The following is a 72,089-nucleotide window of genomic DNA, read 5'->3' as shown; positions in this document are numbered from 1 at the left end:
CTCGGTAAATTACTCAGTAAATTATCATTAAATTACTCAGAAAATTCCCAGAAAATTCTCAGTAAATTATAAAGTAAATTACTTAGAAAATTCTCAATAAATTCTCAATAAATTACTTAGTAAATTCTCAGTAAATTACTAATTAAATTCCCAATAAATTCTCAATGAATTATGCTGGAAATTCTCAATTAATTACTCAGTAAATTCCTTGTAAATCCTCTGTAATTATTTAGAAAATTCGAAGTAAACTTTTCATAATTTCATGTGAAATTACTCAACAAAATCTCAGTAAATTACTCATTGAATTCTTTGTAAATTACTCAGAACATTACCCAGTAAATTGGTAAGTAAATTACTCAATCAATTCCGAGTAAATCACTCAGTAAATTCTCAGTAAATTACTCAATAAATTCTCGTTAAATTAGTCAGTAAATTCTCAGTAAATTATGAAGTAAATTACTTAGAAAATTCTCAATAAATTCCCAGTAAATTACTTTGTAAATTCTCCGTAAATTACTAATTAAATTCCCAAGAAATTTTCAATAAATTATTAAGTAAATTCTCAATTAATTACTTAGTAAATTCCTAGTAAATCCTCAGTAAATTATTTACAAAATTCGAGGTAAATTGTTCATAATTTCATGGTAAATTACTCAATAAAATCTCAATAAATTACTCATTGAATTCTCAGTAGATTACTCAGAACAATACCCAGTAAATTACTTAGTAAATTCCGAGTAAATCACTCAGTAAATTCCTAGTAAATTACTAGGTAAATTACTCAGTAAATTCTCATTAAATTACTCAGTAAATTCCTAGAAAATACACAGTAAATTATAAATTAAATTACTTTGAAAATTCTCAATAAATTCCGCATAAATTACTTAGTAAATTCTCAGTAAATTACTAATTAAATTCCAAAGAAATTCTCAATAAATTATTCAGTAAATTCACAATTAATTGCTTAGTAAATTCCTCGTAAATCCTCAGTAAATTTTTTAGAAAATTTGAAGTAAATTTTTCATAATTTCACAGCAAATTACTCAATAAAATCTCAGTAAATTACTCATTGAATTCTCAGTAAATTACTCAGAACATTACCCAGTAAATTGCTAAGTAAATTACCCAGTAAATTCCCAGTAAATCACTCAGTAAATTCCCAGTAAATTACTCGGTAAATTACTCAGTAAATTTTTAGAAAATTCTCTGTAAATTATGAAGTAAATTACTTAGAAAATTCTCACTAAATTACTTAGTAAATTCTCAGTAAATTACTAATTAAATTCCCAAGAAATTCTCAATAAATTATTCAGTAAATTCGCAATTAATTACTTAGTAAAATCCTAGTAAATCCTCAGTAAATTATTTAGAAAATTCAATGTAAATTTTTCATAATTTCATGTGAAATTACTCAATAAAATCTCAGTAAATTACTCATTGAATTCTCAGTAAATAACTCAGAACATTACCCATTAAATTGCTAAGTAAATTACTCAGTAAATTCTGAGTAAATCACTCAGTAAATTCCGAGTAAATTACTCGGTAAATTACTCAGTAAATCCTAATTAAATTACTCAGTAAATTCCCAGATAATTCTCAGTAAATTACTAATTAAATTCCCAAGAAATTTCCAGTAAATTATTCAGTAAATTCTCAATTAATTACTCAGTAAATTCCTATTAAATCCTCAGTAAATTATTTAGAAAATTTGAAGTAAATTTTCATAATTTCACGGTAAATTAGTCAATAAAATCTCAGTAAATTACTCATTGATTTCTTAGTAAATTACTCAGAGCATTAGCCAGTAAATTGCTAAGAAAAGTACTCAGTAAATTCGGAGTAAATCACTCAGTAAATTCCCAATAAATTACTCGGTAAATTACTCAGTAAATTCTCGTTAAATTACTCAGCAAATTCCCAGAAAATTCTCAGTAAATTATAAACTAAATTACTTAGAAAATTCTCAATAAATTTCCCGTAAATTCTCAGTAAATTACTTAGTAAATTCTCAATAAATTACTAATTAAATTCCCTAAAAATTCTCAATTAATTACTCAGTAAATTCCTAGTAAATCCTCAGTAAATGATTTAGAAAATTCGAAGTAAATTTTTCATAATTTCATGACAAATTACTCAATAAAATCTCAGTAAATTACTCATTGAATTCTCAGTAAATTACTCAGAACATTACCCAGTAAATTGCTAAGTAAAGTACTCAGTAAATTCGGAGTAAAGCACTCAGTAAATTACTCGGTAAATTACTCAGTAAATTCTCATTAAATTACTCGGTAAATTCCCATAAAATTCTCAGTAAATTATAAACTAAATTACTTAGAAAATTCTCAATAAATTCCTAGTAGATTCTCAGTAAATTCTCAATAAATTACTAATTAAATTCCCAAGAAATTCTCAACAAATTATTTAGTAAATTCTCAATTAATTACTCAGTAAATTCCTAGTAAATCCTCTGTAATTATTTAGAAAATTTGAAGTAAATTTTTCATAATTTCACGGTAAATTACTCAATAAAATCTCAATAAATTACTCATTGAATTCTTATTAAATTACTCAGAACATTACCCAGTAAATTACTTAGTAAATTATGAGTAAATCACCCCGTAAATTCCCAGTAAATTACTTAGTAAATTACTCAGTAAATTCCCAGAAAATTCTCTGTAAATTATGAAGTAAATTACTTAGAAAATTCTCAATAAATTCCCAGTAAATTACTTAGTAAATTCTCCGTAAATTACTAAATAAATTCCCAAAAAAGTCTCAATAATTATTCAGTAAATTCTTAATTAATTACTCAGTAAATTCCTAGTAAATCCGTAGTAAATTATTTAGAAAATTCGAAGTAAATTTATCATAATTTCATAGTAAATTACTCAGTAAAATCTCAGTAAATTATTCATTGAATTCTTAGTAAATTACTCAGAACATTACCCAGTAAATTACTCAGTAAATTTCGAGTAAATCACTCAGTAAATTCCTAATAAATTACTCGGTAAATTACTCAGTAAATTCTCATTAAATTACTCAGTAAATTATAAAGTAAATTACATAGAAAATTCTTAATAAACTCCAAGTAAATTCTCAGTAAATTACTTATTAAATTCTCAGTAAATTACTAATTAAATTCCCAAGAAATTCTCAATAAATTATTCAGTAAATTCTCAATTAATTACTCAGTAAATTCCTAGTAAATCCTTAGTAAAATATTTATAAAATTCGAAGTAAAATTTTAATAATTTCATGGTGAATTACTCAATAAAATCGCGGTAAATTACTCATTGAATTCTCAGTAAATTACTCAAAACATTACCCAGTAAATTACTTAGTAAATTCCGAGCAAATCACTCAGTAAATTCCGAGTAAATTACTCGGTAAATTACTCAGTAAATTATCATTAAATTACTCAGAAAATTCCCAGAAAATTCTCAGTAAATTATAAAGTAAATTACTTAGAAAATTCTCAATAAATTCTCAATAAATTACTTAGTAAATTCTCAGTAAATTACTAATTAAATTCCCAATAAATTCTCAATGAATTATGCTGGAAATTCTCAATTAATTACTCAGTAAATTCCTTGTAAATCCTCTGTAATTATTTAGAAAATTCGAAGTAAACTTTTCATAATTTCATGTGAAATTACTCAACAAAATCTCAGTAAATTACTCATTGAATTCTTTGTAAATTACTCAGAACATTACCCAGTAAATTGGTAAGTAAATTACTCAATCAATTCCGAGTAAATCACTCAGTAAATTCTCAGTAAATTACTCAATAAATTCTCGTTAAATTAGTCAGTAAATTCTCAGTAAATTATGAAGTAAATTACTTAGAAAATTCTCAATAAATTCCCAGTAAATTACTTTGTAAATTCTCCGTAAATTACTAATTAAATTCCCAAGAAATTTTCAATAAATTATTAAGTAAATTCTCAATTAATTACTTAGTAAATTCCTAGTAAATCCTCAGTAAATTATTTACAAACTTCGAGGTAAATTGTTCATAATTTCATGGTAAATTACTCAATAAAATCTCAATAAATTACTCATTGAATTCTCAGTAGATTACTCAGAACAATACCCAGTAAATTACTTAGTAAATTCCGAGTAAATCACTCAGTAAATTCCTAGTAAATTACTAGGTAAATTACTCAGTAAATTCTCATTAAATTACTCAGTAAATTCCTAGAAAATACACAGTAAATTATAAATTAAATTACTTTGAAAATTCTCAATAAATTCCGCATAAATTACTTAGTAAATTCTCAGTAAATTACTAATTAAATTCCAAAGAAATTCTCAATAAATTATTCAGTAAATTCACAATTAATTGCTTAGTAAATTCCTCGTAAATCCTCAGTAAATTTTTTAGAAAATTTGAAGTAAATTTTTCATAATTTCACAGCAAATTACTCAATAAAATCTCAGTAAATTACTCATTGAATTCTCAGTAAATTACTCAGAACATTACCCAGTAAATTGCTAAGTAAATTACCCAGTAAATTCCCAGTAAATCACTCAGTAAATTCCCAGTAAATTACTCGGTAAATTACTCAGTAAATTTTTAGAAAATTCTCTGTAAATTATGAAGTAAATTACTTAGAAAATTCTCACTAAATTACTTAGTAAATTCTCAGTAAATTACTAATTAAATTCCCAAGAAATTCTCAATAAATTATTCAGTAAATTCGCAATTAATTACTTAGTAAAATCCTAGTAAATCCTCAGTAAATTATTTAGAAAATTCAATGTAAATTTTTCATAATTTCATGTGAAATTACTCAATAAAATCTCAGTAAATTACTCATTGAATTCTCAGTAAATAACTCAGAACATTACCCATTAAATTGCTAAGTAAATTACTCAGTAAATTCTGAGTAAATCACTCAGTAAATTCCGAGTAAATTACTCGGTAAATTACTCAGTAAATCCTAATTAAATTACTCAGTAAATTCCCAGATAATTCTCAGTAAATTACTAATTAAATTCCCAAGAAATTTCCAGTAAATTATTCAGTAAATTCTCAATTAATTACTCAGTAAATTCCTATTAAATCCTCAGTAAATTATTTAGAAAATTTGAAGTAAATTTTCATAATTTCACGGTAAATTAGTCAATAAAATCTCAGTAAATTACTCATTGATTTCTTAGTAAATTACTCAGAGCATTAGCCAGTAAATTGCTAAGAAAAGTACTCAGTAAATTCGGAGTAAATCACTCAGTAAATTCCCAATAAATTACTCGGTAAATTACTCAGTAAATTCTCGTTAAATTACTCAGCAAATTCCCAGAAAATTCTCAGTAAATTATAAACTAAATTACTTAGAAAATTCTCAATAAATTTCCCGTAAATTCTCAGTAAATTACTTAGTAAATTCTCAATAAATTACTAATTAAATTCCCTAAAAATTCTCAATTAATTACTCAGTAAATTCCTAGTAAATCCTCAGTAAATGATTTAGAAAATTCGAAGTAAATTTTTCATAATTTCATGACAAATTACTCAATAAAATCTCAGTAAATTACTCATTGAATTCTCAGTAAATTACTCAGAACATTACCCAGTAAATTGCTAAGTAAAGTACTCAGTAAATTCGGAGTAAAGCACTCAGTAAATTACTCGGTAAATTACTCAGTAAATTCTCATTAAATTACTCGGTAAATTCCCATAAAATTCTCAGTAAATTATAAACTAAATTACTTAGAAAATTCTCAATAAATTCCTAGTAGATTCTCAGTAAATTCTCAATAAATTACTAATTAAATTCCCAAGAAATTCTCAACAAATTATTTAGTAAATTCTCAATTAATTACTCAGTAAATTCCTAGTAAATCCTCTGTAATTATTTAGAAAATTTGAAGTAAATTTTTCATAATTTCACGGTAAATTACTCAATAAAATCTCAATAAATTACTCATTGAATTCTTATTAAATTACTCAGAACATTACCCAGTAAATTACTTAGTAAATTATGAGTAAATCACCCCGTAAATTCCCAGTAAATTACTTAGTAAATTACTCAGTAAATTCCCAGAAAATTCTCTGTAAATTATGAAGTAAATTACTTAGAAAATTCTCAATAAATTCCCAGTAAATTACTTAGTAAATTCTCCGTAAATTACTAAATAAATTCCCAAAAAAGTCTCAATAATTATTCAGTAAATTCTTAATTAATTACTCAGTAAATTCCTAGTAAATCCGTAGTAAATTATTTAGAAAATTCGAAGTAAATTTATCATAATTTCATAGTAAATTACTCAGTAAAATCTCAGTAAATTATTCATTGAATTCTTAGTAAATTACTCAGAACATTACCCAGTAAATTACTCAGTAAATTTCGAGTAAATCACTCAGTAAATTCCTAATAAATTACTCGGTAAATTACTCAGTAAATTCTCATTAAATTACTCAGTAAATTATAAAGTAAATTACATAGAAAATTCTTAATAAATTCCAAGTAAATTCTCAGTAAATTACTTATTAAATTCTCAGTAAATTACTAATTAAATTCCCAAGAAATTCTCAATAAATTATTCAGTAAATTCTCAATTAATTACTCAGTAAATTCCTAGTAAATCCTTAGTAAAATATTTATAAAATTCGAAGTAAAATTTTAATAATTTCATGGTGAATTACTCAATAAAATCGCGGTAAATTACTCATTGAATTCTCAGTAAATTACTCAAAACATTACCCAGTAAATTACTTAGTAAATTCCGAGCAAATCACTCAGTAAATTCCGAGTAAATTACTCGGTAAATTACTCAGTAAATTATCATTAAATTACTCAGAAAATTCCCAGAAAATTCTCAGTAAATTATAAAGTAAATTACTTAGAAAATTCTCAATAAATTCTCAATAAATTACTTAGTAAATTCTCAGTAAATTACTAATTAAATTCCCAATAAATTCTCAATGAATTATGCTGGAAATTCTCAATTAATTACTCAGTAAATTCCTTGTAAATCCTCTGTAATTATTTAGAAAATTCGAAGTAAACTTTTCATAATTTCATGTGAAATTACTCAACAAAATCTCAGTAAATTACTCATTGAATTCTTTGTAAATTACTCAGAACATTACCCAGTAAATTGGTAAGTAAATTACTCAATCAATTCCGAGTAAATCACTCAGTAAATTCTCAGTAAATTACTCAATAAATTCTCGTTAAATTAGTCAGTAAATTCTCAGTAAATTATGAAGTAAATTACTTAGAAAATTCTCAATAAATTCCCAGTAAATTACTTTGTAAATTCTCCGTAAATTACTAATTAAATTCCCAAGAAATTTTCAATAAATTATTAAGTAAATTCTCAATTAATTACTTAGTAAATTCCTAGTAAATCCTCAGTAAATTATTTACAAACTTCGAGGTAAATTGTTCATAATTTCATGGTAAATTACTCAATAAAATCTCAATAAATTACTCATTGAATTCTCAGTAGATTACTCAGAACAATACCCAGTAAATTACTTAGTAAATTCCGAGTAAATCACTCAGTAAATTCCTAGTAAATTACTAGGTAAATTACTCAGTAAATTCTCATTAAATTACTCAGTAAATTCCTAGAAAATACACAGTAAATTATAAATTAAATTACTTTGAAAATTCTCAATAAATTCCGCATAAATTACTTAGTAAATTCTCAGTAAATTACTAATTAAATTCCAAAGAAATTCTCAATAAATTATTCAGTAAATTCACAATTAATTGCTTAGTAAATTCCTCGTAAATCCTCAGTAAATTTTTTAGAAAATTTGAAGTAAATTTTTCATAATTTCACAGCAAATTACTCAATAAAATCTCAGTAAATTACTCATTGAATTCTCAGTAAATTACTCAGAACATTACCCAGTAAATTGCTAAGTAAATTACCCAGTAAATTCCCAGTAAATCACTCAGTAAATTCCCAGTAAATTACTCGGTAAATTACTCAGTAAATTTTTAGAAAATTCTCTGTAAATTATGAAGTAAATTACTTAGAAAATTCTCACTAAATTACTTAGTAAATTCTCAGTAAATTACTAATTAAATTCCCAAGAAATTCTCAATAAATTATTCAGTAAATTCGCAATTAATTACTTAGTAAAATCCTAGTAAATCCTCAGTAAATTATTTAGAAAATTCAATGTAAATTTTTCATAATTTCATGTGAAATTACTCAATAAAATCTCAGTAAATTACTCATTGAATTCTCAGTAAATAACTCAGAACATTACCCATTAAATTGCTAAGTAAATTACTCAGTAAATTCTGAGTAAATCACTCAGTAAATTCCGAGTAAATTACTCGGTAAATTACTCAGTAAATCCTAATTAAATTACTCAGTAAATTCCCAGATAATTCTCAGTAAATTACTAATTAAATTCCCAAGAAATTTCCAGTAAATTATTCAGTAAATTCTCAATTAATTACTCAGTAAATTCCTATTAAATCCTCAGTAAATTATTTAGAAAATTTGAAGTAAATTTTCATAATTTCACGGTAAATTAGTCAATAAAATCTCAGTAAATTACTCATTGATTTCTTAGTAAATTACTCAGAGCATTAGCCAGTAAATTGCTAAGAAAAGTACTCAGTAAATTCGGAGTAAATCACTCAGTAAATTCCCAATAAATTACTCGGTAAATTACTCAGTAAATTCTCGTTAAATTACTCAGCAAATTCCCAGAAAATTCTCAGTAAATTATAAACTAAATTACTTAGAAAATTCTCAATAAATTTCCCGTAAATTCTCAGTAAATTACTTAGTAAATTCTCAATAAATTACTAATTAAATTCCCTAAAAATTCTCAATTAATTACTCAGTAAATTCCTAGTAAATCCTCAGTAAATGATTTAGAAAATTCGAAGTAAATTTTTCATAATTTCATGACAAATTACTCAATAAAATCTCAGTAAATTACTCATTGAATTCTCAGTAAATTACTCAGAACATTACCCAGTAAATTGCTAAGTAAAGTACTCAGTAAATTCGGAGTAAAGCACTCAGTAAATTACTCGGTAAATTACTCAGTAAATTCTCATTAAATTACTCGGTAAATTCCCATAAAATTCTCAGTAAATTATAAACTAAATTACTTAGAAAATTCTCAATAAATTCCTAGTAGATTCTCAGTAAATTCTCAATAAATTACTAATTAAATTCCCAAGAAATTCTCAACAAATTATTTAGTAAATTCTCAATTAATTACTCAGTAAATTCCTAGTAAATCCTCTGTAATTATTTAGAAAATTTGAAGTAAATTTTTCATAATTTCACGGTAAATTACTCAATAAAATCTCAATAAATTACTCATTGAATTCTTATTAAATTACTCAGAACATTACCCAGTAAATTACTTAGTAAATTATGAGTAAATCACCCCGTAAATTCCCAGTAAATTACTTAGTAAATTACTCAGTAAATTCCCAGAAAATTCTCTGTAAATTATGAAGTAAATTACTTAGAAAATTCTCAATAAATTCCCAGTAAATTACTTAGTAAATTCTCCGTAAATTACTAAATAAATTCCCAAAAAAGTCTCAATAATTATTCAGTAAATTCTTAATTAATTACTCAGTAAATTCCTAGTAAATCCGTAGTAAATTATTTAGAAAATTCGAAGTAAATTTATCATAATTTCATAGTAAATTACTCAGTAAAATCTCAGTAAATTATTCATTGAATTCTTAGTAAATTACTCAGAACATTACCCAGTAAATTACTCAGTAAATTTCGAGTAAATCACTCAGTAAATTCCTAATAAATTACTCGGTAAATTACTCAGTAAATTCTCATTAAATTACTCAGTAAATTATAAAGTAAATTACATAGAAAATTCTTAATAAACTCCAAGTAAATTCTCAGTAAATTACTTATTAAATTCTCAGTAAATTACTAATTAAATTCCCAAGAAATTCTCAATAAATTATTCAGTAAATTCTCAATTAATTACTCAGTAAATTCCTAGTAAATCCTTAGTAAAATATTTATAAAATTCGAAGTAAAATTTTAATAATTTCATGGTGAATTACTCAATAAAATCGCGGTAAATTACTCATTGAATTCTCAGTAAATTACTCAAAACATTACCCAGTAAATTACTTAGTAAATTCCGAGCAAATCACTCAGTAAATTCCGAGTAAATTACTCGGTAAATTACTCAGTAAATTATCATTAAATTACTCAGAAAATTCCCAGAAAATTCTCAGTAAATTATAAAGTAAATTACTTAGAAAATTCTCAATAAATTCTCAATAAATTACTTAGTAAATTCTCAGTAAATTACTAATTAAATTCCCAATAAATTCTCAATGAATTATGCTGGAAATTCTCAATTAATTACTCAGTAAATTCCTTGTAAATCCTCTGTAATTATTTAGAAAATTCGAAGTAAACTTTTCATAATTTCATGTGAAATTACTCAACAAAATCTCAGTAAATTACTCATTGAATTCTTTGTAAATTACTCAGAACATTACCCAGTAAATTGGTAAGTAAATTACTCAATCAATTCCGAGTAAATCACTCAGTAAATTCTCAGTAAATTACTCAATAAATTCTCGTTAAATTAGTCAGTAAATTCTCAGTAAATTATGAAGTAAATTACTTAGAAAATTCTCAATAAATTCCCAGTAAATTACTTTGTAAATTCTCCGTAAATTACTAATTAAATTCCCAAGAAATTTTCAATAAATTATTAAGTAAATTCTCAATTAATTACTTAGTAAATTCCTAGTAAATCCTCAGTAAATTATTTACAAAATTCGAGGTAAATTGTTCATAATTTCATGGTAAATTACTCAATAAAATCTCAATAAATTACTCATTGAATTCTCAGTAGATTACTCAGAACAATACCCAGTAAATTACTTAGTAAATTCCGAGTAAATCACTCAGTAAATTCCTAGTAAATTACTAGGTAAATTACTCAGTAAATTCTCATTAAATTACTCAGTAAATTCCTAGAAAATACACAGTAAATTATAAATTAAATTACTTTGAAAATTCTCAATAAATTCCGCATAAATTACTTAGTAAATTCTCAGTAAATTACTAATTAAATTCCAAAGAAATTCTCAATAAATTATTCAGTAAATTCACAATTAATTGCTTAGTAAATTCCTCGTAAATCCTCAGTAAATTTTTTAGAAAATTTGAAGTAAATTTTTCATAATTTCACAGCAAATTACTCAATAAAATCTCAGTAAATTACTCATTGAATTCTCAGTAAATTACTCAGAACATTACCCAGTAAATTGCTAAGTAAATTACCCAGTAAATTCCCAGTAAATCACTCAGTAAATTCCCAGTAAATTACTCGGTAAATTACTCAGTAAATTTTTAGAAAATTCTCTGTAAATTATGAAGTAAATTACTTAGAAAATTCTCACTAAATTACTTAGTAAATTCTCAGTAAATTACTAATTAAATTCCCAAGAAATTCTCAATAAATTATTCAGTAAATTCGCAATTAATTACTTAGTAAAATCCTAGTAAATCCTCAGTAAATTATTTAGAAAATTCAATGTAAATTTTTCATAATTTCATGTGAAATTACTCAATAAAATCTCAGTAAATTACTCATTGAATTCTCAGTAAATAACTCAGAACATTACCCATTAAATTGCTAAGTAAATTACTCAGTAAATTCTGAGTAAATCACTCAGTAAATTCCGAGTAAATTACTCGGTAAATTACTCAGTAAATCCTAATTAAATTACTCAGTAAATTCCCAGATAATTCTCAGTAAATTACTAATTAAATTCCCAAGAAATTTCCAGTAAATTATTCAGTAAATTCTCAATTAATTACTCAGTAAATTCCTATTAAATCCTCAGTAAATTATTTAGAAAATTTGAAGTAAATTTTCATAATTTCACGGTAAATTAGTCAATAAAATCTCAGTAAATTACTCATTGATTTCTTAGTAAATTACTCAGAGCATTAGCCAGTAAATTGCTAAGAAAAGTACTCAGTAAATTCGGAGTAAATCACTCAGTAAATTCCCAATAAATTACTCGGTAAATTACTCAGTAAATTCTCGTTAAATTACTCAGCAAATTCCCAGAAAATTCTCAGTAAATTATAAACTAAATTACTTAGAAAATTCTCAATAAATTTTCCGTAAATTCTCAGTAAATTACTTAGTAAATTCTCAATAAATTACTAATTAAATTCCCTAAAAATTCTCAATTAATTACTCAGTAAATTCCTAGTAAATCCTCAGTAAATGATTTAGAAAATTCGAAGTAAATTTTTCATAATTTCATGACAAATTACTCAATAAAATCTCAGTAAATTACTCATTGAATTCTCAGTAAATTACTCAGAACATTACCCAGTAAATTGCTAAGTAAAGTACTCAGTAAATTCGGAGTAAAGCACTCAGTAAATTTCCAGTAAATTACTCGGTAAATTACTCAGTAAATTCTCATTAAATTACTCGGTAAATTCCCATAAAATTCTCAGTAAATTATAAACTAAATTACTTAGAAAATTCTCAATAAATTCCTAGTAGATTCTCAGTAAATTCTCAATAAATTACTAATTAAATTCCCAAGAAATTCTCAACAAATTATTTAGTAAATTCTCAATTAATTACTCAGTAAATTCCTAGTAAATCCTCTGTAATTATTTAGAAAATTTGAAGTAAATTTTTCATAATTTCACGGTAAATTACTCAATAAAATCTCAATAAATTACTCATTGAATTCTTATTAAATTACTCAGAACATTACCCAGTAAATTACTTAGTAAATTATGAGTAAATCACCCCGTAAATTCCCAGTAAATTACTTAGTAAATTACTCAGTAAATTCCCAGAAAATTCTCTGTAAATTATGAAGTAAATTACTTAGAAAATTCTCAATAAATTCCCAGTAAATTACTTAGTAAATTCTCCGTAAATTACTAAATAAATTCCCAAAAAAGTCTCAATAATTATTCAGTAAATTCTTAATTAATTACTCAGTAAATTCCTAGTAAATCCGTAGTAAATTATTTAGAAAATTCGAAGTAAATTTATCATAATTTCATAGTAAATTACTCAGTAAAATCTCAGTAAATTATTCATTGAATTCTTAGTAAATTACTCAGAACATTACCCAGTAAATTACTCAGTAAATTTCGAGTAAATCACTCAGTAAATTCCTAATAAATTACTCGGTAAATTACTCAGTAAATTCTCATTAAATTACTCAGTAAATTATAAAGTAAATTACATAGAAAATTCTTAATAAACTCCAAGTAAATTCTCAGTAAATTACTTATTAAATTCTCAGTAAATTACTAATTAAATTCCCAAGAAATTCTCAATAAATTATTCAGTAAATTCTCAATTAATTACTCAGTAAATTCCTAGTAAATCCTTAGTAAAATATTTATAAAATTCGAAGTAAAATTTTAATAATTTCATGGTGAATTACTCAATAAAATCGCGGTAAATTACTCATTGAATTCTCAGTAAATTACTCAAAACATTACCCAGTAAATTACTTAGTAAATTCCGAGCAAATCACTCAGTAAATTCCGAGTAAATTACTCGGTAAATTACTCAGTAAATTATCATTAAATTACTCAGAAAATTCCCAGAAAATTCTCAGTAAATTATAAAGTAAATTACTTAGAAAATTCTCAATAAATTCTCAATAAATTACTTAGTAAATTCTCAGTAAATTACTAATTAAATTCCCAATAAATTCTCAATGAATTATGCTGGAAATTCTCAATTAATTACTCAGTAAATTCCTTGTAAATCCTCTGTAATTATTTAGAAAATTCGAAGTAAACTTTTCATAATTTCATGTGAAATTACTCAACAAAATCTCAGTAAATTACTCATTGAATTCTTTGTAAATTACTCAGAACATTACCCAGTAAATTGGTAAGTAAATTACTCAATCAATTCCGAGTAAATCACTCAGTAAATTCTCAGTAAATTACTCAATAAATTCTCGTTAAATTAGTCAGTAAATTCTCAGTAAATTATGAAGTAAATTACTTAGAAAATTCTCAATAAATTCCCAGTAAATTACTTTGTAAATTCTCCGTAAATTACTAATTAAATTCCCAAGAAATTTTCAATAAATTATTAAGTAAATTCTCAATTAATTACTTAGTAAATTCCTAGTAAATCCTCAGTAAATTATTTACAAACTTCGAGGTAAATTGTTCATAATTTCATGGTAAATTACTCAATAAAATCTCAATAAATTACTCATTGAATTCTCAGTAGATTACTCAGAACAATACCCAGTAAATTACTTAGTAAATTCCGAGTAAATCACTCAGTAAATTCCTAGTAAATTACTAGGTAAATTACTCAGTAAATTCTCATTAAATTACTCAGTAAATTCCTAGAAAATACACAGTAAATTATAAATTAAATTACTTTGAAAATTCTCAATAAATTCCGCATAAATTACTTAGTAAATTCTCAGTAAATTACTAATTAAATTCCAAAGAAATTCTCAATAAATTATTCAGTAAATTCACAATTAATTGCTTAGTAAATTCCTCGTAAATCCTCAGTAAATTTTTTAGAAAATTTGAAGTAAATTTTTCATAATTTCACAGCAAATTACTCAATAAAATCTCAGTAAATTACTCATTGAATTCTCAGTAAATTACTCAGAACATTACCCAGTAAATTGCTAAGTAAATTACCCAGTAAATTCCCAGTAAATCACTCAGTAAATTCCCAGTAAATTACTCGGTAAATTACTCAGTAAATTTTTAGAAAATTCTCTGTAAATTATGAAGTAAATTACTTAGAAAATTCTCACTAAATTACTTAGTAAATTCTCAGTAAATTACTAATTAAATTCCCAAGAAATTCTCAATAAATTATTCAGTAAATTCGCAATTAATTACTTAGTAAAATCCTAGTAAATCCTCAGTAAATTATTTAGAAAATTCAATGTAAATTTTTCATAATTTCATGTGAAATTACTCAATAAAATCTCAGTAAATTACTCATTGAATTCTCAGTAAATAACTCAGAACATTACCCATTAAATTGCTAAGTAAATTACTCAGTAAATTCTGAGTAAATCACTCAGTAAATTCCGAGTAAATTACTCGGTAAATTACTCAGTAAATCCTAATTAAATTACTCAGTAAATTCCCAGATAATTCTCAGTAAATTACTAATTAAATTCCCATGAAATTTCCAGTAAATTATTCAGTAAATTCTCAATTAATTACTCAGTAAATTCCTATTAAATCCTCAGTAAATTATTTAGAAAATTTGAAGTAAATTTTCATAATTTCACGGTAAATTAGTCAATAAAATCTCAGTAAATTACTCATTGATTTCTTAGTAAATTACTCAGAGCATTAGCCAGTAAATTGCTAAGAAAAGTACTCAGTAAATTCGGAGTAAATCACTCAGTAAATTCCCAATAAATTACTCGGTAAATTACTCAGTAAATTCTCGTTAAATTACTCAGCAAATTCCCAGAAAATTCTCAGTAAATTATAAACTAAATTACTTAGAAAATTCTCAATAAATTTCCCGTAAATTCTCAGTAAATTACTTAGTAAATTCTCAATAAATTACTAATTAAATTCCCTAAAAATTCTCAATTAATTACTCAGTAAATTCCTAGTAAATCCTCAGTAAATGATTTAGAAAATTCGAAGTAAATTTTTCATAATTTCATGACAAATTACTCAATAAAATCTCAGTAAATTACTCATTGAATTCTCAGTAAATTACTCAGAACATTACCCAGTAAATTGCTAAGTAAAGTACTCAGTAAATTCGGAGTAAAGCACTCAGTAAATTTCCAGTAAATTACTCGGTAAATTACTCAGTAAATTCTCATTAAATTACTCGGTAAATTCCCATAAAATTCTCAGTAAATTATAAACTAAATTACTTAGAAAATTCTCAATAAATTCCTAGTAGATTCTCAGTAAATTCTCAATAAATTACTAATTAAATTCCCAAGAAATTCTCAACAAATTATTTAGTAAATTCTCAATTAATTACTCAGTAAATTCCTAGTAAATCCTCTGTAATTATTTAGAAAATTTGAAGTAAATTTTTCATAATTTCACGGTAAATTACTCAATAAAATCTCAATAAATTACTCATTGAATTCTTATTAAATTACTCAGAACATTACCCAGTAAATTACTTAGTAAATTATGAGTAAATCACCCCGTAAATTCCCAGTAAATTACTTAGTAAATTACTCAGTAAATTCCCAGAAAATTCTCTGTAAATTATGAAGTAAATTACTTAGAAAATTCTCAATAAATTCCCAGTAAATTACTTAGTAAATTCTCCGTAAATTACTAAATAAATTCCCAAAAAAGTCTCAATAATTATTCAGTAAATTCTTAATTAATTACTCAGTAAATTCCTAGTAAATCCGTAGTAAATTATTTAGAAAATTCGAAGTAAATTTATCATAATTTCATAGTAAATTACTCAGTAAAATCTCAGTAAATTATTCATTGAATTCTTAGTAAATTACTCAGAACATTACCCAGTAAATTACTCAGTAAATTTCGAGTAAATCACTCAGTAAATTCCTAATAAATTACTCGGTAAATTACTCAGTAAATTCTCATTAAATTACTCAGTAAATTATAAAGTAAATTACATAGAAAATTCTTAATAAATTCCAAGTAAATTCTCAGTAAATTACTTATTAAATTCTCAGTAAATTACTAATTAAATTCCCAAGAAATTCTCAATAAATTATTCAGTAAATTCTCAATTAATTACTCAGTAAATTCCTAGTAAATCCTTAGTAAAATATTTATAAAATTCGAAGTAAAATTTTAATAATTTCATGGTGAATTACTCAATAAAATCGCGGTAAATTACTCATTGAATTCTCAGTAAATTACTCAAAACATTACCCAGTAAATTACTTAGTAAATTCCGAGCAAATCACTCAGTAAATTCCGAGTAAATTACTCGGTAAATTACTCAGTAAATTATCATTAAATTACTCAGAAAATTCCCAGAAAATTCTCAGTAAATTATAAAGTAAATTACTTAGAAAATTCTCAATAAATTCTCAATAAATTACTTAGTAAATTCTCAGTAAATTACTAATTAAATTCCCAATAAATTCTCAATGAATTATGCTGGAAATTCTCAATTAATTACTCAGTAAATTCCTTGTAAATCCTCTGTAATTATTTAGAAAATTCGAAGTAAACTTTTCATAATTTCATGTGAAATTACTCAACAAAATCTCAGTAAATTACTCATTGAATTCTTTGTAAATTACTCAGAACATTACCCAGTAAATTGGTAAGTAAATTACTCAATCAATTCCGAGTAAATCACTCAGTAAATTCTCAGTAAATTACTCAATAAATTCTCGTTAAATTAGTCAGTAAATTCTCAGTAAATTATGAAGTAAATTACTTAGAAAATTCTCAATAAATTCCCAGTAAATTACTTTGTAAATTCTCCGTAAATTACTAATTAAATTCCCAAGAAATTTTCAATAAATTATTAAGTAAATTCTCAATTAATTACTTAGTAAATTCCTAGTAAATCCTCAGTAAATTATTTACAAAATTCGAGGTAAATTGTTCATAATTTCATGGTAAATTACTCAATAAAATCTCAATAAATTACTCATTGAATTCTCAGTAGATTACTCAGAACAATACCCAGTAAATTACTTAGTAAATTCCGAGTAAATCACTCAGTAAATTCCTAGTAAATTACTAGGTAAATTACTCAGTAAATTCTCATTAAATTACTCAGTAAATTCCTAGAAAATACACAGTAAATTATAAATTAAATTACTTTGAAAATTCTCAATAAATTCCGCATAAATTACTTAGTAAATTCTCAGTAAATTACTAATTAAATTCCAAAGAAATTCTCAATAAATTATTCAGTAAATTCACAATTAATTGCTTAGTAAATTCCTCGTAAATCCTCAGTAAATTTTTTAGAAAATTTGAAGTAAATTTTTCATAATTTCACAGCAAATTACTCAATAAAATCTCAGTAAATTACTCATTGAATTCTCAGTAAATTACTCAGAACATTACCCAGTAAATTGCTAAGTAAATTACCCAGTAAATTCCCAGTAAATCACTCAGTAAATTCCCAGTAAATTACTCGGTAAATTACTCAGTAAATTTTTAGAAAATTCTCTGTAAATTATGAAGTAAATTACTTAGAAAATTCTCACTAAATTACTTAGTAAATTCTCAGTAAATTACTAATTAAATTCCCAAGAAATTCTCAATAAATTATTCAGTAAATTCGCAATTAATTACTTAGTAAAATCCTAGTAAATCCTCAGTAAATTATTTAGAAAATTCAATGTAAATTTTTCATAATTTCATGTGAAATTACTCAATAAAATCTCAGTAAATTACTCATTGAATTCTCAGTAAATAACTCAGAACATTACCCATTAAATTGCTAAGTAAATTACTCAGTAAATTCTGAGTAAATCACTCAGTAAATTCCGAGTAAATTACTCGGTAAATTACTCAGTAAATCCTAATTAAATTACTCAGTAAATTCCCAGATAATTCTCAGTAAATTACTAATTAAATTCCCAAGAAATTTCCAGTAAATTATTCAGTAAATTCTCAATTAATTACTCAGTAAATTCCTATTAAATCCTCAGTAAATTATTTAGAAAATTTGAAGTAAATTTTCATAATTTCACGGTAAATTAGTCAATAAAATCTCAGTAAATTACTCATTGATTTCTTAGTAAATTACTCAGAGCATTAGCCAGTAAATTGCTAAGAAAAGTACTCAGTAAATTCGGAGTAAATCACTCAGTAAATTCCCAATAAATTACTCGGTAAATTACTCAGTAAATTCTCGTTAAATTACTCAGCAAATTCCCAGAAAATTCTCAGTAAATTATAAACTAAATTACTTAGAAAATTCTCAATAAATTTCCCGTAAATTCTCAGTAAATTACTTAGTAAATTCTCAATAAATTACTAATTAAATTCCCTAAAAATTCTCAATTAATTACTCAGTAAATTCCTAGTAAATCCTCAGTAAATGATTTAGAAAATTCGAAGTAAATTTTTCATAATTTCATGACAAATTACTCAATAAAATCTCAGTAAATTACTCATTGAATTCTCAGTAAATTACTCAGAACATTACCCAGTAAATTGCTAAGTAAAGTACTCAGTAAATTCGGAGTAAAGCACTCAGTAAATTACTCGGTAAATTACTCAGTAAATTCTCATTAAATTACTCGGTAAATTCCCATAAAATTCTCAGTAAATTATAAACTAAATTACTTAGAAAATTCTCAATAAATTCCTAGTAGATTCTCAGTAAATTCTCAATAAATTACTAATTAAATTCCCAAGAAATTCTCAACAAATTATTTAGTAAATTCTCAATTAATTACTCAGTAAATTCCTAGTAAATCCTCTGTAATTATTTAGAAAATTTGAAGTAAATTTTTCATAATTTCACGGTAAATTACTCAATAAAATCTCAATAAATTACTCATTGAATTCTTATTAAATTACTCAGAACATTACCCAGTAAATTACTTAGTAAATTATGAGTAAATCACCCCGTAAATTCCCAGTAAATTACTTAGTAAATTACTCAGTAAATTCCCAGAAAATTCTCTGTAAATTATGAAGTAAATTACTTAGAAAATTCTCAATAAATTCCCAGTAAATTACTTAGTAAATTCTCCGTAAATTACTAAATAAATTCCCAAAAAAGTCTCAATAATTATTCAGTAAATTCTTAATTAATTACTCAGTAAATTCCTAGTAAATCCGTAGTAAATTATTTAGAAAATTCGAAGTAAATTTATCATAATTTCATAGTAAATTACTCAGTAAAATCTCAGTAAATTATTCATTGAATTCTTAGTAAATTACTCAGAACATTACCCAGTAAATTACTCAGTAAATTTCGAGTAAATCACTCAGTAAATTCCTAATAAATTACTCGGTAAATTACTCAGTAAATTCTCATTAAATTACTCAGTAAATTATAAAGTAAATTACATAGAAAATTCTTAATAAATTCCAAGTAAATTCTCAGTAAATTACTTATTAAATTCTCAGTAAATTACTAATTAAATTCCCAAGAAATTCTCAATAAATTATTCAGTAAATTCTCAATTAATTACTCAGTAAATTCCTAGTAAATCCTTAGTAAAATATTTATAAAATTCGAAGTAAAATTTTAATAATTTCATGGTGAATTACTCAATAAAATCGCGGTAAATTACTCATTGAATTCTCAGTAAATTACTCAAAACATTACCCAGTAAATTACTTAGTAAATTCCGAGCAAATCACTCAGTAAATTCCGAGTAAATTACTCGGTAAATTACTCAGTAAATTATCATTAAATTACTCAGAAAATTCCCAGAAAATTCTCAGTAAATTATAAAGTAAATTACTTAGAAAATTCTCAATAAATTCTCAATAAATTACTTAGTAAATTCTCAGTAAATTACTAATTAAATTCCCAATAAATTCTCAATGAATTATGCTGGAAATTCTCAATTAATTACTCAGTAAATTCCTTGTAAATCCTCTGTAATTATTTAGAAAATTCGAAGTAAACTTTTCATAATTTCATGTGAAATTACTCAACAAAATCTCAGTAAATTACTCATTGAATTCTTTGTAAATTACTCAGAACATTACCCAGTAAATTGGTAAGTAAATTACTCAATCAATTCCGAGTAAATCACTCAGTAAATTCTCAGTAAATTACTCAATAAATTCTCGTTAAATTAGTCAGTAAATTCTCAGTAAATTATGAAGTAAATTACTTAGAAAATTCTCAATAAATTCCCAGTAAATTACTTTGTAAATTCTCCGTAAATTACTAATTAAATTCCCAAGAAATTTTCAATAAATTATTAAGTAAATTCTCAATTAATTACTTAGTAAATTCCTAGTAAATCCTCAGTAAATTATTTACAAACTTCGAGGTAAATTGTTCATAATTTCATGGTAAATTACTCAATAAAATCTCAATAAATTACTCATTGAATTCTCAGTAGATTACTCAGAACAATACCCAGTAAATTACTTAGTAAATTCCGAGTAAATCACTCAGTAAATTCCTAGTAAATTACTAGGTAAATTACTCAGTAAATTCTCATTAAATTACTCAGTAAATTCCTAGAAAATACACAGTAAATTATAAATTAAATTACTTTGAAAATTCTCAATAAATTCCGCATAAATTACTTAGTAAATTCTCAGTAAATTACTAATTAAATTCCAAAGAAATTCTCAATAAATTATTCAGTAAATTCACAATTAATTGCTTAGTAAATTCCTCGTAAATCCTCAGTAAATTTTTTAGAAAATTTGAAGTAAATTTTTCATAATTTCACAGCAAATTACTCAATAAAATCTCAGTAAATTACTCATTGAATTCTCAGTAAATTACTCAGAACATTACCCAGTAAATTGCTAAGTAAATTACCCAGTAAATTCCCAGTAAATCACTCAGTAAATTCCCAGTAAATTACTCGGTAAATTACTCAGTAAATTTTTAGAAAATTCTCTGTAAATTATGAAGTAAATTACTTAGAAAATTCTCACTAAATTACTTAGTAAATTCTCAGTAAATTACTAATTAAATTCCCAAGAAATTCTCAATAAATTATTCAGTAAATTCGCAATTAATTACTTAGTAAAATCCTAGTAAATCCTCAGTAAATTATTTAGAAAATTCAATGTAAATTTTTCATAATTTCATGTGAAATTACTCAATAAAATCTCAGTAAATTACTCATTGAATTCTCAGTAAATAACTCAGAACATTACCCATTAAATTGCTAAGTAAATTACTCAGTAAATTCTGAGTAAATCACTCAGTAAATTCCGAGTAAATTACTCGGTAAATTACTCAGTAAATCCTAATTAAATTACTCAGTAAATTCCCAGATAATTCTCAGTAAATTACTAATTAAATTCCCAAGAAATTTCCAGTAAATTATTCAGTAAATTCTCAATTAATTACTCAGTAAATTCCTATTAAATCCTCAGTAAATTATTTAGAAAATTTGAAGTAAATTTTCATAATTTCACGGTAAATTAGTCAATAAAATCTCAGTAAATTACTCATTGATTTCTTAGTAAATTACTCAGAGCATTAGCCAGTAAATTGCTAAGAAAAGTACTCAGTAAATTCGGAGTAAATCACTCAGTAAATTCCCAATAAATTACTCGGTAAATTACTCAGTAAATTCTCGTTAAATTACTCAGCAAATTCCCAGAAAATTCTCAGTAAATTATAAACTAAATTACTTAGAAAATTCTCAATAAATTTCCCGTAAATTCTCAGTAAATTACTTAGTAAATTCTCAATAAATTACTAATTAAATTCCCTAAAAATTCTCAATTAATTACTCAGTAAATTCCTAGTAAATCCTCAGTAAATGATTTAGAAAATTCGAAGTAAATTTTTCATAATTTCATGACAAATTACTCAATAAAATCTCAGTAAATTACTCATTGAATTCTCAGTAAATTACTCAGAACATTACCCAGTAAATTGCTAAGTAAAGTACTCAGTAAATTCGGAGTAAAGCACTCAGTAAATTACTCGGTAAATTACTCAGTAAATTCTCATTAAATTACTCGGTAAATTCCCATAAAATTCTCAGTAAATTATAAACTAAATTACTTAGAAAATTCTCAATAAATTCCTAGTAGATTCTCAGTAAATTCTCAATAAATTACTAATTAAATTCCCAAGAAATTCTCAACAAATTATTTAGTAAATTCTCAATTAATTACTCAGTAAATTCCTAGTAAATCCTCTGTAATTATTTAGAAAATTTGAAGTAAATTTTTCATAATTTCACGGTAAATTACTCAATAAAATCTCAATAAATTACTCATTGAATTCTTATTAAATTACTCAGAACATTACCCAGTAAATTACTTAGTAAATTATGAGTAAATCACCCCGTAAATTCCCAGTAAATTACTTAGTAAATTACTCAGTAAATTCCCAGAAAATTCTCTGTAAATTATGAAGTAAATTACTTAGAAAATTCTCAATAAATTCCCAGTAAATTACTTAGTAAATTCTCCGTAAATTACTAAATAAATTCCCAAAAAAGTCTCAATAATTATTCAGTAAATTCTTAATTAATTACTCAGTAAATTCCTAGTAAATCCGTAGTAAATTATTTAGAAAATTCGAAGTAAATTTATCATAATTTCATAGTAAATTACTCAGTAAAATCTCAGTAAATTATTCATTGAATTCTTAGTAAATTACTCAGAACATTACCCAGTAAATTACTCAGTAAATTTCGAGTAAATCACTCAGTAAATTCCTAATAAATTACTCGGTAAATTACTCAGTAAATTCTCATTAAATTACTCAGTAAATTATAAAGTAAATTACATAGAAAATTCTTAATAAATTCCAAGTAAATTCTCAGTAAATTACTTATTAAATTCTCAGTAAATTACTAATTAAATTCCCAAGAAATTCTCAATAAATTATTCAGTAAATTCTCAATTAATTACTCAGTAAATTCCTAGTAAATCCTTAGTAAAATATTTATAAAATTCGAAGTAAAATTTTAATAATTTCATGGTGAATTACTCAATAAAATCGCGGTAAATTACTCATTGAATTCTCAGTAAATTACTCAAAACATTACCCAGTAAATTACTTAGTAAATTCTGAGCAAATCACTCAGTAAATTCCGAGTAAATTACTCGGTAAATTACTCAGTAAATTCTCATTAAATTACTCAGTAAATTCCCCGAAAATTCTCAATAAATTATAAAGTAAATTACTTAGAAAATTCTCAATAAATTTCCAGTAAATTCCCAGTAAATTACTTAGTAAATTCTTCATAAATTACTAATTTAATTCCCAAGAAATTCTCACTAAATTATTCAGTAAATTCTCAATTAATTACTCAGTAAATTCCTTGTATATCCTCAGTAAATTATTTAGAAAATTCAAAGTAAATTTTTCTTAATTTCACGGTAAATTACTCAATAAAATCTCAGTAAATTACTCATTGAATTCTCAGTAAATTACTCAGAACATTACCCAGTAAATTACTTATTAAATTCCGAGTAAATCACTCAGTAAATTCCCAGTAAATTACTTGGTAAATTACTTAGTAAATTCTCATTAAATTACTCAGTAAATTCCCTGAAAATTCACAGTAAATGGGGTTCCCAATTCTGATAATTTTCTTCTATTTCCTGGAAATAATTTCTGGATAACATATTAACTTGAGAGGATTCTCCTAAATGAAGATCTTTAATCTTATTCAAAAGAGTATCTATGAATTCTGTATTATCTTTTTTTTTTGGTTTTAAATTAAAATTTGTTACTGTAGGAGTAGGCTTAAATGCTACAGGTTGAATATCTGTAGTTTTAGGTTGAAGATGACAGGTGTCTTTAATATGAACAACTATTTCTTCAATCCTGGTTAATTGTTTGCCCATAGTTTGACAGAAAAGATTAGTATAATTATTCTGTTTTAAAATAGAAATAATTTCCTTGACTGTCACAGCATTATTGCTTTTTGCAGGAGGTTCGACAAAAGTAGTAATAACTAAGGGTTGACTGGTAGTAGAATCGTTAGGAAGTAATTCTAAAGATTTGGCAGGAGGGTGTACTGACGTAATAATATTACCATCAGTAGTGACCCAATTTTTCTGGATATTTTCCAAGACATTTAGTTGGGAATTCTGGATATTACCATTTTTCCATATACCATAATGGAAAAGGTTGGAGTTTTTGGTGTCCTTTTAAAAACTTATAATACTGGGTTTTAAATTCCTGTAATTTTTCTGGAGTGTGATTTGCAAAATACCATTCTCTGAATTTTGCATATTTGTCCTGGTAGAAATCCTGGTTTAGGATTTTCCTATTTTCACTTCCTGGACTAAAATCCATTAAACTTCAAAATTCATATCACTGGCAGTAGGACTATAAGGTCCTTTGCTACTGGATTCCCTAGGTTCATAAACACCATGTGGGATTTTATTTGCTGAAAATTGTAGTCCTTGGACTACTGGATCCATAGGATCTATTTGATCAGGATTACTTGGTGGTCTAGAAGGCATACCTTGGATAACTGATTCTATGGGCTCAGCACTAGAGTGTCTGGATGACTCAGGAAAGTCTACCCTATAAGCTTCTCGAAAAGAAGGGGTAGATCTGATACTAGCAGTTGACATACTTCTGGATAGTTGCCTTTGAGGTCTTTGGAAATGAAGGTAAACATTACCTCCTTCTGTCTGTATAACATCATCCAAATTGTGGCGAACAATAGGTCTAGGGGGAACAACATTAGTTATTTGCCATTTTTCTGAAAAAGTAATATAACATCATCCAAATTGTGGCGAACAATAGGTCTGGGGGGAACAACATTAGTTATTTGCCATTTTTCTGGAAAAGTAATTTTTTCCCATTCAATCATTTTAGGAACAGCAACTTGACTACTGTAAAGATTGGTGTCAATAAGCACCGTGTGACCTTGATCACTCTACTTTCTAATATAAGGATTTAAAGTTGATAAAACCTTTAAGTAAATTCTGGATATTACTGTAAAAGGTGGTAATCCTGGAAGATACTCATAACCATGAGATAAGATTCTCAGTTCTAAAACCTTAGATAGGTTTTGGTCTGACAGGGCTACACTCAGGTTGGGATATATGTCAAAATAAACTGGACCATGAGCTAGACTGGTTTCTATTGCTCCCATGAGCAAAGCTCTCCAATTGGTACATCTACCATCTCATATAGTAATCATGAATATAATTCAAACTTCCTAAAAATCTCTGTAATTGAGTTTTATCTTTAATTTCATCCGGAAATTTTGATGCAAATTCCATACTCCTATTTAATGGAATGATAGCCTAAAAATCTTGTTGTTGTCTGAAAAAGTTGCATTTTTTATGCAGATACAACTAACCCATTTCGGATGATAACATGCTTAAAAATATTAAGATGCTTCATATGCTGGTCAATTGATGAGGAAAAAATTAAAACATCATCAATATAGCAAATGGAAAATTCTGTATAAGGATTGAAAATATCATTCATAATATGCTGGAATTCAGATGGTGCAAAAGTTGGGTAAAACACTAATAAATCTTAAAATGTGATATTATAAACTGTTTAGTCTTTTATTTTTTTTTATGAACCCAAAGGTCTTATTAAAGTAGAAATTACATAAAAGGGTAATAAAAATATATTTCTCAAAATGTAAAATTACACATTTAGATAATTTGCACTATAAAAGTTTTGGATTCTCTTTCATGCTAGAACAAATCCCACATAACAAATAAAAACTTAACACTCTAATGTAACACTTCAATAATATAACACTTCAATGTAACACAGTAAAAAACTCCTTGATGTAATTTTTTCTAAACGCAGCAACGTAACACTTTAAAAAAAAAAAAAAAACTTTTTGGTGTACTTTTTCCAAACGTAACGCTCCAATGTAATAAAAAAAAATCCTTAGCGTATTTTTCTCAAACGTAACACTTCAATCAATAAAATCTCAAATGTAACATTCCAATGTAACATATGTACTTTTTTCAAACACAACACTCACAGTTTGAAATTATATATTTGCCCAAAACTTCCTAAGGAATATTTGTATTCATTTTAGAATGATTTAAATAATCTCACATTCTTTTTTTTTTTTTAGTGTTACATTGGAGTGTTACGTTTAGAAAAAATACATTAAGATTTTTTTTTTTTTTTTTTTTTTTTTTTTTTTTTTTTTGTGTGTTACATTGGATGTTTGGAAAAAAAAATACACCAAATAGCTTTATTTTTTTTTGTGTTACATTAAAGTGCTACACTAAAAAAGAAAAAGTACATTAAGAAATTTTTGTACGATAAATTTTTGTGTGTGTTACATTAGAGTGTTACATTAAGGAGTTTTTTTTTTGGAATATTATATTAAAGTGTTACGTTTGAAAAAAAATATACTATGGAGTTTTTTTTTGTGTTACATTAGAGAGTTATAATAAGGATTTTTTTTTTTTTTTGTGTGTGTGTGTTACATTAGAGTGTCACGTTAAAAAGTTTTTTGGAGTGTTATATTAAAGTGTTACGTTTGGGAAAAAAACAGTAAGAAATTTTTTTGTATTACATAAGGGTATTACACTAAGATTTTTTTTTTGTAAGTATTACATTGGAGTTACATTGGAGTGTTACAGTTTAAAATTATAAGTTTGTAAAAAGATGACTTTTTGGCTTTTTGACTTTCTTGGCCAAAAAACTAGCTTTTTTGATGACTTTTCTGTGGTTTTTTTGGGAGAACTTGATAAAAAGCCAAAAAACTAGCTTTTTACCAAGTTTCCAAATTACTCCATTTGGCCAAAACTTACCAAGCAGTTTTTGTACTCCACATATTTTTAAAATGTTTGAAGAATATCATATTTGAAGTTATTTTTGTATTCCTTTTGAAATGTTTTCCAAATAAAAAAGATTTTTACATAAAAATTCATCACAAATTTGATCCTCATATATTGTATACCTTACATTTCTAGCACAAAAGAAAAAAAAAGAAATTTAATAGAAATAAGAGTATAATTATAAATCTAATTTTTAAATAATATATTAAATCTACCTTCCAAAATCAATGTGACTAATTGGTTTATTAAAAAAAAAAAAAAAATAGAACTAGATGGATCACCATTCCTCAAAATGGAATTTATAAGGAAATTTTCCATAATTTTATAATACATATATTTTTAAATAATTATTAATTAAAAATATTTAATTAATTTTTTATATTAAAAAAGTTGAGTGTGACCGTTGTTTCATTTCTTTTTGATAGTTAGTCATTGCCAAATGAACTTTTTTTTCTTTTTTTTTTTTTGACTGAATAATTAAAAAAATCCACTATTGAAGCAGATGTCCTTCTTGCTCCTCCAGTGCCTTATGTCCAGAATTTCATTACTGAGGAAACAGTCCTCTATATTGAAAATACAGATATGCAATGGATGAAAGATCCATGGGAAATTAAAAGGAGGCATTTGACTACTCAACATTCATTACCTCACTTTGATCAGTACAGATATATTTATGAGCAGATCCTTGTTGATACTGCCTCTGTTGATTTCAAGCATACTCTGGTTGAGCCAAATCGCACAGCTAGTCCAATTAATTACAGCAAAGCTACTATCCAGCAAATCTTGCCCATGCCGGCTTGGGGCATGCATCCTCATGTTACTCGTACCCTTGAGATCCGAAATAAGGAATCTCGCTACAGCTATTGGGATTATATTAATGCTTTTTCTCGAGCCTTTTATTATATGACTGGTTTCTATTGCTCCCATGAGCGAAGCTCTCCAATTGGTACATCTACCATCTCGTAGTGTAATAACCCACATTTATGTCGTAGTCATGTTCATGAACATTGGTATGATTATGACCCGTTAAGCTTGCATTTGCATAATTATGACTTGTTTTGCCTAAGTAAGATCCATGCCTTGTTTTGATGTCTATGTGATTTGTCTAAGTGTTGTGTGCTTGCTTTGTTCCTTCCTTGGTACCCCGAGCCTAAGTTATGTTTAGCCGAAGTCGTGCCAAGCCTAGGTTATGTTAAGCCTAGATCATTCCAAGCCGAGGTCATCTTCAGTCTAGAAGTATCTTGGAACCCCTTTGTTTGACCTCCACCTTCGCCCTGGCATATTGGCCGAGATGTCATTGTCTAGGCTGAGGTGTGAATCACCAAGGCCGAGATGTGTATCATCTAGACTGAGAGGTTACCTTTGCACCTGTGTGATCTTGTCCTGGAGTGGTATGACCTAGACCGAGGTGTGGTACATCTAGGCCAAGGTGTGGCACAGCTTAGTCAAGTGTTGTCCTTCCTAGCCGAGGTCATTGTCACCACTTGCCGGAGTGCCATACTGAGTAGCTTGTTGGATACACTTTGTCATAGTCTTGTCTTGTCAATCTATCACCTTTTTGAGGAGAACCAACCAGCCGTTGCCACGTGTCCGAGCTGAGAGTTAAGTCAGCCGATAGAGAGAGAGAACCCATCATTTTGTTGTATACTTGTTTTGAAGAGGAGAGAGAAGCTCTAGGAGAGGAAGAAGAGTTCTTGAGAGAGAGTGGATTTCTAAGCTTGATTTCTAGAGATCGAACCGTTAGATCCGTGTTCTAAGGTTAGATTCCTGATCCGCTCTTATTGTTCTTTATGTTCATGTTATTGCATTGCATGATTGAATATGATTTGTAAGCCATGCATTGCTTTGAAGTTCAGTTTTAGAAAGAGAAAATAGCATTCATGTGTTCTTCAAGAAAAGTCATGTTTTGATCCGAAGGCTCATGCCTAGATCCATGTTTTTGTGTTTGTTTTCGCATGATTTTCAAGTATGGGTACCCAGGTCCATGTTTTCGAACTCATAGCATGAAATCCCAGATTTTTGTTATAAAGAAGTTATGATTTTAGTATCCATGTTCTTCATGATCTTCATGTTCATGTTCTTCCTGTTCTTCACGGGTGGAAACCCAGATCTCCAGACTTCACTTCCCGAGGTGTAGTCGCCGAGATCACTCCCACCTAGACCTCACACTTAGGCTAAGCATCGTATCTCACCTTGGCCTACCTTGCATGATCACTTACACCTTAGTTGTCTTGTGTGCACCTCGGCATGCAGCCGCATGCCGAAGCCTAGGTAGCCACACCTCGGCCAGGAGGTGTGGGACCTCGGCAAAGACCTGGTTGGTACCCAGCATGCCTTCCTGACATGTAAAACAATGTTTTGACTTCCAGCATATTTTCCCGAGATTATTTGCATGCATGTAAGACTTGTTTTGAGAAGTATGTTCAGTATGCTTTGCCATGTGTTGTAGGACTTGGACCTTTGCCTTGATCCCGACGTCCCAAGAACTAATGTGAGTGGTATTTTTAATAAAGTTACGTTCTTAAGGTTTTGATAAAGCTTTGCCTTGTTTTGATAAAAGTATTTGTTAAGCATGAATGATATCCCTATTTTATGTATCAAGTATAAGCTTTGTTTTGGATGACATTCTTGGAACCGTCCTTTCGTGTTAGGGGACGTTAAGCTTAAGTAACACCGTCCTTTCGTGTTAGGGGACGTTAAGCCTATGTAACATAGTCCTTCCGTGCTAGGGGACTTTAAGCCTAGGTAGCACCGTCCTTTTGTGCTAGGGGACGTTAAGCCTAAGTAGCACCCTTGTTAAGATATCAGCCGCCGACGGACTATGAACGGGTGTGCTCGATGCCGAGGTTATGCTTTTGTTTTGCCCGGAATGTCATTACCCCATGTTTTAAGATTTGACGTATGTTAAGTATGTAAGTAAGTTTTGAAAGACCAAGTTTCGGATGATTTCTTGTTTTAAGCCAAGTAAAGCTTTGTTATGTATGGTTTTGACACAGATATAATATGTATCGTTTTGAAAGGATCTCGGGTATCATTCATTTAACCCCTTTATTACTTGTACCATTCACTGAGTATCCAAGCTCACCCTCCCTATGTATATATGTAGGTAACAAGCAAGAAGTCGGCTTCGCCGAGATGTGTGTTTTGTATGCATGCTATGTCGGCTGTAAGGATGTCGGCAATCCCGAAGATTATGTTCCATAATTTGTAACTCAAGTGTTTTGTTTATGTCGGCAATTTTGATGCTTATGTATTTCGAACATGTCGGCTTGTAAAGCCTTTTGTTAAGTTGTAATACGTATTTTGTAGTTTATTTTATTTGTATTCAAGTTGTAAGGCTATGTAAAGATGTATGCCATTCCATTTGACTTATGCACTGCTCTTATGGACCACTTGTATTTTAGATTATTGCTTCCGCACTTGTGAGCCCCCTATATCTATACTCTGATTGTGTGTGAATTTTGAAAGTTGGCCTTCGGTAATCTCAGATTACTGGACATCACGGCACCAAACTTCTAGGGGCGGTTTGGGGTCGTGACACGTAGTGTACACTGGATACTGGTATTCTGACCAAAAAGAGTCAAAGGCTTAAAAGCAACCTGGACAAGTCCTATGTGGACATATTTGTATTTTTCAAAAAAAGGATAAAGATCCTGAAGTTGTATTAAATGCATGAGTTCATCATTATTCTGTATGGAAGCTGCATGTTCAAAAGTTTTAATAATTCTTTTACTGGACAAATCAAGCTTACTGATCTTATAGATTCTTAGTAAATTATTTAGAAAATTCGAAGTAATTTTTTCATAATTTCAAGGTAAATTACTCAATAAAATCTCAGTAAATTACTCATTGAATTCTCAGTAAATTACTCAAAACATTACCCAGTAAATTACTCAGTAAATTCTGAGTAAATCACTCAGCAAATTCCCAGTAAATTACTCGGTAAATTACTCAGTAAATTCTCATTCAATTACTCAGTAAATTACATAGAAAATTCTCAATAAATTCCCAGTAAATTACTTATTAAATTCTCAGTAAATTACTAATTAAATTCCCAAGAAATTCTCAATAAATTATTCAGTAAATTCTCAATTAATTACTCAGTAAATTCCTAGTAAATCCTCAGTAAATTATTTAGAAAATTCGAAGTAAATTTTTCATAATTTCAAGGTAAATTACTCAATAAAATCACAGTAAATTACTCATTGAATTCTCAGTAAATTACTCAGAACATTATCCAGTAAATTCCGAGTAAATCACTCAGTAAATTTCGAGTAAATTACTCGGTAAATTACTCAGTAAATTACTCAGTAAATTCTCAGAAAATTCCCAGTAAATTATAAAGTAAATTACTTAGAAAATTCTCAATAAATTCCCAGTAAATTACTTAGTAAATTCTCCGTAAATTACTAATTTAATTCCCAAGAAATTCTAACTAAATTATTCAGTAAATTCTCAATTAATTACTCAGTAAATTCCTAGTATATCCTCAATAAATTATTTAGAAAATTCGAAGTAAATTTTTCTTAATTTCACGGTAAATTACTCAATAAAATCTCAATAAATTACTCATTGAATTCTCAGTAAATTACTCAGAACATTACCCAGTAAATTACTCATTAAATTCTGAGTAAATCACTCAGTAAATTCCTAATAAATTACTCGGTAAATTACTCAGTAAATTCTCATTAAATTACTCAGTAAATTCCTAGAAAATTCACAATAAATTATAAAGTAAATTACTTAGAAAATTCTCAATAAATTCAAAATAAATTCCCAGTAAATTACATAGAAAATTACTCAATAAATTCTCATTAAATTACTCAGTAAATTCCCAGAAAATTCTCAGTAAATTACTTAGAAAATTCTCAATAAATTCCTAGTAAATTTCCAGTAAATTACTTAATAAATTCTCCGTAAATTACTAATTAAATTCCCAAGAAATTCTCAATATATTATTCAGTAAATTCTCAATTAATTACTCAGTAAATTCCTAGTAAATCCTCAGTAAATTATTTAGAAAATTCGAGGTAAATTTTTCATAAGTTCATGGTAAATTACTTAATAAAATCTCAGTAAATTCCCAGTAAATTGCTAAGTAAATTGCTCAGTAAATTTCGAGTAAATCACACAGTAAATTCCTAGTAAATTACTCAGTAAATTACTCAATAAATTTCCAGAAAATTCTCAGTAAATTATAAAGTAAATTACTTAAAAAATTCTCAATAAATTCCCAATAAATTACTTAGTAAATTCTGAGTAAATTACTAATTAAATTCCAAAGAAATTCTCTATAAATTATTCAGTAAATTCTCAATTAATTACTCAGTAAATTTCTCGGAAATCCTCAGTAAATTATTTGAAAAATTCGAAGTAAATTTTTCATAATTTCACGGTAAATTACTCAATAAAATCTCAGTAAATTACTAAGAACATTACCCAATAAATTGCTAAGTAAATTCCTCAGTAAATTCTGAGCAAATCACTCAGTAAATTCCCAATAAATTACTCGGTAAATTACACAGTAAATTCTCATTAAATTACTCAGTAAATTTCAAGAAAATTCTCAATAAATTCCAATTAAATTCTCAGTAAATTACTTAGTAAATTCTCAATAAATTACTAATTAAATTCCCAAGAAATTCTCAATAAATTATTCAGTAAATTATCAATTAATTACTTACTAAATTCCTAGTAAATCCTCAGTAAATTATTTAGAAAATTTGAAGTAAATTTTTCATAATTTCACGGTAAATTACTCAATAAAATCTCAGTAAATTACTCATTGAATTCTCAGTAAATTACTCAGAACGTTACCCAGTAAATTGCTAAGTAAATTGCTCAGTAAATTCCGAGTAAATCACTCAGTAAATTACTCGGTAAATTCTCATTAAATTACTCAGTAAATTCCCAGAAAATTGTCAGTAAATTCTCAGTAAATTACTAAGTAAATTCTCAGTAAATTACTAATTAAAATCCCAAGAAATTCTCAGTAAATTATTCAGTAAATTCTCAACTAATTACTTAGTAAATTCCTAGTAAATCCTTAGTAAATTATTTAGAAAATTCGAAGTAAATTTTTCATAATTTCACGGTAAATTACTCAATAAAATCTCAGTAAATTACTCATTGAATTTCCAGTAAATTACTTAGAACATTACCCAGTAAATTGCTAAGTAAAGTACACAGTAAATTCGGAGTAAATCACTCAGTAAATTCCTAGTAAATTACTCTGTAAATTACTCAGTAAATTCCCATCAAATTCTCAGTAAATGATGAAGTAAATTACTTAGAAAATTCTTAATAAATTCCTATTAAATTCTAAGTAAATTACTTATTAAATTCTCCGTAAATTACTGATTAAATTCCCAAGAAATTCACTGTAAATGATTAAGTAAATTACTTAGAAAATTCACAATAAATTCCCAGTAAATTCTCAGTAAATTACTAATTAAATTGCCAAGAAATTCTCGATAAATTATTCAATAAATTCTCAATTAATTACTCAGCAAATTCCTAGTAAATCCTTAGTAAATTATTTAGAAAATTAGAAGCAATTTTTTCATAATTTCACGGTAAATTACTCAATAAAATCTCAGTAAATTACTCATTGAATTCTCAGTAAATTACTCAGAACATTACACAGTAAATTGCTAAGTAAATTACTCAGTAAATTCGGAGTAAATCACTCAGTAAATTCCCAGTAAATTACTCGGTAAATTATTCAGTAAATTTCCAGAAAATTCTCTATAAATTATGAAGTAAATTACTTAGAAAATTCTCAACAAATTCCAAGTAAATTCTCACTAAATTACTTAGTAAATTCTCAGTAAATTACTAATTAAATTCCCAAGAAATTCTCAATAAATTATTCAGTAAGTTCTCAATTAATTACTCAGTAAATTCCTAGTAAATCCTCAGTAAATTATTTAGAAAATTCGAACTAAATTTTTTATAATTTCATCTGAAATTACTCAATAAAATCTCAGTAAATTACTCATTGAATTCTCAGAAAATTACTTAGAACATTACCCAGTAAATTGCTAGGTAAATTACTCAGTAATTTCTGAGTAAATCACTCTGTAAATTCCGAGTAAATTATTCAGTAAATTCTCATTAAATTACTCAGTAAATTCCCAGTAAATTCTTAGAAAATTACTTATTAAATTCTCAGTAAATTACTAATTAAATTCCCAAGAAATTCTTAGTAAATTATTCAGTAAATTCTCAATTAATTACTCAACAAATTCCTAGTAAATCCTTAGTAAATTATTTAGAAAATTTGAAGTAAATTTTACATAATTTCATGGTAAATTTCTCAATAAAATCTCAGTAAATTACTCATTGATTTCTCAGTACATTACTCAGAACATTAGCCAGTAAATTGCTAAGAAAAGTACTCAGTAAATTCGAAGTAAATCACTCAGTAAATTTTCAGTAAATTACTCAGTAAGTTACTCAATAAATTCTCATTAAATTACTTAGTAAATTCTCAGAAAATTCTCAGTAAATTATAAACTAAATTACTTAGAAAATTCTCAATAATTCCCAGTAAATTCTCAGTAAATTACTAATTAAATTCCCTAGAAATTCTCAACAAATTATTCAGTAAATTCTCAATGAATTACTCAGTAAATTCCTAGTAAATCCTCTGTAATTATTTTGAAAATTTGAATTAAATTTTTCATAATTTCACGGTAAATTACTCAATAAAATCTCAGTAAATTACTCATCGAATTCTCAGTAAATTACTCAAAACATTACCCAGTAAATTGGCAAGTAAATTACTCAGTAAATTCGGAGTAAATCACTCAGTAAATTCCCAGTAAATTACTCGGAAAATTACTCAGTAAATTCCAAGAAAATTCTCAGTAAATGATGAAGTAAATTACTTAGAAAATTCTTAATAAATTCCCAGTAATTTCTCAGTAAATTACTTATTAAAATCTCAGTAAATTACTAATTAAATTTCCAAGAAATTCTTAGTAAATTATTCAGTAAATTCTTAATTAATTACACCGCAAATTCCTAGTAAGTCCTCAGTAAATTATTTAGAAAATTCGAAGTAAATCTACTAACAATTCCACATTCTCAATCACAACAACGCATGCTCTATAGATGGATGCAACAATCATATATCTCCCAGATGGAGTAGACACAGATAACATATAATTAAGGGGCTCTAGTTCTCTATCAATGTTCTCGGCCAATTTAGCAGACACAAACGAATGTGTAGAACCCGAATCAATCAACACATAGGCATTTTGGGAGCAAATTAGAAGTATACCTGACACCACTGTCTCAGCATTCTGAGTGTCCCCTGGTACTAGCGCAAATACTCTGCCCTGTCTCATCTGTCCTCTTCCAGCATTACCCTTCTGGACGGAACCCGAGGTATTCTCACCTTTCTTGTTGTTATCTGCCTTTGTCTTAGGACAATCTTTCACATAGTGACCCATTTCGCCACACTCATAACAAGCTCCAGACATCCGACGATAGACCCCGAAATGTTGCTTCCCACAATCCGAACACGTCGGTTTAGCATTTCCTTCCTGCCTTAGGTTACCAGCACTGCCCATGTTCGTTCTCTTCTTAGTGCCCAGTTGTCCTCGGCGATTGTCGTAGTTTTGTCTCTTTTGCTGGTTCTCACCCGAGCTCTGGTATCGATTCAGGTTAGCCTCGGCCTGAATGGCTTTGTCCAATACTTCGGCGTAAGTCGGCATATTGTGCAAGTTAACCCGGTCTTGAATCGGTCCGCGGAGCCCACTCTCAAACTTTCTAGCCTTCATGTACTCATCGTTGGCCATGTGAGGTACAAACCTCACCAATTCAGTAAAAGTGCAGTCGTATTCCGCCACTGTTCGGTTGCCTTGCATTAAGGTATGAAATTCGGTAGCCTTGCAGTTTCGAACACTTATTGGAAAGTGCTTGTTGTAGAACAACTCTAAGAATCGGGTCCAGGTCAGATCTGGATTGCTTTCTCGAACCATCATCCACCATCTGCGAGCGTCCTCATCTAAGGTGAATGCTGCCAACGTCACCCTCTGAGCGTCGGTGCTAGGGAAGATCTCGAACAACTTTTCCATTTCTAAAACCCATGCCTCAGCCTTCATCGGCTCTATACCCCCAGAGAATCTTGGTGGTTTCATTTTCTTGAATTCCCTGATCAAAGCTATCGTGCCATCCCCATATAAGGCTGGCTGTGGAGGAACTTGCGGCACTGGAGGAGGTGGAGGCGAAACTACATTTCGGCCGTTGGTCTGCTCAGCCTGGGTCGACGTAGCACTAGTGTACTGCTATCTGGTTTGCCTCAACTCACGGGCCAAACCTTCAACTAATCTTTCCAGTATGTCCATTCTGTCTTCGGGCTGATCCCGGCCAATCGGAGGTCTACCTCTCCTCATAATGCTATGAGCATGCAAAGTATGACTTTAAAACAATTAAGAAAATAACCACGTAGGCAAGTAACAAATAGGCATGTCAAGACAATGTACACCTTGTTCAAATAGCAAGCACTATGATGCAATCCTAACATCTTTTTAAGGGAAAATCCTATGCTCTTTAGGACTCAAGTGTGTGAATAACGTAAACTAAGGAACTTGTGCTCTGATACCATTCTGTCACGACTCCAAACCGCCCCTAGTAGTTTGGTGCCGTGATGGCCAGTAATCCGTAATTACCGAAGGCCAACTTTCTAAATTTAACACAATCAGAGTATAATAAACGGGGCTCACAAATGCGGAAGCAATAAATCGAAATACAAGTGGTCCGTAAGAGCAGTGCATAGATCCAATGTAATGGCATACATCTTTACAACTTGAATACAAAGGTAAGATACGTATTACATCTTGATCAAAAGGCTTCTCGAGCCGACATATACAAAATATAGTGAATACAAGCCAAGAAGCATAATTTTCAAGATTCGCCAACATGAAGATAATTAACATCGCCGACGTGAATACAAAACAAGCCGATCAAAAAAAAATCAAGGATCCAAGACAATCTTTCAAAAACACATCTAGGCGTCGCCGCCATCCTGCTCATCACCTACATATATATAGAGAGGGGTGAGCACAAATACTCAGTGAATGGTACTAGAAATAAAGGTTTTGCATGAATATAGCCGAAGTCTTTCAAAACGAAACATGCCAAGAGCCATACAAATATTAGCCGAGATCCTTACAGAACAAAACACGTCAAATCTTTATCAAACAAGGGATGAACCGTATTCATCTATCAAGTCTTACAAATCTCAAGGGATGCTTACTAGCATCGACAAAACGCATCAAGAGCTTATCAAAACAAAGGATGAACCGTATTCATCTATCAAGTCTTACAAATCTCAAGGGATGCTTACTAGCATCGGCAAAACGCATCAAGAGCTTATCAAAACAAAGGATGCTTACTAACATCGGCAAAACACATCAAGAGCTTATCAAAACAAGCAAGTCCACGCGGTAAACCGTCAGTGGCAAAACAAGGACTGTACGGTCCGTAATCGATTAGTCGAAGGTACTGCGAAAGTTTATAGTCCTCCAGCACAAGGGACTTGTGTTACTTAAGCCCGTAGCTCCTTTTAACACGATGATCTAGTGTTACTTAGGCCCGTAGCCCGATTTAACATTATAGTCTTTCCAAGAAGGACCGTATCCTTTTATACTTAGTGTTGCGAAAGTTTAGAGTCCTCCAGCACAAGGGACTTTTCAAGGATGACATCAAAACAAAGCTTATACTTGATACATCAAAACAGGGCTATTCATTCATGCTTAGCAAATACTTTCGTCAAAACAAAGCAAAGCAAGATTTATCAAAACAAGTATAACATAGCTTTATTAAAAGCACCACTCACCTAGTTCTCCAGGTGTAAGCTCAAAGCAAGGATCAAGGTCCTACAATCACATGGCAATCACATTCTCAAAACAAGCTTTATATATACATGCGAATGATCTCGGCATTTTCACCAAATCCAAGTCAATAACAAGGCAAAACATGTTGGGAGTTTAAGCACTGCTCCCATCTCATGTAAACACACTGGGTACCATCCAGGTCTTTGCCGAGGTCCCACATCTCCTTGCCGAGGTGTGGTCCCGAGGGCCTCATCAAACAAAGTCGGGAAAACCTGGGTTTCCCTTTGAAGAATATGAAGAACATGATTATGAAGAAGACAAATGCAAAGATCATAACTTGTTACAAAATTTGAGATTTCATGCCATGAGTTCAAAACATGGACCTGGGTACCCATACAAGGAGGTCATGCAAGAACAAACACAAAAACATGGTTCTTGTTTCCAAACTTTCGGATCAAAACGAGACTTTCTTCAAGAACACATGAAAACCGTTTTCTCTTTCCAAAACCAACTTCAAATCGATGCATGACATGCAAAACAAATCCGATCATGCAATGCAGCTAGATGATCAATAACAACAATCAAAGTAGATCAAGGTTCTTACCTCAAAGCTCAAATCCAACGGTTCGAACCTCGAAGATCAAGCTTGGAAGGTCTATTCTCACTCAAGAACTTCTCCTCCTTCTCTCTAGAGCTTCTCTCTCTAAAGGCAAAGCTTTGAGACAAAAATGATTTGTTTCTAAGTCAGCCGACTGTCTTAACAATCAGCTCGGACACGTGGCACTACCGGGTTGGTTCAACTCAAAAGGTGATTGATTGATAAGACAAGTCTATGACAAAGCGTACGCAGCAAGCTGGGGTAAGACACATCGGCAAGTAATGACATCGGCTCAAGTCAAAGCTTTGGCAACAGGGTAACAAAGACATCGGCTAGGAAGGACGACACTTGACTAAGCTATGCCACACCTTGGCCGGGGTGTGCCACACCTCGGTCTAGGCCATGCCTGCCCAAGGACAAAGATCACTGAGTGCAAAATATCTCGGCAACAAGCCCGAGGTGAAGATGGTATCGACCAAGCGGTTCCAAAACATTTCAAAGTACAAAGGCTCAGAATCGAACGAAACTCAAGATGACCTCGGCTACACGCCGAGCAAGGAACAAAATCATGCAAGCAATACTTGAACAAAACAAGGCAAGGCAAAACTAGCAAAATAACATATCAAGACAAGATCATGCATGAATGTATGCAAGTATGACAAGAGTAAGGTGAGGGTTGCTACATAAATTCTCTATAAATTACTTTGTAAATTCTAAGTAAATTACTAATTAAATTCCCAAGAAATTTTCAATAAATTATTCAGTAAATTCTCAATTAATTACTCAGTAAATTCGTAGTAAATCCTCTGTAATTATTTAGAAAATTCGAAGCAAATTTTTCATAATTTCACTGTAAATTACTCAAAAAATATCAATAAATTACTCATTGAATTCTCAGTAAATTACTCAGAACATTATCCAGTAAATTGGTAAGTAATGTCACGACCCCATTCCGCCCCTAGTAGAATGGTGCCGTGATGGCCAGTAATCCGAGATTACCAAAGGCCAACTTACAAGAGTTCACACACAATCAGAGTATATACATAGGGCTAGCAAGTGCGGAAGCAATAAATTTAAATCTAATTAGTCCATAAGAGCTGTGCATAAGTTGAATGAAATGGCATACATCTTTACGTAGCTTTGCAACTTGGGTACAATAAAATGAAGTACAAAATACATCTTGACCAAAAGGCTTCTCGAGCCATCATATACAAAATACAAAGAAGTGCAAGCTAAGAAGCATGATCTTCAAGATGCTACAAAATGCGAATCCAAAACAAGTTGCAAGGCACATTTAGGCGTCACCGCCGTCCTGCTCATCACCTACATATATATAGAGAGGGTGAGCTTGGATACTCAGTGAATGGTACAAATAGTAAAGGGTTTGCATGAATAATATCCAAGATCTTTATCAAAGCGACACACATTGTATCTTGCACAAAATCAAAGACAAAAAACAAGTTCATCTAACGAGTCTTTCAAGGGTGACATTAACAAAAGTTGTGCTACAAATGCTTATAGTCCCCTAGCACATACGGACTTTCAAAGGTTGTTATCCAAAACAAGACTAACACTTGATACACAAAATAGGGATAATCATTCATGCTTAACAAATACTTTTCAAAACAAAGCAAAGCTTTATCAAAACTTCATAATATAGCTTTATTAAAAATACCACTCACACAGTTCTTCAAACGTCGGGGCTACAGGCAAGGATCCAAGTCCTACAAGCACATAACAAATCCCATTGGATGCACTATCAAACAAGCTTTACATGAATGCAAATGATCTCGGCATTCTTTCAAAACTAAGTCGATCCAAAACAAAACACTGTTCCTCATCTCGAAAAAACATAATGGGCACCATCCAGGTCTTGGCCGAGGTCCCACACCTCCCTTGCCGAGGTGTGGTCCCGATGGCCACATTCAAGGAAACGAAGTCAGGAAAATCTGGGTTTCCCTTTCTTTGAAGAACGTGAAGAACATGGATGCAAGGATAATAACTTATCATTACAAAATCTGAGATTTCAAGCTATGAATTCAAAAACATGGACCTAGGCACCCATACTCGAAGATTTTATGAAAAGAAACACAAAAACATGAATCTTAATGCAAGCTTTCGGATCAAACAAGACTTTTTCTTCAAGAACACATGAATACCACTTTCTCTTTCTAAACCCAACTTTAAATCGATGCATGGCTTGCAAATCAGGTTCGATCATGCAATGCAGCTAGATGGTCAATAAGAACAACAAGAGTAGATTAAGATTCTAACCTCAAGACACGAATCCAACGGCTCAAGGTGTGAAGATCAAGCTTGGAAAATCTATTTCTCCTCTAAAAACTCCTTCTCCCTCTTCTAGAGCTTCTCTCTCCTCAAGAACAAAGACATATAGCAAATGATACATTTCTAGGTCTGCTGGTTGACTTAACACTCAGCTCGGACACGTGGCGACGGCTGGTTGGTTATCCTCAAAAAGGTGACTGAGTGAAAAGACAAGACCATGACAAAGTGTGTTCAACAAGCAAGAAGGCAAGGGTACTCCGACAAGTAACAATCTCGGCTAAGAACAAGGCATCGGCAAGTAGGGGAACAATGGCCTCGGCTAGGAAGGACAACACTCGACTAAGCTGTGCCACACCTTGGCCTAGATGTGCCATACCTCGGTCTAGGTCATACCACTCCAGGACAAGATCACTTAGGTGCAAAGGTAACATCTCGGCCTAGATAATACACATCTCGGCCTTGGTGATGAACATCTCGGCCTAGATAATGACATCTCGGCCAATATGTCTGGACGAAGGTGGAGGTCAGACAAATTGGTTCCAAGATAATTCTAGACTTAAGATGACCTCGGCTAAACTCACACCAAGCAAGGTACAAAGCATGCAAGAAACACTTAAGGAAAGCAAATCAAGGTTTGAAAAATGCAACTTATCAAGACAAGATCATGTAATATATGCAAGCATGACTAGAGTAGAGTGAGGGTTGTTACATCCTACCCTCCTTAAAGAAGTTTGGTCCCCAAACTTAAATTACCTTGCTCTACAAATAACTCCGGATGACGGATTTTCATTTCTTCTTCCATTTCCCATGTAGCATCATTGCCGTAATGCTCTTTCCATTCAATTTTCACCATTGGTATCGATTTGTTCCTCAACTATTTCACTTGTCTGTCAATAATTTTTATCGGCTTCTCCTCGTAGCCTAAAATCTTCACTAACCACAATCCCGGAATGATCAATTACATGCAGTGGATCCCGAATATACTTCCTCAACATCGAAATGTGGAACACATTGTGGACTTGACTTAGTTCTGGTGGTAAGGCAAGTCTATAAGCAGCTGGGTTAACTTTCTCAAGTATTTCAAACGGCCCGATGTAACGAGGTGCTAACTTACCTTTCTTCCCAAATCTGGAAATTCCTTTCATTGGTGAAACCTTCAGGAATACATGATCCCCAACTTCAAATTCCAACTCTCTTCTTCTCTGGTTGGCATAGCTCTTCTGTCGACTTTGAGCAGTTTTGATCCTTTGTCGAATGAGCTTGATCTTCTCGATCGTAACTTGAACTAGCTAAGGACCAATCAAAGCTTTATCTCCCACTTCAGTCCAACATATCGGCGATCTGCACTTCCTTCCATACAAAGCTTCGTACGGTGCCATGCCAATGCTAGCTTGGTAACTGTTGTTGTAAGCGAATTCTACCAATGGTAGATGCACTTCCCAACTTCCCTTGAAATCTAACACACATAGTCTGAACATATCTTCGAGCGTCTGAATCGTTCTTTCTGTTTGTCCATCGGTCTAGGGGTGAAAAGCTGTGCTAAACTTCAACTCGGTTTCCAAGGCTCTCTGTAAACTCCGCCAAAATCTAGAAACAAACTTCGGATCTCGGTCTGACACAATGGACATCGGCACTCCATGAAGTCTCACAATCTCATTCATATACAATACAGCAAGTCGGTCAGCATTGAATGTGGTTTGAACAGGTAAGAAGTGTGCTGACTTAGTTAATCTGTCAATGATAACCCAAATTGAATCCATGCCTTTTTGTGTCCTCGGCAAACCAACCACGAAGTCCATGGAGATGTGTTCCCATTTCCACTCAGGAATCGGCAAAGGTTGAAGTAGCCCCGCTGGCCGCTGGTGTTCTGCTTTCACTTGTTGACAATGTAAGCACTGAGATACGAACTCGGCTATTTCTCTTTTCATATTCGGCCACCAAAAAGTTTGTTTCACATCTTGATACATCTTAGTGTTCCCTGGATGAACAGCAAATCTGGAACCATGAGATTCTTGCAGAATCTTCCTTTTCAACCCTAGGATGTCGGCCACGCACAATCTTCCTTCAAACTTAAGTACCTAATCTTCAATAGTGTACCCTAACCTCGGTTTAGTGACAATCTCATCGGCAACTTTCTTGAAGAATCCGTCTTCCATTTGTCTGGCCTTCACTTCCTCTATAACGGTCGGTTCCACTGAAATCATGGTTAAGCATGCCAGACTTCCAACCGATTTTCTGCTCAACGCATCGGCTACTAAGTTTGCTTTACCTGGGTGATACTGAATTTGCATGTCATAGTCTTTCAATAGCTCAAGCCATCTTCTCTGCCTCAAATTTAATTCCTTTTGAGTGAATAAGTATTTTAAACTCTGATGGTCTGTGAAAACTTGACAAGAAGCCCCATACAAGTGATGTCGCCAAATTTTCAAAGCAAACACCACGTCTGCTAGCTCTAAATCATGGGTAGGATAATTCTTTTCGTGAGGTTTCAACTGACGGGATGCATACGCTATAACCTTGCCTCCTTGCATTAACACGCAACCTAATCCCTTATGTGAAGCATCACTATAAATCTGAAATTCTTCTTTGTCTGACGGTAGTATAAGTATCGGTGCTGTAACCAACCTCGTCTTTAACTCCCGAAAAGTTGATTCCCTATCCTCGGTCCATTCATACGCCACTCCTTTCTGAGTTAGTTATGTCAGTGGTACTACAATCGTTGAGAAATCCTTCACAAACTTCCTGTAATAGCCGGCCAAACCCAGAAAGCTGCGAACCTCGGACACATTAGTCGGCGTTGGCCAATTCACGACGGCTTCAATCTTACTTGGATCAATAGAGATTCCTTCTTCATTAATCACATAGCCCAAAAATGAAATGCTGGAAAGCCAAAATTCACACTTGCTAAGCTTGGCATATAATTTCCTGTCTCTTAGGATCTATAAGGCTAGTCTCAAATGCTGCTCATGCTCATTACCACTCTTGGAATAGATCAGTATGTCGTCGATGAAAACAACCACGAACTCGTCTAGGTACGGCTTAAAAACTCTGTTCATCAAATCCATGAATGCTGCAGGAGCGTTGGTCACTCCGAAAGGCATCACCAAAAATTCGAAGTGGCCATACCTTGTCTGAAAAGCAGTCTTCTCGACATCCTCGGCCTTAACTTTCAGCTGATGGTAGCCCGACCTAAGGTCAATTTTTGAAAAGACTCGTGCTCCTTGTAGTTGATCAAGCAAATCATCAATCCTAGGCAACGGGTACTTATTCTTAATGGTCACTTTATTTAGTTCTCGGTAGTCGATACAAAGACGAAGTGTACCATCCTTTTTCTTGACAAATAGAACTGGTGCTCCCCAAGGTGAAGTGCTCGGCCTAATAAATCCCTTGTCCAACAATTCTTGTAATTGTAGTTTCAGTTCCTTGAGTTCAGCTGGGGCCATTCTATAGGGTGTTTTGGAGATAGGTTGGGTTCATGACATAACATCAATCGTAAATTCTATTTCCCTATCCACTGACTGGCCAGGCAATTCATTTGGAAAGACGTCGGGGAATTCTCTAACTACTGGGATGTTGGCTAACTCAACATTTCCATTCAATTCACTTAGTATACTGCATAGATAACCTTGACACCCCTTTTGGACCAACTTATAGGCTTTCATGGATGAGATTAAGTAAGGTGGGGGTACTACTGCTTTACCTTGGAAAATGACCTCGGCTTGGTTTGGGGGTTTCAGTGTGACACTCTTTGAAACACAATTAATAGATGCTTGATTCGTTACTAACCAGTCCATTCCCAATACGACATCAAAGTGAGTCATGCTTAACGGCATTAAATCAACTAATAATTCTACACCTTCAATCACAACGACAGACGCCCTATAAGTGGACGCAACAATCATAGTTCTCCCAGATGGAGTAGACACATATAGCACATAATCAAGAGGTTCTTGTTCCCTATTTAACTTCTCAGCAAACTTAGTAGATACAAATGAATGTGTAGAGCCCGAATCAATCAATATGTATGCATCTTGAGAGCAGATTGGGAGTATACCTGACACGACTGTCTCAGCATTCTGAGTGTCTCCTGGTACCAATGCAAAAACTCTACCCTGTCTCGTCTGGGCCCTTCCGATGTTATTTTTCTGTGCAGAGCCCGAGCTACTCCCATTCTTCCTACCATCATCAGTCCTTGCCTTCGGACAGTCTTTCACGCGATGACCCATTTCGCCACATTCAAAACAGGCTCCTGATGCCCAACGACAAACTCCAGAATGTGGTTTCCCACAACTTCCACACGTCGGCCTAGCATTACCTTCCTGGTTCGAGTTGCTGGGGCTGCCCACGTTCGCTTTCTTCTTGGCGTTAAACGGAACCCGGCGACTATCATAGTTCTGTCTCTTTCTCTAGCTCTCTCCTGAATTCTGATATCGGTTCAAGTTAGCTTCTGCAAGGATGGCCTTGTCTAATACTCCAGCAGAAGTCGGCATGTTAAGCATGTTAACTCGATCTTGTATCGACCCACGAAGCCCACTTTCAAACTTCCTGGCTTTTCTATATTCATCATCGACCATGTGGGGCGCATATCTCGCCAGCTCGGTAAAAGCACGGTCATATTCTGCCACTATCTTGTTGCCTTGTGTCAGAGTCTGGAACTCTGTGGTCTTGCGATCTCGGACACTAAGGGAAAAATGCTCGTTGTAGAACAATTCCAAAAATCTAGCCCAAGTCAAACCTGGGTTACCTTCTCGGGTCATCATCCACCATCTTCATGCATCGTTGTCCAACGTGAATGTTGCTAATGACACCTTCTGGGCGTCGGTGCTGGGAAAAATCTCAAATAACTTCTCCATTTCCAAAACCCACACTTCGGCTTTCATCGGTTCAATACCCCCAGAGAATCTCAGCGGTTTCATTTTCTTAAACTCTCGGATCAGGGCTATGGTGCCGTCCCCATATAAAGCTTGCTGTGGAGGCACTTGCGGCGCTGGAGGAGGTGGAGGTGGAACAGCATGTCGGCCATTTGTCTGCTCGACCTGGGTAGAAGTAGTACTAGTGTCTTGTGGCCTAGGTTGTCTCAATTCACGGACCAAACCTTCGACCAATCTCTCTAATCTGTCCAATCTGTCTTCGGGATGATCTCGGCCAAGTGGTGGTCTACCCCTTCTCATGATGCTAAGAGTATGCAAAATGTGACTTTAAAACAAAACAATCAAACAATATGCATGCAAATAACAAATAATCACGCCGAGATGATGCACACATTGTCAAGTAGCAAGCATTATGATGCAATCCTAACATCAATTCTAAGGGAAATCCTATGCTCTTTAGGACTCAAAGTGTGTGAATAACGTACTATAAGGAACTTGTACTCTGATACCAATCTGTCACGACCCCATTCCGCCCCTAGTAGAATGGTGCTGTGATGGCCAGTAATCCGAGATTACCAAAGGCTAACTTACAAGAGTTCACACGCAATCAGAGTATATACATGGGGCTAGCAAGTGCGGAAGCAATAAATTTAAATCTAATTAGTCCATAAGAGCTGTGCATAAGTCGAATGAAATGGCATACATCTTTACCGAGCTTTACAACTTGGGTACAATAAAATGAAGTACAAAATACATCTTGACCAAAAGGCTTCTCGAGCCATCATATACAAAATACGAAGAAGTGCAAGCTAAGAAGCATGATCTTCAAGATGCTACAAAATGCGAATCCAAAACAAGTTGCAAGGCACATCTAGGCGTCACCGCCGTCCTGCTCATTACCTACATATATATAGAGAGGGTGAGCTTGGATACTCAGTGAATGGTACAAATCGTAAAGGGTTTGCATGAATAATATCCAAGATCTTTATCAAAGCGACACACATTGTATCTTGCACAAAATTAAAGACAAAACAAGTTCATCTAACGAATCTTTCAAGGCTTTCAAGTTTCAAGGGTGACATTAACAAAAGTTGTGCTACAAATGCTTATAGTCCCCTAGCACGTACGAACTTTCAAAGGTTGTGCTACAAATGCTTATAGTCCCTTAGAACGTATGGACTTTCAAAGGTTGTGCTACAAATGCTTATAGTCCCCTAGCACGTACGGACTTTCAAAGGTTGTTATCCAAAACAAGACTAACATTTGATACACAAAATAGGGATAATCATTCATGCTTAACAAATATTTTTCAAAACAAAGCAAAGCTTTATCAAAACTTTATAACATAACTTTATTAAAAATACCACTCACATAGTTCTTCAAACGTCGGGGCTACAGGCAAGGATCCAAGTCCTACAAGCACATAACAAATCCCATTGAATGCACTATCGAACAAGCTTTACATGAATGTAAATGATCTCGGCATTCTTTCAAAACTAAGTCGATCCAAAACAAAACACTGTTCCTCATCTCGGGAAAACATAATGGGCACCATCCAGGTCTTGGCCGAGGTCCCACACCTCCGTTGCCAAGGTGTGGTCCCGATGACCACATTCAAGGAAACGAAGTCGGGAAAATCTGGGTTTCCCTTTCTTTGAAGAACCTGAAGAACATGGATGCAAGGATAATAACTTATCATTACAAAATCTGAGATATCGTGCTATGAATTCAAAAACATGGACCTGGGCACCCATACTCGAAGATTTTATGAAAACAAACACAAAAATATGAATCTTAATGCAAGCTTTCGGATCAAACAAGACTTTTTCTTCAAGAACACATGAATACCACTTTCTCTTTCTAAACCCAACTTTAAATCGATGCATGGCTTGCAAATCAGGTTCGATCATGCAATGCAGCTAGATGGTCAATAAGAACAACAAGAGTATATTAAGATTCTAACCTCAAGACACGAATCCAACGGCTCAAGGTGTGAAGATCAAGCTTGGAAAATCTATTTCTCCTCTAAGAACTCCTTCTCCCTCTTCTAGAGCTTCTCTCTCCTCAAGAACAAAGACATATAGCAAATGATACATTTCTAGGTCTGCTGGTTGACTTAACACTCAGCTCGGACACATGGCAATGGCTGTTTGGTTCTCCTAAAAAAGGTGACTGAGTGAAAAGACAAGACCATGACAAAGTGTGTTCAACAAGCAAGAAGGCAAGGGTACGCCGACAAGTAACAATCTCGGCTAAGAACAAGGCATCGGCAAGTAGGGGAACAATGGCCTCGGCTAGGAAGGACAACACTCGACTAAGCTGTGCCACACCTTGGCCTAGATGTGCCACACCTCGGTCTAGGTCATACCACTCTAGGACAAGATCACTTAGGTGCAAAGGTAACATCTCGGCCTAGATAATACACATCTCGGCCTTGGTGATGAACACCACGGCCTAGATAATGACATCTCGGCCAATATGTCCGGGCGAAGGTGGAGGTCAGACAAAGTGGTTCCAAGATAATTCTAGACTGAAGATGACCTCGGCTAAACTCACACCAAGCAAGGTACAAAACATGCAAGAAACACTTAAGGAAAGCAAATCAAGGTTTGAAAAATACAACTTATCAAGACAAGATCATGTAATATATGCAAGCATGACTAGAGTAGAGTGAGGGTTGTTACAAGTACATTACTCAGTAAATTTTGAGTAAATCATTCAGTAAATTCCCAGTAAATTAGTCGGTAAATTAGTAGTAAATTCTGATCAAATTACTCACTAAATTCTCAGAAAATTCTCAGTAAATTATGAAGTAAATTACTTAGAAAATTCCCAATAAATTCTCAGTAAATTACTTAGTAAAATCTCAGTAAATTACTAATTAAATTCTCAAGAAATTTTTAGTAAATTATTCATTAAATTCTCAATTAATTACTCAGTAAATTCTTAGTAAATCCTCAATAAATGATTTAGGAAATTCGAAGTAAATTTTCCATAATTTCACGTGAAATTACTCAATAAAATCTCAGTAAATTACTTATTGAATTCTCAGTAAATTACTCAGAACATTACCCAGTAAATTGGTAAGTAAATCACTCAGTAAATTCCCAGTAAATTACTCGGTGAATTACTAAATAAATTCTCATTAAATTACTCAGTAAATTCCTAGAAAATTCTCAGTAAATTATGAAGTAAATTATTTAGTAAATTCTTCGTAAATTACTAATTAAATTCCCAAGAAATTCTCAATAAATTATTCAGTAAATTCTCAATTAATTACTCAGTAAATTCCTCGTAAATCCTCAGTAAATTATTTAGAAAATTCGAGGTAAATTTTTCAAAATTTCATGGTAAATTACTCAATAAAATCTCAGTAAATTGCTCATTGAATTCTCAGTAAATTACTCAGAACATTACCCAGTAAATTGCTAAGTAAATTACTCACTAAATTCCGAGTAAATCACTCAGTAAATTCCCAGTAAATTACTCGGTGAATTACTAAATAAATTCTCAATAAATTACTCAGCAAATTCCCATAAAATTCTCAGTAAATTATGAAGTAAATTACTTTGTAAATTCTCCGTAATTTACTAATTAAATTCCAAAGAAATTCTCAATAAATTATTCAGTAAATTCTCAATTAATTACTCAGTAAATTCCGAGTAAATCCTCAGTAAATTATTTAGAAAATTTGAGGTAAATTTTTCATAATTTCATGGTAAATTACTCAATAAAATCTCAGTAAATTACTCATTGAATTCTCAGTAAATTACTCAGAACATTACCCAGTAAATTACTCAATAAATTTCGAGTAAATTAATCGGTAAATTACTCAGTAAATTTTCATTAAAATACTCAGTAAATTCTCAGTAAATTATAAAGTAAATTACTTAGAAAATTCTCAATAAATTCCCTGTAAATTACTTAGTAATTTCTAAGTAAATTACTAATTAAATTCCCAGCAAATTCTCTATAAATTATTCAGTAAATTCTCAATTAATTACTCAATAAATTCCTCGTAAATCCACAGTAAATTATTTAGAAAATTCGAAGTAAAATTTTCATAATTTCACGGTAAATTATCAATAAAATCTCAGTAAATTACTCATTGAATTCTCAGCAAATTACTCAGAACATTACCCAGTAAATTGCTAAGTAAAGTACTCAGTAAATTCGGAGTAAATCACTCGGTAAATTTCCAGTAAATTACTTGGTAAATTACTCAGTAAATTCTCATTAAATTACTTAGTAAATTCCCAGAAAATTCTTAGTAAATTATAAACTAAATTACTTAGAAAATTCCCAGTAAATTCCCAATAAATTACTTAGTAAATTCTCTATAAATTACTAATTAAATTCCTAAGAAATTCTCAACAAATTATTCTGTAAATTCTCAATTAATTACTTAGTAAATTCCTAGTAAATCTTCTGTAATTATTTAGAAAATTCGAAGTAAATTTTTCATAATTTCACGGTAAATTACTCAATAAAATCTCAGTAAATTACTCATTGAATTCTCAGTAAATTACTCAGAACATTACCTAGTAAATTCTAAGTAAATCACTCAGTAAATTCTCAGTAAATTACTCGGTAAATTACTCAGTAAATTTCCAGAAAATTCTCAATAAATTCCCAGTAAATTACTTAGCAAATTCTCCGTAAATTACTCATTAAATTCCCAAGAAATTCTCAATAAATTATTCAGTAAATCCCTTATATATCCCCAGTAAGTTATTTAGAAAATTCGAAGTAAATTTTTTTCACGGTAAATTACTCAATAAAATCTTAGTAAATTACTCATTGAATTCTCAGTAAATTACTCAGAACATTACCTAGTAAATTACTCAGTAAATTCTCATTAAATTACACAGTAAATTCCAAGAAAATTCTCAATAAATTATAAAGTAAATTACATAGAAAATTCTCAATAAATTCCCAGTAAATTACTTATTATATTCTCAGTAAATTACTAATTTAATTCCCAAGAAATTCTCAAGAAATTATTCAGTAAATTCTCAATTAATTATTCAGTAAATTCCTAGTAAATCCTTAGTAAATTATTTAGAAAATTCAAAGTAAATTTTTCATAATTTCATGGTAAATTACTCAATAAAATCGCAATAAATTACTCATTGAATTCTCAGTAAATTACTCAGAACATTACCCAGTAAATTACTCAGTAAATTCCGAGTAAATCACTCAGTAAATTCCGAGTAAATTACTCGGTAAATTACTCAGTAAATTCCCAGTAAATTCTCAGTAAATTCCCAATAAATTACTTAGTAAATTCTCCGTAAATTACTAATTTAATTCCCAAGAAATTCTCAACAAATTATTCAGTAAACTCTCAATTAATTACTTAGTAAATTCCTAGTATATCCTCAGTAAATTATTTAGAAAATTCGAAGTAAATTTTTCTGAATTTCACGGTAAATTACTCAATAAAATCTCAGTAAATTACTCATTGAATTCTCAGTAAATTACTCAGAACATTAGCCAGTAAATTACTCATTAAATTCCGAGTAAATCACTCAGTAAATTCCCAATAAATTACTACTCAGTAAATTCTCATTAAATTACTCAGTAAATTTCCAGAAAATGCACAATAAATTATAAAGTAAATTACTTAGAAAGTTCTCAATAAATTCCCAGTAAATTAGTTAGTAAATTACTCAATAAATTCTCATTAAATTACTTAGTAAATTTTCAGAAAATTCTCAGTAAATTACTTAGAAAATTCTCAATAAATTCCTAGTATTCCCAGTAAATTACTTAGTAAATTCTCCGTAAATGTCACGACCCCAAACCGCCCCTAGTAGGATGGTGCCGTGATGGCTAGTAATCCGAGATTACCGATGGCCAACCAATGAAGATTCACACACAAACAGAGTATTCATAGGGGCTTACAAATGTGGAAGCAATAATTTAAAATACAAGTGGTCCATAAGAGCCGTGCATAGATCAATGAAATGGCATACATCTTAACATGGGTTACAACTTGGTTACAAATAAAATAAAGTACATGTTACATCTTGATCAAAAGGCTTCTCAAGCCGACGTATGCAAAATACAAGTATTACAAGTCGAGAAGCATAATCTTCAAGATTGCTGACATGAATACAAGTCAAGCCGACATAACGAGAATCCAAAACAAGCTTGCGAAACACATCTAGGCGTCACCGCCTTCTTGCTCATCACCTACATATATATATGGAGAGGGTGAGCTTGGGTACTCAGTGAATGATATAAATAATAAAGGGTTTGCATGAATAATAGCCGAAGTCTTTTCAAAACGATACATATCAAACTTTGCGTAACAAGGGATGAACCACGTTCATCTAACAAATCTTCAAAGCTTTAAGGGATGCTTACTAGCATCAACATATTGCAAATAATGACATTCCGGACAAACAAACCCACGCGGTAAATCGTCAGTGGCAAAACAAGACAAAACAAGGGAGATATCTCAAACGATGGTGCAGTTGCATTATAGTCCCCTGGCACTAAGGACTTTCAAGACAAGGGTGCAGTTGCATTATAGTCTCCTGGCACTAAGGACTTTCAAGACAAGGGTGCAGTTGCATTATAGTCCCCTGGCATTAAGGACTTTTCCAAGAATGTCATCAAAACAAACGTATTTACTCGATACACAAAAATAGGGATATTCATTCATGCTTGAACAAATACTTTTATCAAAACAAGGCAAAGCAAAGCTTTATCAAAACTTTATAACATAGCTTTATTAAAAATACCACTTACATAGTTCTTCAAACGTCGGGGTCAAGGCAAAAGTCCAAGTCCTACAAACACATGGCAAAGTCTATTGAACGCACTTTCAAACAAGCTTCACATGCAAACGGATGATTCGACATTCTTCAAAAACTAAGTCAAATCAAAACAAAACACTGTTTCTCATCTCGGGAAAACATGCTGGGCACCAACCAGGTCTTGGCCGAGGTCCCACACCTTTTCGCCGAGGTGTGGTCCCGCCGGCCACATTCAAAAGCGAAGTTGGGAAAATCTGGGTTTCCCTTTAAGGAACATGAAGAACATGAAGATTGAGAAGATGAAGAACATGCATGCTTAAATCATAACTTGTTATTACAAAGTCTGAGATTTCGTGCTATGAGTTCAAAAACATGGACCTTGGTACCCATACTTGAAGACCATATGAAAACAAACACGAAAACATGCATCTTGATACAAACTTTCGAATCAAAACATGGTTTTCTTCAAGAACACATGAATATCACTTTCTCTTTCTAAAACCGAACTTCAAAGCAATGCATGGTTCATGAAACATGCTTGATCATGCAATGCGATTAGATCAACATAAAGGGTAACAAGAGTAGATCACGAATCCAACCTTAAAACACGGATTTAACGGTTCGATCTCTAGGGATCAAGCTTGGAAACCCACTCTCTCACTCAAAAGCTTCTCCTTCTTCTTCCTAGAGTCTCTCTCTCTAAAAGACAAGATTTGATACAAAATGACATGTTTTTCTCGACAGTCACTGACTTAACCCTCTGCTGGGACACATGGCATCGGCTGATTGGCTCTATTCAAAAAGGTGACTGACTGACAAGACAAGACCATGACAAAGTGTGTTCAACAAGCTAGACGGCAAGAGCACTCCGGCAAGTGATGATCTCGACTAAGGGCAAAGCTTCGGCAAGTAGGGTGACAACGACATCGGCTTGGAAGGACAACACTTGACTAAGCTGTGCCACACCTTGGCCTAGATGTGCCACACCTCGGTCTAGGTCATATCATTCCAGGAACAAAATCACTAAGTGCAAGGATCAAGGATCTAGGACGCCTAGATGATAACATCTCGGCCTAGGTGACACACACCTCGCCCTAGATAATGACATCTCGGCCAATATGCCTAGGTGATGGTGGAGGTCAACCAAAGTGGTTCCAAGATAGTTCTAAGTGTAAAAAGGTTCAAAGGTGACTAGGCTTAAGGTGACCTTGGCAACACACCAGGAAAGAACAAAGCATGCATGCAACACTCAAGCAAAACAAGACAAGATCATACATGAATGTATGCAAGTATGACTTAGTTGAAGTGAGGGTTGCTACAGCAAATTACTAATCAAATCTCAGTAAATTACTCATTGAATTCTCAGTAAATTACTCAGAACATTAGCCAGTAAATTACTCAGTAAATTCTGAGTAAATCACTCAATAAATTCCCAGTAAATTACTCGGTAAATTACTCAGTAAATTCTCATTAAATTACTTAGTAAATTCCCAGAAAATTCTCAGTAAATTATAAAGTAAATTACTTATAAAATTCTCCATAAATTCCCAGTAAATTACATAGTAAATTCTGAGTAAATTACTAATTAAATTCCCAAGAAATTCTCTATAAATTATTCAGTAAATTCTCAATTAATTACTCAGTAAATTCCTCAGAAATCCACAATAAATTATTTAAAAAATTCGAAGTAAATTTTTCATAATTTCGCGGTAAATTACTCAATAAAATCTCAATAAATTACTCAGAACATTACCCAATATATTGCTAAGTAAATTCCTCAGTAAATTCTGAGTAAATCACTCAGTAAATTCCCAGTAAATTACTCGGTAAATTACACAGTAAATTCTCATTAAATTACTCAGTAAATTCGCAGAAAATTCTGAGTAAATTCCAAGTAAATTCTCAGTAAATTCCAAGTAAATTCTCAGTAAATTACTTAGTAAATTCTCAGTAAATTACTAATTAAATTCCCAAGAAATTCCCAATAAATTATTCAGTAAATTCTCAATTAATTACTTAGTAAATTCCTAGTAAATTCTCAGTAAATTATTTAGAAAATTCGAAGTAAATTTTTCATAATTTCACGGTAAATTACTCAATAAAATCTCAGTAAATTACTCAGAACGTTACCCAGTAAATTGCGAAGTAAATTACTCAGTAAATTCTGAGTTAATCACTCAGTAAATTACTCGGTAAATTACTCAGTAAATTCTCATTAAATTACCCAGTAAATTCCCAGAAAATTGTCAGTAAATTCTCAGTAAATTACTAATTAAAATCCCAAGAAATTCTCAGTAAATTATTCAATAAATTCTCAACTAATTACTTAGTAAATTCCTAGTAAATCCTCAGTAAATTATTTAGAAAATTTGAAGTAAATTTTTCATAATTTCACGGTAAATTACTCAATAAAATCTCAATAAATTACTCAAAACATTACCCAGTAAATTGCTACGTAAAGTACTCAGTAAATTCCCAGTAAATTACTCGGTAAATTACTCAGTAAATTCCCAGTAAATTATGAAGTGAATTACTTAGAAAATTCTCAATAAATTCCTAGTAAATTATCAGTAAATTACCCAGTAAATTCTGAGTAAATCACTCAATAAATTCCCAGTAAATTACTCGGTAAATTACTCAGTAAATTACTCAGTAAATTCTCATTAAATTCTCAGTAAATTATAAAGTAAATTGCTTAGAAAATTCTCAATAAATTCCCAGTAAATTACTTAGCAAATTCTCCGTAAATTACTCATTAAATTCCCAAGAAATTCTCAATAAATTATTCAGTAAATTCTCAATTAATTACTCTGTAAATCCCTTATATATCCCCAGTAAGTTATTTAGAAAATTCGAAGTAAATTTTTCATAATTTCACGGTAAATTACTCAATAAAATCTTAGTAAATTACTCATTGAATTCTCAATAAATTACTCAGAACATTACCCAGTAAATTACTCAGTAAATTACTTGGTAAATTACTCAGTAAATTCTCATTAAATTACTAAGTAAATTCCCAGAAAATTCACAGTAAATTATAAAGTAAATTACTTAGAAAATTCTCAATTAATTCCCAGTAAATTAGTTAGCAAATTCTCAGTAAATTACTAATTAAATTTCTAAGAAATTCTCTATAAATTGTTCAGTAAATTCTCAATTAATTACTCAGAAAATTCCTCGTAAATCCTCAGTAAATTATTTAGAAAATTCGAAGTAAAATTTTCATAATTCCACGGTAAATTACTTAATAAAATCTCAGGAAATTACTCATTGAATTCTCAGTAAATTGTTAAGTAAATTACTCAGTAAATTCGGAGTAAATCACTCACTAAATTCCAAGTAAATTACCCGGTAAATTACTCAGTAAATTCTCACTAATTACTAGGTAAATTTCTAGAAAATTCTCAGTAAATTACTTAGAAAATTCTCATTAAATTCCTAGTAAATTCTAAGTAAATTAATTGGTAAATTCTCAGTAAATTATTAAGTAAATTACTTTGAAAATTCTCAATAAATTCCCAGTAAATTCTGAGTAAATTACTAATTAAATTCCCAAGAAATTCTCGATAAATTATTCGGTAAATTCTCAATTAATTACTCACTAAATTCCTAGTAAATCCTTAGTAAATTATTTACAAAATTCGAAGTAAAATTTTCATTATTTCACGGTAAATTACTTAATAAAATCTCAGTAAATTACTCATTGAATTCTCAGTAAATTACTCAGAAGATTACCGAGTAAATTGCAAAGTAAATTACTCAGTAAATTCCGAGTAACTCACTCAGTAAATTCTCATTAAATTAGTTAGTAAATTTCCAAAAAATTCTCAGTAAATTATAAAGTAAATTACTTAGAAAATTCTCAAAATTCCCAATAAATTCTCAGTAAATTACTAATTAAATTCCCAAGAAATTCTCAATAAATTATTCAGTAAATTGTCAATTAATTACTCAGTAAATTACTAGTAAATCCTCAGTAAAATATATAGAAAAATTGAAGTAAATTTTTCAGAATTTCCCGGTAAATTACTCAATAAAATCTCAGTAAACTACTTATTGAATTCTCAGTAAATTACTCTGAACATTACCCAGTAAATTACTAAGTAAATTACTTAGTAAATTCCGAGTAAATCACTTAGTAAATTCCCAGTAAATTACCCGGTAAATTACTCAGTAAATTCTCTTTAAATTACTCAGTAAATTCCTAGAAAATTCTCAGTAAATTATAAAGTAAATTACTTAGAAAATTCTCAATAAATTCCCAGAAAATTCTCAGTAAATTACTTAGTAAATTCTCACGAAATTACTAATTAAATTCCAGAGAAATTCTCAATAAATTATTTAGTAAATTTTCAATTAATTACTCAGTAAATTCCTAGTAAATCCTCAGTAAATTATTTAGCAAATTCGAAATAAATTTTTCATAATTTCACGGTAAATTACTCAATAAAATCTCAATAAATTACTCATTGAATTATAAGTAAATTACTCGGAACATTACCTAGTAAATTGCTAAGTAAATCACTCAGTAAATTCTGAGTAAATCACTCGGTAAATTACTCAGTAAATTCTCATTAAATTACTCAGTAAATTCCCAGAAAATTCTCAGTAAGTTATAAAGGAAATTACTTTGAAAATTCTCAATAAATTCCCAGTAAATTCTCAGTAAATTACGTAGTAAATTCTCAGTAAATTACTAATTAAATTTCCAAGAAATTCTCAGTAAATTATTCCGTAAATTCTCAATTAATTACTTAATAAATTACTAGTAAATCCTCAATAAATGATTTAGAAAATTTGAAGTAAATTTTTCATAAATTCACGACAAATTACTCAATAAAATCTCAGTAAATTACTCATTGGATTCTCAGTAAATTAGTCAGAACATTACACTGTAAATTGGTAAGTAAATTACTCAGTAAATTTCAAGTAAATAACTCAGTAAATTCACCGTAAATTACTCGATAAATTACCTAGTAAATTCTCATTAAATTACTCAGTAAATTCCTTGAAAATTCTCAGTAAATTATGAAGTAAATTACTTAGAAAATTCTCAATAAATTCCCAGTAAATTACTTAGTAAATTCTGCGGAAATTACTAATTAAATTCCCAAGAAATTCTCAATAAATTACTCAGTAAATTCTCAATTAATTACTCCGTAAATTCCTAGAAAATCCTCAGTAAATTATTTAGAAAATTTGAAGTAAAATTTTCATAATTTCACAGTAAATTACTCAATAAAATCACAGTAAATTACTCATTAAGTTCTCAATAAATTACTCAGAATATTACTAAGTAAATTATTCAGTAAATTCAGAGTAAATAACTCAATAAATTCCCAGTAAATTACTCGGTAAATTACTCAGTAAATTCATTAAATTACTCAGTAAACTTGCAGAAAATTATTAGCAAATTATAAAGTAAATTACTTAGAAAATTCTCAACAAATTCTCAATAAATTCCCAGTAAATTACTTAGCAAATTCTCCGTAAATTACTAATTAAATTCCCAAGAAATTCTCAATAAATTATTCAGTAAATTCTCAATTAATTACTCTGTAAATCCGTAGTATATCCTCAGTAAGTTATTTAGAAAATTTGAAGTAAATTTTTCATAATTTCACGGTAAATTACTCAATAAAATCTCAGTAAATTACTCATTGAATTCTCAGTAAATTACTCAGAACATTGCCCAGTAAATTACTCAGTAAATTCTGAGTAAATCACTCAGTATATTCTCAGTAAATTACTTGGTAAATTACTCAGTAAATTCTCATTAAATTATTAAGAAAATTCCTGAAAATTCACAGTAAATTATAAAGTAAATTACTTAGAAAATTCTCAATAAATTCCCAGTAAACTAGTTAGCAAATTCTCAGTAAATTACTAATTAAATTTCCAAGAAATTCTCTATAAATTATTCAGCAAATTCTCAATTAATTACTCAGAAAATTCCTCGTAAATCCTTGGTAAATTATTTAGTAAATTCGAAGTAAATTTTTCATAATTCCACAGTAAATTACTCAATAAAATCTCAGGAAATTACTCATTGAATTCTCAATAAATTGCTAAGTAAATTACTTAGTAAATTCTGAGTAAATCACTCAGTAAATTCTAGGAAAATTACCCGGTAAATTACTCAGTAAATTCTCATTAAATTACTAGGTAAATTCCCAGAAAATTCTCAGTAAATTCTCAATAAATTACTTAGAAAATTCTCAATAAATTCCCAGTAAATTCTGAGTAAATTACTAATTAAATTCACAAGAAATTCTTGATAAATTGTTCAGTAAATTCTCAATTAATCACTCAGTAAATTCCTAGTAAATCCTTAGTAAATTATTTACAAAATTCGAAGTAAATTTTTCATTATTGCACGGTAAATTACTTAATAAAATCTCAGTAAATTACTCATTGAATTCCTAGTAAATCACTCAGTAAATTCTCATTAAATTAGTTAGTAAATTCTCAAAAAATTCTTAGTAACTTAGAAAGTAAATTAATTAGAAAATTCTCGATAAATTCTCAGTAAATTCTCAGTAAATTACTAATTAAATTCCCAAGAAATTCTCAATAAATTATTTAGTAAATTCTCAATTAATTACTCAATAAATTATATAGAAAATTTGAAGTAAATTTTTCAAAATTTCCCGGTAAATTACTCAATAAAATCTCAGTAAGTTACTCAGAACATTACCCAGTAAATTGCTAAGTAAATTACTTAGTAAATTCCGAGTAAATCACTCAGTAAATTCCCAGTAAATTACCCGGTAAATTACTCAATAAATTCTCTTTAAATTACTCAGTAAATTCCCAAAAAATTCTCAGTAAATTATAAAGTAAATTACTTAGAAAATTCTCAATAAATTCCCAGAAAATTCTCAGTAAATTACATAGTAAATTCTCAGTAAATTACTAATTAAATTCCTGAGAAATTCTCAATAAAATATTCAGTAAATTTTCAATTAATTACTCAGTAAATTCCTAATAAATCCTCAGTAAATTATTTAGCAAATTCGATGTAAAATTTTCATAATTTCATGGTAAATTACTCAATAAAATCTCAATAAATTACTCATTGAATTCTAGGTAAATTACTCGGAACATTACCTAGTAAATTGCTAAGTAAATCACTCAGTAAATTCTGAGTAAATCACTCGGTAAATTACTCAATAAATTGTTATTAAATTACTCAGTAAATTTCCAGAAAATTATCAGTAAATTATAAAGAAAATTACTTAGAAAATTCTCAATAAATTCCCAGTAAATTCTCAGTAAATTACTTAGTAAATTCTCAGTAAATTATTAAGTAAATTCTCAATTAATTACTGAGTAAATTCCTAGTAAATCCTCAGTAAATTATTTAGAAAATTCGAAGTAAATTTTTCAAAATTTCACAGTAAATTACTCAATAAAATCTCAATAAATTACTCATTGAATTCTCAGTAAATTAATCAGAACATTACCCAGTAAATTGGTAAGTAAATTACCCAGTAAATTCCGAGTAAATCACTCAGTAAATTCCCAGTAAATTCCATGAAAATTCTCAGTAAATTATAAAGTAAATTACTTAGAAAATTCTCAATAAATTTCAAGTAATTTCTCAGTAAATTACTTAGTAAATTCTCAGTAAATTACTAATTAAATTCCCAAGAAATTCTCAATAAACTAGTCAGTAAATTCTCAATTAATTACTTAGTAAATTCTTCGTAAATCCTCAGTAAATTATTTAGAAAATTCGAAGTAAATTTTTCATAATTTCACAGTAAATTACTTAATAAAATCTCAGTAAATTACTCGTTGAATTCTTAGTAAATTACTCAGAACATTACCCAGTAAATTGCTAAGTAAATCACTCAGTAAATTCCGAGTAAATCACTAAGTAAATTGCGAGTAAATTACTCGGTAAATTACTCAGTAAATTCTCATTAAATTACTCAGTAAATTCCCAGAAAATTCTCCGTAAATTATAAAGTAAATTACTTAGAAAATTATCAATAAATTCCCAGTAAATTCCTAATTAAATTCCCAAGAAATTCTCACTAAATTATTCAGTAAATTCACAATTAATTACTCAGTAAATTCCTATTAAATCCTTAGAAAATTATTTAGAAAATTCAAAGTAAATTTTTTTATAATTTCACGGTAAATTACTCAATAAAATCTAAGTAAATTACTCATTGAATTCTCAGTAAATTAGTCAGAACATTACCCAGAAAATTACTCAGTAAATTCTGAGTAAATCACTCAGTAAATTCCCCATAAATTACTCGGTAAATTACTCAATAAATTCTCGTTAAATTACTCAGTAAATTCCCAGAAAATCCTCAGTAAATTATGAAATAAATTAGTTACAAAATTCTCAAAAAATTCCCCGTAAATTCTCAGTAAATTAGTTAGTAAACTCTCAGTAAATTACTAATTAAATTCCCAAGAAATTCTCAATAAATTATTCAGGAAATTGTCAATTAATTACTTAGTAAATTCCCAGTAAATCCTCAGTAAATTATTTAGAAAATTCGAAGTAAATTTTTCATAATTTCATGGTACATTACTTAATAAAATCTCAGTAAATTACTCAATGAATTCTCAGTAAATTACTCAGAACGTTACCCAGTAAATTGCTAAGTAAATTACTCAGTAAATTCCGAGTAAATCACTCAGTAAATTACTCGATAAATTACTCAATAAATTATCATTAAATTACTCAATAAATTCCTAGAAAATTGTCAATAAATTCTCTGTAAATTACTTAGTAAATTCTTAGTAAATTACTAATTAAAATCCCAAGAAATTCTCAGTAAATTATTCAGTAAATTCTCAATTAAATACTTAGTAAATTCTTACTAAATCCTCAGTAAATTATTTAGAAAATTTGAAGTAAATTTTTCATAATTTCACGGTAAATTACTCAATAAAATCGCAGTAAATTACTCATTGAATTTTCAGTAAATTACTCAAACCATTACCCTGTAAATTGCTAAGTAAAGTACTCAGTAAATTTGGAGTAAATTACTTGGTAAATTACTCAGTAAATTCTCATTAAATTACTTAGTAAATTCCCAGAAAATTCTCATTAAATTATGAAGTGAATTACTTAGAAAATTCTCAATAAATTCCTACTAAATTCTAAGTAAATTATTTGTTAAATTCTCCGTAAATTACTAATTAAATTCCCAAAAATTCACAGTAAATGATTAAGTAAATTACTTTGAAAATTCTTAATAAACTCCTAGTAAATTCTCAGTAAATTACTAATTAAATTCCCAAGAAATTCTCGATAAACTATTCAACGAATTCTCAATTAATCACTCAGTAAATTCCTAATAAATCCTCAGTAAATTATTTAGAAAATTAGAAGTAAATTTTTCACAATTTCACGATAAATTACTCAATAAAATCTCAGTAAATTACTCATTGAATTCTCAGTAAAGTACTCAGAACATTACCGAGTAAATTGCTAAGTAAATTACTCAAAAAATTCCGAATAAATCACTCAGTAAATTCCCAGTAAATTACTCGATAAATTACTCAGTAAATTCTCATGAAATTACTCAGTAAATTATGAAGTAAATTACTTAGAAAATTCTCAATAAATTCCTAGTAAATTATAAGTAAATTACTTAGTAAATTCTCAGTAAATTACTAATTAAATTCCCAAGAAATTCTCAGTAAATTATTAAGTAAATTACTTAGAAAATTCTCAATAAATTCCCAGTAAATTCTCATTAAATTACTAATTAAATTCCCAAGAAATTCTCAGTAAATTATTATGTAAATTCTGAATTAATTACTCAGTAAAATCCGAGTAAATCCTTAGTAAATTATTTAGAAAATTCGAAGTAAATTTTTCATAATTTCACGGTAAATTACTCAATAAAATCTCAGTAAATTACTCATTGAATTCTCAGTAAATTACTTAGAACATTACCCAGTAAATTGCTATGTAAATTACTCAGTAAATTCCGAGTAAATCACTAAGTAAATTCCGAGTAAACTACTCGGCAAATTACTCAGTAAATTCTCAGTAAATTACTTAGTAAATTCTCAGTAAATTACTAATTAAATTCCCCAGAAATTCTCAGTAAATTGTTCAGTAAATTCTCAATTAATTACTCAGTAAATTCCAGTAAATTATTTAAAAAATTTGAAGTAAAATTTTCTTAATTTCACGTTAAATTACTCAATAAAATCCTAGTAAATTACTCATTGAATTCTAAGTTAATTACTCAGAACATTACCCAGTAAATTGGTAAGTAAATTACTCAGTAAATTCCGAGTAAATCACTCTGTAAATTCCCAGTAAATTACTCAATAAATTCTCATTAAATTACTCTGGAAATTCCAAGAAAATTCACAGCAAATTATGAAGTAAATTACTTAGAAAATTCTCAATAAATTCCCAGTAAATTCTGCGTCAATTACTAATTAAATTCCCAAGAAATTTTCAATTAATAACTCGGTAAATTCCTAGAAAATCCTTAGTAAATTATTTAGAAAATTCGAAGTAAATTTTTCATAATTTCACGGTAAATTACTCAATAAAATCACAGTAAATTACTCATTTAATTCTCAGTAAATTACTCAGAACATTACCCAGTAAATTACTTAGTAAATTCTGAGTAAATCACTCAGTAAATTCCCCGCAAATTACTCAGTAAATTCGCAAAAAATTCTCAGTAAATTATAAAGTAAATTACTTAGAAAATTGTCAATAAATTCCTAGTAAATTCCCACTAAATTACTTAGCAAATTCTCCATAAATTACTAATTAAATTCCCAAGAAATTCTCAATGAATTATTCAGTAAATTCTCAATTAATTAATCAGTAAATTCCTAGTATATCCTCACTAAATTATTTAGAAAATTCGAAGTAAATTTTTCATAATTTCATGGTAAATTACTCAATAAAATCTCAGTAAATTACTCATTGAATTCTCAGAAAATTACTCAGAACATTACACAGTAAATTACTCAGTAAATTCTAAGTAAATCACTAAGTAAATTCTCAGTAAATTACTCAGTAAATTCTCATTAAATTACTAAGTAAATTTCCAGAAAATTCACAGTAAATTATAAAATAAATTACTTAGAAAATTCTCAATAAATTCCCAGTTAATTAGTTAGTAAATTCTCAGTAAATTACTAATTAAATTTCCAAGCAATTCTCCATAAATTATTCAGTAAATTCCCAATTAATTCCTCAGTAAATTCCTCGTAAATTCTCAGTAAATTATTTAGAAAATTCGAAGTAAATTTTTCATAATTTCACGGTAAATTACTCAATAAAATCTCAGGAAATTACTCATTGAATTCTCAGTAAATTGCTAAGTAAATTACTCAGTAAATTCCGAGTAAATCACTCAGTAAATTTCAAGTAAATTACTCGATAAATTACTCAGTAAATTCTCAGAAAATTATTTAGAAAATTCGAAGTAAATTTTTCATAATTTCACGGTAAATTACTCAATAAAATCTCAGGAAATTACTCATTGAATTCTCAGTAAATTGCTAAGTAAATTACTCAATAAATTCCGAGTAAATCACTCAGTAAATTTCAAGTAAATTACTCGATAAATTACTCAGTAAATTCTCATTAAATTACTAGGTAAATTCCAGAAAATTCTCAGTAAATTCTCAGTAAATTACTTAGAAAATTCTCAATAAATTACTAGGAAATTCTAAGTAAATTATTAAGTAAATTACTTAGAAAATTCTCAACAAATTCCCAGTAAATTCTGAGTAAATTACTAATTAAATTCCCAAGAAATTCTCGATAAATTATTCAGTAAATTCTCAATTAATTACTCAGTAAATCCCTAGTAAATCCTAAGTGAATTATTTACAAAATTCGAAGTAAATTTTACATTATTTCACGGTAAATTACTTAATAAAATCTCAGAAAATTACTCCGAACATTACCGAGTAAATTGCTAAGTAAATTACTCAATAAATTCCGAGTAAATCACTCAGTAAATTCTCATGAAATTACTTAGTAAATTCCAAGAAAATTCTCAGTAAATTCCCAGTAAATTCTCAGTAAATTACTAATTAAATTCCCAAGAAATTCTCAATAAATTATTCAGTAAATTCTCAATTAATTACTCAGTAAATTCCTAGTAAATCCTCAGCAAATTATATAGAAAATTCGAAGTAAATTTTTCAGAATTTGACGGTAAATTACTCAATAAAATCTCAGTAAATTACTCGCTGAATTCTCAGTAAATTACTCAGAACATTACCCAGTAAATTGCTAAGTAAATTACTTAGTAAATTCCGGGTAAATCTCTCAGTAAATTCCCAGTAAATTACCCGGTAAATTACTCAATAAATTCTCTTTAAATTACACAGTAAATTCCCTGAAAATTCTTAGTAAATTATGAAGTAAATTACTTAGAAAATTCTCAATAAATTTCTAGAAAATTCTTAATAAATTACTTAGTAAATTCTCAATTAATTACTAATTAAATTCCCGAGAAATTCTCAATAAATTATTCAGTAAATTCTCAATTAATTACTTAGTAAATTCCTAGTAAATCCTCAGTAAATTATTTAGAAAATTCGAAATAAATTTTTCATAATTTCACTGTAAATTACTCAATAAAATCTCAATAAATTACTCATTGAATTCTCAGTAAATTACTCGTAACATTACCTAGTAAATTGCTAAGTAAATCACTCAGTAAATTCTGAGTAAATCACTTGATAAATTACTCAGTAAATTCTCATTAAATTACCCAGTAAATTTCCAGAAAATTCTCAGTAAATTATAAAGGAAATTACTTAGAAAATTCTCATTATATTCCCAGTAAATTCTCAATAAATTACTTAGTAAATTCTCAGTAAATTACTAATTAAATTTCCAAGAAATTCTCAGTAAATTATTCAGTAAATTCTCAATTAATTACTCCATAAATTCCTAGTAAATCCTCAGTAAATGATTTAGAAAATTCGAAGTAAATTTTTCATAATTTCACGACAAATTACTCTATAAAATCTCAGTAAATTACTCATTGAATTCTCAGTAAATTACTCAGAACATTACCTGGAAAATTGCTAAGTAAATTACTCAGTAAATTCCCAGTAAATTACTCGGTAAATTACTCAATAAATTCTGATTAAATTGCTCTGGAAATTCTCAGTAAATTATGAAGTAAATTACTTAGAAAATTATCAATAAATTCCCAGTAAATCACTTAGTAAATTCAGTGTAAATTACTAATTAAATTCCCAAGAAATTCTCAATTAATTACTCAGTAAATTCCTAGAAAATCCTCAGTAAATTATTTAGAAAATTCGAAGTAAATTTTTCATAATTTCACGATAAATTACTCAATAAAATCCCAGTAAATTACTCATTTAATTGTTAGTAAATTACTCAGAACATTACCCAGTAAATTGGTAAGTAAATTACCCAGTAAATTTCGAGTAAATCACTCAGTAAATTTTCAGTAAATTACTCGGCAAATTACTCAGTAAATTCCATGAAAATTCTCAGGAAATTATAAAGTAAATTACTTAGAAAATTCTCAATAAATTCTGAGTAATTTCTCAGTAAATTACTTAGTAAATTCTCAGTAAATTACTAATTAAATTCCCAAGAAATTCTTAATAAATTATTCAGTAAATTCTCAATTAATTACTTAGTAAATTCCAAGTAAATCCTCAGTAAATTATTTAGAAAATTTGAAGTAAATTTTTCATAATTTCACAGTAAATTACTTAATAAAATCTCAGTAAATTACTCATTGAATTCTTAGTAAATTACTCCGAACATTACCCAGTAAATTGCAAAGTAAATCACTCAGTAAATTCCGAGTAAATCACTCAGTAAATTGCAAGTAAATTACTCGGTAAATTACTCAGTAAATTACTCAGTAAATTTCCAGAAAAATCTCAATAAATCATGAAGTAAATTACTTAGAAAATTCTAAATAAATTCCCAATAAATTCTCAGTAAATTACTTAGTAAACTCTCAGTAAATTACTAATTAAATTCCCAAGAAATTCTCAATAAATTATTCAATAAATTCTCAATTAATTACTGAGTAAATTCCTACTAAATCCTCAGTAAATCATTTAGAAAATTCGAATTAAATTTTTCATAATTTCACGGTAAATTAATCAATAAAATCTCGGTAAATTACTCATTGAATTCTCAGTGAATTACTCAGAACATTACCCAGTAAATTACTCAGTAAATTCTGAATAAATCACTCAGTAAATTCCCGGTAAGTTACTCAGTAAATTCTCATTAAATTACTCAGTAAATTTCTAAAAAAATGTCAGTAAATTATAAAGTAAATTACTCAGAAAATTCTAAATAAATTTCCAGCAAATTCTCTGTAAATTACTTAGTAAATTCTCAGTAAATTACTAATTAAATTCTCAATAAATTATTCTTTAAATTCTCAATTAATTACTCAGTAAATTCCTAGTAAATCCTCAGTAAATGATTTAGAAAATTCGAAGTAAATTTTTCATAATTTCACGATAAATTACTCAATAAAATCTCAGTAAATTACACATTGAATTATCAATAAATTACTCAGAACAATACCCAGTAAATTGCCAAGTAAATTACTCAGTAAATTTCGAGTAAATCACTCAGTAAATTCCCAGCAAATCACTTGGTAAATTATTCAGTAAATTCTCATTAAATTACTTATTAAATTCCCAGAAAATTCTCAGTAAATTATAAATTAAATTACTTAGAAATTCTCAATAAATTCCCAGTGAATTCTCACTAAATTACTTAGTAAATTCTCATAAAATTACTAATTAAATTCCCAAGAAATTCTCAATAAATTATTCAGTAAATTCTCAATTAATTACTCAGTAAATTCCTAATAAATCCTCAGTAAATTATTTAGAAAATACGAAGTAAATTTTTCCTAATTTCACATTAAATTACTCAATAAAATCTCAGTAAATTACTCATTGAATTCTCAGTAAATTACTCAGAACATTACCCAGTAAATTGCTAAGTAAATTCCGAGTAAATCATCCAGTAAATTCCCAGCAAATTACTCGGCGAATTACACAGTAAATTCTCATCAAATTACTGTGTAAATTCCCAGAAAATTTTCAGTGAATTATGAAGTAAATTACTTAGAAAATTCTCAATAAATTCCCAGTAAATTCTCAGTAAATTACATAGTAAAATCTCAGTAAATTACAAATTAAATTCCCAAGAAATTCTCAGTAAATTATTCCGTAAATTCTCAATTAATTACTCAGTAAATTCCTAGTAAATTCTCATTAAATTATTTAGAAAATTCGAAGTAAATTTTTCATAATTTCACGTTAAACTACTCAATGAAATCTCGATAAATTACTCATTGAATTCTCAGTAACTTACTCAGAACATTACCCAGTAAATTGCTAAGTAAATTACTCAGTAAATTCCGAGTAAATCACTCAGTAAATTCCCAGTAAATTACTCGGTAAATTACTCAATAAATTCTCATTAAATTACTTAGGAAATTCCCGAAAAATTCTCAGTAAATTATGAAGTAAATTACTTAGAAAATTCTCAATAAATTCCCAGTAAATTACTTAGTAAATTCTCAGTAAATTACTAATTAAATTCCCAAGAAATTCTCAGTAAATTCTCAATTAATTGCTCAGTAAATTCCTAGTAAATCCTCAGTAAATTATTTACAAAACTTGAAGTAAATTTTTCATAATTTCAGGATAAATTACTTAATAAAATCTCAGTAAATTACTCATTGAATTCTCAGTAAATTGCTCAGAACATTACTCAGTATATTTCCAAGTAAAGTACTTAGTAAATTCAGAGTAAATCACTCAGTAAATTCCCAGTAAATCACTCGGTAAATTACTCAGTAAATTCCCAGAAAATTCTCAGTAAATTATAAATTAAATTACTTAGAAAATTCTCAATAAATTCCAAGTAAATTCTCAGAAAATTACTTAGTAAATTCTCAGTAAATTACTAATTAAATTCCCAAGAAATTCTCAATAAATTATTAAGTCAATTCTCAATTAATTACTCCGTAAATTCCTAGTAAATCCTCAGTAATTATTTACAAAATTCGAAGTAAGTTTTTCATAATTTCACGGTAAATTACTCAATAAAATCTCAGTAAATTACTCATTGAATTCTCAGTAAATTACTCAGAACATTACCCAGTAAATTCTGAGTAAATGACTCAGTGAATTCCCCGTAAATTACTCGGTAAATTAGTCAGTAAATTCTCAATAAATTCCCAGTAAATTCTCAGTAAATTACCAATTAAATTTCCAAGAAATTGTCAATAAATTATTCAGTAAATTCTTAATTAATTACTTAGTAAATTCCTAGTAAATCCTCAGTAAATTATTTAGAAAATTTGAAGTAAATTTTTCATAATTTCACGGTAAATTACTCAATAAAATCTCAGTAAATTACTTATGGAATTCTTAGTAAATTACTCAGAACATTACCCAGTAAATTGCTAAGTAAATTACTCAGTAAATTCCGAGTAAATCACTCAGTAAATTCCCAGTAAATTACTAGGTAAATTACTCAGTAAATTCTCATTAAATTACTGAGTAAATTCCAAGAAAATTCTCAGCAAATTATAAAGTAAATTACTTACAAAATTCTCAATAAATTCCCAGTAAATTCTCAGTAAATTACTAATTAAATTCCCAAGAAATTTTCAAAGAATTATTCAGTAAATTTTGAATTAATTACTCAGCAAATTCCTGGTAAATACTTAGTAAATTATTTAGAAAATTCATAGTAATTTTTTCATAATTTCACTGTAAATTACTCATTGAATTCTTCGTAAATTACTCAGAACAATACCCAGTAAATTGGTAAGTAAATTACTCAGTAAATTCCGAGTAAATCACTCAGTAAATTCCCAGTAAATTACTCGGTAAATTACTCAGTAAATTCTCATCAAATTACTCAGTAAATTCTTAGAAAATTCTCAGTGAATTATGAAGTAAATTACTTAGAAAATTCTCAATATATTCCCAGTAAATTCTCAGTAAATTACTAATTAAATTTCCAAGAAATTCTCAGAAAATTATTCAGTAAATTCTCAATTAATTACTACGTAAATTCCTAGTAAATCCTGAGTAAATGATTTAGAAAATTTGAAGTAAATTTTTCATCATTTCACGGAAAATTATTCAATAAAATATCAGTAAATTACTCATTGAATTCTCAATAAATTACTCAGAACATTACCTAGTAAATTGGTAAGTAAATTACTCAGTAAATTCTGAGTAAATCACTCAGTAATTTCCCAGTAAATTACTCAATAAATTACTCAGTAATTTCTCATTAAATTGCTCAGTAAATTTCAAGAAAATTCTCAGCAAATTATGAATTAAATTAATTAGAAAATTCTGAATAAATTCCTAGTAAATTCTCAGTAAATTACTAAGTAAATTCTCAGAAAATTATTCAGTAAATTCTCAATTAATTACTCAGTAAATTCCTAGTAAATCCTCAGTAATTATTTAGAAAATTTGAAGTAAATTTTTCATAATTTCACGGTAAATTACTCAATAAAATCTCAGTAAATTACTCATTGAATTCTCAGTAAATTACTCAGAACATTACCCAGTAAATTGCTAAGTAAATTACTAAGAAAATTATGGGTAAATCACTTAGTAAATTTTGAGCAAATTACTCGGTAAATTACTCGGTAAATTATCATCAAATTACTCAGTAAATTCCCAGAAAATTCTTAGTAAATTATGAAGTAAATTACTTAGAAAATTCTCAATAAATTTCCAGTAAATTCTCAGTAAATTATTTGGTAAAATCTCAGTAAATTACTAATTAAATTTCCAGAATTCTAAGTAAATTATTCAGTAAATTCTCAATTAATTACTTAGTAAATTCCTAGTAAATCCTCAGTAAATTATTTAGAAAATTCGAATTAATTTTTTCATAATTTCACGTTAAATTACTCAATAAAATCTCAGAAAATTGCTCATTGAATTCTCAGTAAATTACTCAGAACATTACCCAGTAAATTGCTAAGTAAATTACTAAGCAAATTCTGAGTAAATCACTCAGTAAATTCCCGGTAAATTACTCAGCAAATTCTCATGAAATTACTCAGTAAATTCCCAGAAAATTCTCAGTGAATTATGAAGTAAATTACTTAGAAAATTCTCAATAAATTCCTAGTAAATTCTCAGTAAATTACTTATTAAAATCTCAGTAAATTACTAATTAAATTCCCAAGAAATTCCCAGTAAATTATTCAGTAAATTCCTAGTAAATCCTCAATAAATTATTTAGAAATATCGAAGTAAATTTTTCATAATTTCACGTTAAATTACTCAATAAAATCTCAATAAATTACTCATTGAATTCTCAGTAACTTGCTCAAAACATTACCCAGTAAATTGCTAAGTAAATTACTCAGTAAATTTCGAGTAAATAACTCACTAAATTCCCAGTAAATTACTCGGTAAATTACTCAATAAATTCTAATTAAATAACTCAGTAAATTCCCGAAAAATTCTCAGTAAATTATGAAGTAAATTACTTAGAAAATTCTGAATAAATTTCCAGTAAATTCTCAATAAATTACTTAGTAAATTCTCAGTAAATTACTAATTAAATTCCCAAAAAATTCTCAGTAAATTATTCAGTAAATTCTGAATTAATTGCCTAGTAAATTCCTAGTAAATCCTCAGTAAATAATTTAGAAAATTTGAAGTAAATTTTTCATAATTTCACGATAAATTACTCAATAAAATCTTAGTAAATTATTCATTGAATTCTCAGTAGATTACTCAGAACATTACCTAGTAAATTGCCAAGTAAAGTACTTAGTAAATTCTGAGTAAATCACTCAGTAAATTCCCAATAAATCACTCAGTAAATTACTCAGTAAATTCTCATTAAATTACTTAGTAAATTCCTAGAAAATTCTCAGTAAATTATAAATTAAAGTACTTAGAAAATTCTCAATAAATTCCAAGTAAATTCTCAGTAAATTACTAATTAAATTCCCAAGAAATTCTCAATAAAAATTCAGTAAATTCTCAATTAATTGCTCAGTAAATTCCTACTAAATCCACAGTAAATTATTTACAAAATTTGAAGTAAATTTTTCATAATTTCACGATAAATTACTCAATAAAATCTCAGTAAATTACTTATTGAATTCTCAGTAAATTACTCAAAACATTACCCAGTAAATTGCCAAGTAAAGTACTTAGTAAATTCGGAGTAAATCACACAGTAAATTCCAAGTAAATTACCCGATAAATTACTCAGTAAATTCTCATTAAATTACTCTGTAAATTCAAAAAAAATTCTCAGTAAATTATAAATTAAATTACTTAGAAAATTTCTCAA

The sequence above is a fragment of the Camellia sinensis genome, chromosome 4 (genome assembly GCF_055761805.1).
Source record: "Camellia sinensis isolate YWXY chromosome 4, ASM5576180v1, whole genome shotgun sequence".
NCBI lineage: Eukaryota > Viridiplantae > Streptophyta > Magnoliopsida > Ericales > Theaceae > Camellia > Camellia sinensis.
Note: the sequence above shows the minus strand (reverse complement) of the source record.